General features: G+C 58.1%; 1 protein-coding gene across 1 annotated transcript; it reads right to left on the reverse strand.

Moving 5' to 3' along the window:
- Window positions 1-27,890: 27,890 nt before the first annotated feature.
- LOC142929089 (uncharacterized) lies at window positions 27,891-57,639 on the reverse strand. Its single transcript, XM_076069541.1, has 4 exons — window positions 57,627-57,639; window positions 57,104-57,165; window positions 46,220-46,253; window positions 27,891-28,573 (listed from the first exon to the last, which is right to left on the reverse strand). The coding sequence occupies exons 1-4, from the start codon at window positions 57,637-57,639 to the stop codon at window positions 27,891-27,893; spliced, it is 792 nt and encodes a 263-aa protein (XP_075925656.1).
- Window positions 57,640-65,839: the final 8,200 nt, after the last annotated feature.

Genomic DNA, 65,839 nt, shown 5'->3' on the forward strand with positions numbered 1-65,839 from the left:
AGTAGGCTGTGTGCTCTTAACAGGGAGGCTGTGTGCTGTGTAACAGGGAGGCTGTGTGCTGTACAAAATGAAGGCTGTGTGCTGTGCAACAGGGAGGCTGTTTGCTGTACAACAGGGAGGCTGTGTGCTGTGCTACAGGGAGGCTGTGTGCTGTACAACAGGGAGGCTGTGTGCTGTGCAACAGGGAGGCTGTGTGCTGTACAACAGGGAGGCTGTTTGCTGTACAACAGGAAGGCTGTGTGCTGTACAACAGGCAGGCTATGTGCTATGCAACGGGGAGGCTGTGTGCTGTACAACAGGTAGGCTGTTTGCTATACAACAGGGAGGCTGTGTGCTGTACAACAGGGAGGCTGTGTGCTGTACGAGAGGGAGGCTGTGTGCTGTACAACAGGGAGGCTGTGTGCTGTACGAGAGGGATGCTGTTTGCTGTACAACAGGGAGGCTTTGTGCTGTGTAACAGGGATGCTGTGTGCTGTGTAAAAGGGAGGCTGTGTGCTGTACAACAGGGAAGCTGTGTGCTGTACAACAGGGTGGCTCTGTGCTGTACAACAGGGAGGCTGTGTCCTGTACAACAGGGAGGCTGTGTGCTGTACAACAGGGAGGCTGTGTGCTGTACAACAGCGAGGCTGTGTTTTGTACAACAGGGAGGCTGTGTGCTGTACAACTGGGAGGCTGTGTGCTGTGTAACAGGGAGGCTGTTTGCAGTGTAACAGGGAGGCTGTGTGCTGTACAACAGGGAGGCTGTGTGCTGTGTAACAGGGAGGCTGTATGCTGTACAACGGGAGACTGTGTGCTGTGCAACAGAGAGGCTGTATGCTGTGCAACAGCTAGGCTGTGCTGTACAACAGGGAGGCTGTGTGCTGTACATCAAGGAGGCTGTGTGCTGTGTAACAGGGAGGCTGTTTGCTGTGCAACAGGGAGGCTGTGTGCTGTACAACAGGGAGGCTGTGTGCTATGCAACGGGGAGGCTGTGTGCTGTACAACAGGTAGGCTGTTTGCTATACAACAGGAAGGCTGTGTGCTGTACAACAGTGAGGCTGTGTGCTGTACAACAGGGAGGCTGATTGCTGTTCAACAGGGAGGCTGTTTGCAGTGTAACAGGGAGGCTGTGTGCTGTACAACAGGGAGGCTGTGTGCTGTGTAACAGGGAGGCTGTATGCTGTACAACGGGAGACTGTGTGCTGTGCAACAGAGAGGCTGTATGCTGTGCAACAGCTAGGCTGTGCTGTACAACAGGGAGGCTGTGTGCTGTACATCAAGGAGGCTGTGTGCTGTGTAACAGGGAGGCTGTTTCCTGTGCAACAGGGAGGCTGTGTGCTGTACAACAGGGAGGCTGTATGCTATGCAACGGGGAGGCTGTGTGCTGTACAACAGGTAGGCTGTTTGCTATACAACAAGGAGGCTGTGTGCTGTACAACAGTGAGGCTGTGTGCTGTACAACAGGGAGGCTGTGTGCTGTGCAACAGGGAGGCTGTGTGCTGTGCAACAGGGAGGCTGTGTGCTGTGCAGCAGGGAAGCTGTGTGCTGTACAACAGGGAGGCTGTGTGCTGTGCAACAGGGAGGCTGTGTGCTATACAACAGGGCGGCTGTGTGCTGTACAACAGGGAGGCTGTGTGCTGTGCACGTCCGTGTGGAGCCTTCTGAGCTCCCCGCAACTCACTTACAGCTCCTTAACGCTCCCCACTCCATTCTCCACGCTCTCCAAAGCTCCTGCTGCCACGACATGCTGAGGCCGCTCGTCCATCAACCCGATTGCACAGGGGGGGTGCGTGGTGCAACAGGGAGGGGGTGCGTGGTGCAACCGGGAGGGGTTCGTGGTGCAACAGGGAGGGAGTGCATGGGGCAACAGGGAGGGGGTGCGTGGTGCAACAGGGAGGGGGTGCGTGGTGCAACGGGGAGGGGGTGCGTGGTGCAATGGGGATGGGGTGCGTGGTGCAACAGGGAGGGAGTGCGTGGTGCAACAGGGAGGGGGTGCGTGGTGCAACAGGGAGGGGGTGCGTGGTGCAACAGGGAGGGGGTGCGTGGTGCAACAGGGAGGGGGTGCGTGGTGCAACAGGGAGGGGGTGCGTGGTGCAACAGGGAGGGGGTGCGTGGTGCAACAGGGAGGGGGTGCGTGGTGCAACAGGGAGGGGGTGCGTGGTGCAACAGGGACGGGGTGCGTGGTGCAACAGGGAGGGGGTGCGTGGTGCAACAGGGAGGGGGTGCGTGGTGCAACAGGGAGGGGGTGCGTGGTGCAACAGGGAGTGGGTGCGTGGTGCAACAGGGAGGGGGTGCGTGGTGCAACAGGGAGGGGGTGCGTGGTGCAACAGGGAGGGGGTGCGTGGTGCAACAGGGAGGGGGTGCGTGGTGCAACAGGGAGGGGGTGCGTGGTGCAACAGGGAGGGAGTGTGCAGGGACGAGGAGGGAATCAATTCTGCTTCCTGGGCGCGGAGCGGTGGGGGGGGGGAGACGGAGTTCCATTATTAATGAGGAGCTTGGCACGGCGCATGCGCACGGGGCACAGAGAGGGTGGGGGCGGGTGGTGCTCTGCGAGCCGGCTAACCCCACCCCGCTCGGCCCCCTCCCCTCGCTGCGGCTGGGCTCGTACAAAGCAGTGGAAACGGGGTCTCGGAGGGCCATGGTGGGGGGCTTGGGGGGGCGGGGGGTGGGTAAGGGGGGGCTGGGCTTCGCCGGGTGAGGGCGGACGGACGGGCGGTCGGGGTGTCACAGTCGGCATCCACCACGCGAGGTTTGAAACTCGCCCGCCGCCGTCGTCCGCCGCGCTCCCGGGGCCGCGTCCTTGATCCGCGTCCTTGATCCGTCCTTGATCCGCGCGCTCATCGCCGTGGGCTTGAGGGGTCGCGACCCGCGCGCACCCCTCAAGCCCACGGCCAATGAGCAACGAGCGAGCCCGGCCGAGATCTCTGAGCGAGCGAGCGAGTGAGCGATCGCGCGCGCGCGCCGCTGGCTCCGGCATAGCGCGAGGGATTACCGGGGGCCCCTCTCTCCATCCCCGCTCGCCACCCCCTACCCCTCGACCGAGTCGCATCTGTGCGGCCGATCTGATGAGCGCGCGGACAATGTGGGGCCGGGGCTCTGCAGACGGGCGCTGGGGAGGGGGGGGGCACAAAGGGGGGAGGGGGGGCACAAAGGGGGGAGGGGGGGGGCAGCGCTTCTATTGACGAAAGCCGCTCCCTCTGCTCCCCACTGCCCCGTACCCCCCCCCCCCGCCCTCTACCCCACTGCACCCCCCGCCTCTCTGCGCTAGGTGCCCCCTCCCCCTCGCCCACCGCCTGTACCTGGACTACAACACGGGGCGGAGCAAGGGATGCGGTGAGGGGGGAGAGGGGCGAGTTCGGGAGGGCTAGGGGAGACAGTGGATCACTCGTGGAGACACACTCTGTGTGTATGTGCGATGTTGAACTTCTTTCGCACCGCACGTAGCTAATCGGAGGTGCGATCAATTGCTGCGGAGGGAAGGGTTTGTGGACCGCGGAAAGATTTGCGAACCTTCCAAAACCGTGAGCGGGGTTAGGAACGGGGTTGCGTGGACGTCTTGCCAGTATCCCCTCGATCTCCACACACACACACAAAACACGAAACTCGCATTCACAAGTATTTGGCCCAGCACCTCACGAGAGAGATTAATGAGACTCGGCGAGGCTATTCTGCACGCTGTATCGTAAAGGAATTATTATCGGTATTGACCCAGTTTCAGGCTCTGATGAATGGTGCCGCGCGGCGTGGATGGGTCTCCGGTTGGCGCCTCTCGAGCCCCAGCCCGAACCTCATTGGCTGCAGCAGGCTGCGGTCATTCACCAACCCTCGCTGCTGCCTCCACAGTGCAGCATCACAGGCTGCCACGTGAAGCACAGTGCAGGATCACAGGCTGCCACGTGAAGCACAGTGCAGGGTCACAGGCTGCCATGTGAAGCACAGTGCAGGGTCACAGGCTGCCACGTGAAGCACAGTGCAGGGTCACAGGCTGCCACGTGCAGCACAGTGCAGGGTCACAGGCTGCCACGTGAAGCACAGTGCAGGGTCACAGGCTGCCACGTGAAGCACAGTGCAGGATCACAGGCTGCCACGTGAAGCACAGTGCAGGGTCACAGGCTGCCACGTGAAGCACAGTGCAGGGTCACAGGCTGCCACGTGAAGCACAGTGCAGGATCACAGGCTGCCACGTGCAGCACAGTTCAATCACAGGCTGCCACGTGAAGCACAGTGCAGGGTCACAGGCTGCCACGTGGATTGCCACCACCGCCCGACGAGGGCGAGATGAACGTGAGACCCAACCAGGGGCGGGGGTCGTGATGGCGCCTGGCATTGATGGAGCTGAGGAGCCTTCCCAGCGCCTCGGGGGTGGGGGGTGTGGGCCGGGGTGGGGGAGTTGGGGGGGGGGGCTGTGAGTCGTTACAGCTTTCAACCACTTAACTCGGACGCTGCTGTCCCTGCGGAACTCGCTCATCAAATTAACGATTCCATTGACTGCCGGGGAACCCGTCTCTGCTGCTGCTGCTGCCTGCTGCGGTGATGTTTATTATCCTCAAACACGTATTTGACGCCGCCGGGCGTGGGAGGATGTGGCCTCCTGGCGGTCATCCGGGCACCAAGATGAATCTGGGTAGGGCCGGCGGGGGAGAGCAAGAATCCACGCAGGTCCTTAGAGGTGGTGGTGGTGGTTGTTGTTGTTGTTCAAGACGATGATTTACAATGATGCTACGTATTTGTCCACAAAGGCCTCTCAAGACTCTTTATTCACAGGTGACTCCTGCAATTGCGACGTTCCGCAGCCACCATCATCACGTGATGTTCACACCGGCCGTAGGGGAGGTGGTGCCACAGATGGCGCTCGCTGCTCAATGGCTGTGCTGCTTAAAACTAAACTATTTTTTTTATTTTACCAGGTAAGGCCCCACTGAACTATGTAGCTCTTTTTCAGCAGCGACCTGGCCACAAATGAGAGCTCAACGAAGTGGCTTATCATCAATGTGGACATTTATAGCAGCCAAATACTCGAAACGCGTGTTGTTGATTCTAAATGTGGAGGGGGAAACCAGAAAACTCGGAGAAAAGTCCACGCGATGAACGGCTAGAGAGACACGCAAACTCCAAATATACAGCAGCAGCAGCAGGCGTCAGGGTCGGGATCGAACCCACGACCTTCTGTGAGAGATTCGTGAAAATCGAATCTCTCACAGTCGCTTAGTAGGAACCACAGACGGCACTGATTGACAGGCGATTCTCACGGCAACCACGTCTGTGGACGCGTGTGAGCGCAGCAGTTGCGGTCTCGGCGATGGAGTCACCGCGCCTCGAGATTCCAATCATCTCGGGCACCCCGACACGGAGCCCCGCCTGGCCGTGCCCGCGTGCTGCGCCGCGAGGCGCGCGTGAGTGAATTAAGAATCACGTGAACTATTTGACCTTCACATTTAACAAAAAAAACGGATCTGCAGCTCGTTACGGGCGGGCTTCGCTGAGCTGACCCCATTTGGAATGAGAGGTTCTCCTGAATCTCGTAGCAGCGGGGACATCACGAAGGGGGCGAGGAGGCGGGTGGTGGTGGGGGGAGGGGAGGAGGGATCAGAGTACATAGTCGACCTCTCCGCTGCCCTCCCCCCCCCCAGACGAGTCTCACGGCCGCGATTTGAAATCAATCGGCTGCCGCTGCTACTACTGCTGCTTATGATGAAACTCCGCGATAATGGCACAGTTCCCCTGCGGGCAGTGGCAGCATCCGAGATCTCACTGGGGCGAGCAGGGGGGAGGGGGAGTTGGAGGCGGGGGGGTGGGGGCGAGGGCCGAGCGCTGCTTTAGAATGCATGGGCGAGCGTTTGGTACCGCGAGTTGCGGATCCCAGGACTCTCCCTGGCCATCGCACGCGAGCCCTACTCTGGCGCATTCCTCGCGTGGAACGCGACCTCTCCCCCCAAACCATCCAGCGGTTGAGAGAGGAGGGAGAGGGGAGCAGTGAGGGTGGCATGGGGTGGGCAGTGGGGGGAGGAGTGGGGCTGGTATGGGGGGTGGCATGAGGAGGTGGAGACGTGGGGGTGGCATGGGGGAGGAGTAGAGGAGTATAAACGTGGCACGAGGTTGGTACTGGTGGAGAACGATTCGGGGGAGACGCGGGCGGGGGGGTCGGAGGGCGCGCTCGTGGAGGCACGTGACGCCTCCACGTCCCGCGCGCCCGGCGCCTCCCCCCCTCCTCCACTTCCCCCCTCCTTCACCCCCCTCCACCCCGTGCTCTCTCTCTCACTCTCTGTCCAATTAAAGGCGCTTTACACAAATGGCTCGGGCGAGCGCCAATTGTCGAGTCACGCGCAGTGATCGTTAACGCTCGCGCCGCGCCTCCTCCACGCGTGAATTGGCGACGCCGGGGGTGGGTCGGGGGTTACGGGGGGGGGGGGGGGTGCTGAGGGGTGTAACCGGGTGGAGGCCGAGCGGAAACCGAAGCGGAAACTTCTCCGCGTTTCAGATCGCGGGGCTCCTCTTCCCCCTCCTCGCAGAGTCACGACAGCCCCCCCCCACCCCCCCCACGGGCTCTCGCCCCGAGGAAGATTTCACAGAGGGACGTGCGCTCGGTCACGTGGCCGTGGCTGCTCACCCACTGCACTTGAGGGAAGCGGTGGCACGGGTCACGCAGGGCGCAGTGTGCCACACGGTAAATATCGCTACTCCGTGGCACTTCTAGCGCCGGATGCTAAATCATCCCCCTGTCCAGGGAGACCTTCAAAGCGCCAGATCCTTTCATTGCATTGCGGCTGCGATGACTGGGCTCTTTGAGATGGCACTGCCATGCATGTCGCCTTATATATACTTCAATACTTCTCTTAATTCTCAATACTATAGGCGGAGGGGTAATATAAAACCACATCCTGAATATGTGTGTGTGTGCACATTTCAAACAAAGACGGGAGGCGGTGGGAGTTGATGTTAGGATTAGATGTCCTCCTAGGGAATAGGGCTCGGGTTAGATGCCCTCCCAAGGTTATCCAAGCAGAGTAGCGAACTGTGAGCCAACGTGCCATATGGTGGCTTATCCAGGGAACAGAAGTGGCATGGGGTGTGACAGCGGCATTGGCTGCACCTTGCCCGTGAGTGATGGTGTAGTGCGGCTACATATTACAGGAGAATTCATTAAAAATCCTCGCGGTTATTGCCACGGTAAATGATGCCAGGAAGGCTCCCCAGGGTCCGGCTCCCGCGCCACGAGGCCGATCGCTTGCGGAGCGGAGCCCGGCTCGATGCCTGGGGAGCTCGCCCGAGCCGACGCCGTGGCGACGTTCGGAAGGTGGTGCCGCGCTGCGCGCGTTTGGCATCTTGCAAAAGACCGTTCGCCGAGGCACGCAGCAGGAAGGTCAATTGGTGGACGGATGATAGGGGGCGAAGGACGGGGTGGGAGGGGGGCGGGGTGCGTGGAGTCGGGGGGGGTGGGAGCAAACACGCGGAACAATGAGGGCCCCCGAGTCATTGGGCTCGGAGCCCAGTCGCCCCCTCCCTCGTCCCCTCCTCTCCGCCGCAATTGGGCACCGGCCCGGCGCCCTGGGCGCTCGAGTCGCGATGTGTAATTTATGTTTAATTAAGGTCGTGTTGAAAAATCACTGCCGGCTCCGTGGGCGCGTTTCAGCGGGAGGGAGTGGGGAAGTCCCAACGCGACCTGCGGCCACCACCACCACCGCCGCCTCCTCCCCGCTCGACCCCCACGCAGGAGCCAGGCGCAGGCGCGCTGCGTGCGGCAACGAAGCCGAGGCCACGGCTCCCGTGACGAAACTGGGGCCGCGCGGGGCGAGGGCCGCGCCGCGTTGATGGCGAGCCCCCCCCCCTCGCCTCCCCCCTCTCCGTGCGTCTCTCTTGCTGCGAGACGACTCCTTCGTGAGGGTCGGGGGGGGGGGGAAGGTCACAGTGTGAGGTCATAAGGTCACGACCTTCCTCATCCCCGCGGCTTCTCTCCATGATCTCTTTCCGACCTCACTCCTTACTATTTACCTTTCTTCCCGATGTTTCCTCTCCCTTCTCACTCTCCCCCCACCCTCCTCTCGCCCCATCGCTTCTCTCTCCTATTCTCTCGCTGTCTCGCAAACTCGAGCATTGATGAGATCGCTCACGACCCGCGTCATCCGTGACGACGCTCACGGGCCGGGCGAGGTCAGCGGCGGGGTCGCGGCAAGGAGGCTCTGGTGCCTGGAGGAGAGGCCACGTCGTCGCCAAAGGCCTTTCACGAGGGTCAAATCAGCGGACACTCCCACCCCCCCCCATTCTGGGTAGGCACGGTCCCTTCAAGCACCTCCACGGAAGAGAGGAACAGTGGCCTGGAGAGAGAGTGTACTGTAGAGAGAGTGTACTAGAGAGAGTGTACTAGAGAGAGTGTACTAGAGAGAGTGTACTAGAGAGAGTGTACTAGAGAGAGTGTACTAGAGAGTGTACTGGAGAGAGTGTACTAGAGAGAGTGTACTAGAGAGTGTACTGTAGAGAGAGTGTACTAGAGAGAGTGTACTAGAGAGAGTGTACTAGAGAGAGTGTACTAGAGAGAGTGTACTAGAGAGCGTGTACTGGAGAGAGTGTACTGGGAGAGTGTACTGGGAGAGTGTACTAGAGAGAGTGTAGTAGAGAGAGTGCACGGGGAGAGTGCACGGGGAGAGAGTGTACTAGAGAGAGTGTACTAGAGAGAGTGTACTAGAGAGAGTGTACTAGAGAGAGTGCACGGGGAGAGTGTACTAGAGAGAGTGTACTAGAGAGAGTGTACTAGAGAGAGTGTACTAGAGAGAGTGTAGTAGAGAGAGTGCACGGGGAGAGAGTGTACTAGAGAGAGTGTACTAGAGAGAGTGTACTGGAGAGAGTGTACTGTAGAGAGTGTACTAGAGAGAGTGTACTAGAGAGAGTGTTCTGGAGAGAGTGTACTAGAGAGAGTGTACTGGAGAGAGTGTACTGGAGAGAGTGTACTAGAGAGAGTGTACTAGAGAGAGTGTACTAGAGAGTGTACTAGAGAGAGTGTACTAGAGAGAGTGTACTGGTAGAGAGTGTACTAGAGAGAGTGTACTGGAGAGAGAGTACTGGAGAGAGTGTACTAGAGAGAGTGTACTAGAGAGAGTGTACTAGAGAGAGTGTACTGGAGAGAGTGTACTGGAGAGAGTGTACTAGAGAGAGTGTACTGGAGAGAGTGTACTAGAGAGAGTGTACTGGTAGAGAGTGTACTGGAGAGAGTGTACTGGGAGAGTGTACTAGAGAGAGTGTACTGGAGAGAGTGTACTAGAGAGAGTGTACTAGAGAGAGTGTACTAGAGAGAGCGTACTAGAGAGAGTGTACTAGAGAGAGTGTACGAGAGAGAGTGTACTAGAGAGAGTGTACTGGGAGAGTGTACTGGGAGAGTGTGTACTAGAGAGAGTGTACTAGAGAGTGTACTGGAGAGAGTGTACTAGAGAGAGTGTACTAGAGAGTGTACTAGAGAGAGTGTACTAGAGAGAGTGTACTGGAGAGAGTGTACTAGAGAGAGTGTACTAGAGAGAGTGTACTGGAGAGAGTGCACTGGAGAGAGTGTACTAGAGAGAGTGTACTAGAGAGAGTGTACTGGAGAGAGTGTACTAGAGAGAGTGTACTAGAGAGAGTGTACTGGAGAGAGTGTACTAGAGAGAGTGTACTAGAGAGAGTGTACTGGAGAGAGTGTACTAGAGAGCGTGTACTAGAGGGAGTGTACTAGAGAGAGTGTACTAGAGAGTGTACTGGAGAGAGTGTACTGGAGAGAGTGTACTAGAGAGAGTGTACTAGAGAGAGTGTACTGGAGAGAGTGTACTAGAGAGCGTGTACTAGAGAGAGTGTACTAGAGAGAGTGTACTAGAGAGAGTGTACTGGAGAGAGTGTACTAGAGAGTGTGTACTGGGAGAGTGTACTAGAGAGAGTGTACTAGAGAGAGTGTACTAGAGAGAGTGCACTGGAGAGAGTGTACTAGAGAGAGTGTACTAGAGAGAGTGTACTGGTAGAGAGTGTACTAGAGAGAGTGTACTAGAGAGAGTGTACTAGAGAGAGTGTACTGGAGAGAGTGTACTGGAGAGTGCACTAGAGAGAGTGTACTAGAGAGAGTGTACTAGAGAGAGTGTACTGGAGAGAGTGTACTAGAGAGAGTGTACTGGAGAGAGTGTACTAGAGAGCGTGTACTAGAGAGAGTGTACTAGAGAGCGTGTACTAGAGAGAGTGTACTAGAGAGAGTGTACTAGAGAGAGTGTACTAGAGAGAGTGTACTAGAGAGAGTGTACTAGAGATAGTGTACTGGAGAGAGTGTACTAGAGAGAGTGTACTAGAGAGAGTGTACTAGAGAGAGTGTACTGGAGAGAGTGTACTAGAGAGAGTGTACTGGAGAGAGTGTACTGGAGAGAGTGTACTAGAGAGAGTGTACTAGAGAGAGTGTACTGAAGAGAGTGTACTAGAGAGAGTGTACTAGAGAGAGTGTACTGAAGAGAGTGTACTAGAGAGAGTGTACTAGAGAGAGTGTACTGGAGAGAGTGTACTAGAGAGAGTGTACTGGAGAGAGTGTACTGAAGAGAGTGTACTGGAGAGAGTGTACTGGAGAGAGTGTACTAGAGAGCGTGTACTAGAGAGAGTGTACTAGAGAGAGTGTACTAGAGAGAGTGTACTGGGAGAGAGTGTACTGGAGAGAGTGTACTGGAGAGACTGTACTAGAGAGAGTGTACTAGAGAGAGTGTACTAGAGAGAGTGTACTGGAGAGAGTGTACTAGAGAGAGTGTACTAGAGAGAGTGTACTAGAGAGAGTGTACTGGAGAGAGTGTACTAGAGAGAGTGTACTAGAGAGTGTACTATAGAGAGTGTACTGGAGAGAGTGTACTAGAGAGAGTGTACTAGAGAGAGTGTACTGGAGAGAGTGTACTAGAGAGAGTGTACTGGAGAGAGTGTACTGGAGAGAGTGTACTAGAGAGAGTGTTCTGGAGAGAGTGTACTGGAGAGAGTGTACTGGAGAGAGTGTACTGGAGAGAGTGTGTACTAGAGAGAGTGTACTAGAGAGAGTGTACTGGAGAGAGTGTACTGGAGAGAGTGTGTACTAGAGAGAGTGTACTGGAGAGAGTGTACTGGAGAGAGTGTACTGGAGAGAGTGTACTAGAGAGCGTGTACTAGAGAGAGTGTACTAGAGAGCGTGTACTGAAGAGAGTGTACTAGAGAGAGTGTACTAGAGAGAGTGTACTGAAGAGAGTGTACTAGAGAGAGTGTACTAGAGAGAGTGTACTGAAGAGAGTGTACTAGAGAGAGTGTACTGAAGAGAGTGTACTAGAGAGAGTGTACTAGAGAGAGTGTACTGGAGAGAGTGTACTAGAGAGAGTGTACTGGAGAGAGTGTACTGAAGAGAGTGTACTGGAGAGAGTGTACTGGAGAGAGTGTACTAGAGAGCGTGTACTAGAGAGAGTGTACTAGAGAGAGTGTACTAGAGAGAGTGTACTAGAGAGAGTGTACTGGAGAGAGTGTACTGGAGAGAGTGTACTAGAGAGAGTGTACTGGAGAGAGTGTACTGGAGAGAGTGTACTGGAGAGAGTGTACTGGAGAGAGTGTGTACTAGAGAGAGTGTACTAGAGAGAGTGTACTGGAGAGAGTGTGTACTAGAGAGAGTGTTCGCGCTCAGGTACGCGCAGGGCGCGTGCACGGGTGATGGATGAACCTGCGCTGCCCCTGCAGTGAAGAAGGGGACGAGTGCTGGGGGTGAACAGGAGTGGAGGAGGGTCTCACGTCCCCCCCCTCCATCTCACCCCGCCTCCCTGCGTGCAGCCCCATTGGGCTACCAGTCAGACTCCGTTGTCAATCAGTGCCGCTTTTACACCGGCGGCAACAGCAGCAGCAGCAACCAGGAAATATCAAAAACAACTCAGGCCGCGTGGCCGCCCACCGCGAATTAAATCTTCAGCGGGAGAAAAAAAATTCATCAGGGCGAGCGCGTTATGCAGATCGCGCGCGCGCGCTCCGCCGCCGACGACTTATAATCACCATCACCCATCACGGAGCGATGCATTTATAATGCGGTTAGCGCGCGGGTGGGTGCCGGGGTGGGAGTAGCCCATTGCGTGGCGCCTCACCCATCTCGGCCACGTTGGGGGAGGCACCGCGGAGCTCTGAGCGGTCCCCAGGGTTAAGGAGTCCTCAGTCCGGAGTCCGAACCTTAATGCCCAGCGCGTAGCGGCTACCTCGCTCCATCACTCGCTGTCAATTTGAGATATCGGGAAGGCGTTTTCGTGAATGTGGTACGGCATCTCAATTCTTTCATTTTTTTTTTTCCAGCAGAATGTTCCCCAAAAATAAAGCAACAAACGGGACCGCGTGTCTACGGTGGAACCAACACGAATGCGCAAATTCTCGAACGGACCTCTTGGAAGCTAAACGGGGCCTAGCTCTGCTCTGTTGGTAATGGGGATGAGAGACTGCTGGGGCTACTCGGGCTGCGAGGTGGCCAGACGATGGCAGTGCCGCGGTGGATCTGAGGAATCGGTGGCTGGGAGCACCCGTGCATTGGCTCGCCGCAGATGTCGCGCGTGCCCTTGACACGTGACCACACGACCATTAATTACTTTGGGAAGAAGATAAAAAGAAACAGCCCCGGTTGGGCGCCCCTTCTGATGAAGAGTCTTTAACGTCATTGAGGGGTTCCTGGTTAGAGAGGGAGAGAGAGATCATTATTATTATTGGATGTAAATAGCAATGAGCGTGGTTTGTTAGGTGGTTTCCCAGGGCTGAGTCAATCCTCCTGCTGCTGTTGGTGCTCAGTGGGAGGAGGAGGAGGAGGTGCCCAAAGGAGGAGCCGAGGGCCGATGAATGTTCTGTAACAAAAGCTCCATCCTGGCTGCACTCGCTCCATCTCCACCGCCACCGATTCCCACCCACTACCCCGCCCCTCATCACGCCCCGCCCCTCGGCCCGCCCCGCCACGCCCCGCCGAGTAAATATGATATAAATAGACGGACTCCGCGCGTTAATTAGTGCACACGTGGGGTCCCCAGTGGCAGCGTTTCCATGGCACCGGCAGAGTTGGCCGGAGGGAGGGGTGTGGGGAGAGGCTGGTGGTGGTGGGGGGGGTGTGAGCAGAGGGGGTGTGAGCAGAGGGGAGTGTGAGCAGGGGGGTGTGAGCAGAGGGGGTGTGAGCAGAGGGGAGTGTGAGCAGGGGGGTGTGAGCAGGGGGGTGTGAGCAGGGGGGGTGTGAGCAGGGGGAGTGTGAGCAGGGGGAGTGTGAGATGGAGCGGTGTGCGTGAGGCCATGGGTGTTCTGCGGTGTGTTGGGAGCGGTGGCGCAGTGGTTAGCGCGTTTACTCTACCATTTCGATTCCTGCTCAGGGGCAACACTCGTGACAGATTGTATTATATTAGATTATATTATCTGAACCGTTCCTGGTCGACTGAACCTCCAATGATGAGTGGCGATGTGTAAACATCGCCACTCATCGCCACGAGGGAGACAAAGGCGGAGTTGAGGGGTTGGTTTGTGTGTAACAAGGAGAGTAAAGATATCTGTGTGTGGGTATCAGGGAGGGGAGGGTGTGGGTATCAGGGAGGGTGTGCGTATGAGGGAGGGGAGGGTGTGGGTATGAGGGAGGGTGTGGGTATCAGGGAGGGTGTGGGTATGAGGGAGGGTGTGGGTATGAGGGAGGGTGTGGGTATCAGGGAGGGAGGGTGTGGGTATGAGGGAGGGTGTGGGTATGAGGGAGGGTGTGGGTATGAGGGAGGGTGTGGGTATGAGGGAGGGTGTGGGTATCAGGGAGGGTGTGGGTATGAGGGAGGGTGTGGGTATCAGGGAGGGAGGGTGTGGGTATGAGGGAGGGTGTGGGTATGAGGGAGGGTGTGGGTATGAGGGAGGGGAGGGTGTGGGTATCAGGGAGGGGAGGGTGTGGGTATGAGGGAGGGGAGGGTGTGGCTGTCAGGGAGGGGAGGGAGTAGGGGTGTGTTTGATTCCAGGAGGATAGGGGTGAGTGACGAGCTGAGTGTTCGGGAGGGTAGCGGGGAGGGATGGGGTGGGGGGTGCGGGGTTGCTGCGACGGGTGGCAGGGCGGGTGGGGATGGTGGTGGTGGTGGTGCCGGGTGACATATGGCAGGCCACGTGCCCAGCTGTGGCTCACGTCTCAGCGCGGCCAGGGGGCCCCCAATCTCTCCATCCATTATTCACGCGCGCTCAGTTCCGCGGAGTCGGGAAGCCCCCCGGGGGGGGGTGTGGGTGGTGTGTGGGGGGGGGGGGGGTTCCGCCTCGGCTGGGTTATTGCGCCGCGGTGCTGGGCGTAGCGCGCATGACCCGCGGCCTCCCGGGGAACCTCGGGTCCGCCCCGCGACGGTGAACTCTGCTCGCCGTGGCTCGGGGACGTTCATTAATCTCCGTTGAGTCGTCGCCCGCTCTTAAAGCACAAATGTAATTCATTCATTCAGTTATTCATTAATTCGCGGGAGCGCCCGCGCGTCCGCGTGGGGGGGGGGGTGGGGGGTGGAGGAGGCCCGCGCGGGGATAAATAACGGGGGGGGGGGGGGCAGCGAGGCGGCAGGCGCCGCGTGCGCCACCCAGGCATCTCGCGTGGCTCTCGTCACGCGGAATATTTTTTGGTGATGTCACTTTGGTACTCAGCGCCACCGCCGTGGCCCAGTGTCCGCTCCTCGCTCTCGTAGAGAGAAGGGGGCGTGGGGGGGGGCGACTCAGAGAGAGAGAGGGCGACTTAGAAAGAGAGGGGAGGGATGACTTAGAGAGAGAGAGAGAGGGGAAGGCAACGATATCTGTGCGTGATCCACCAACCCTCACCTCCACAGTGCTGGATTTACAGACCACGTGCATCGCAAACACCACCACCACCAGTCTGAGCCCTCTGATGATGATGGTGATTTTGGTGGTGGTGGTGGTGGTGATGATGTGGGGAGCGGTAGTGTAGCGGTTAGCGCGCTGCGCTATGAACCCGGCCACCTGAGTTCGATTCCCGCTCACGGCCAACTCCAGTGACGATTATCTGAACCGGTCCTGGGCCTCCCCTAGGTTGACTCAGCCTGCAATGAGTACCTGGTGCGGTGTGTAAACATCGCCACTGGGGAGACAAAGGCGGTCGGGCGTGGTGCTGGCCACCCACCCCCTCGTGTACCGTTCCGGCCTTCATAGGTGCTCGCTTACAGCACTTGCCCCTACAGTCTGTTAAGGCTATACGGGGGATCCTTACCTTTTTTTGGTGGTAGTAGTGATGATGGTGGTGAAGGTGGTGATGGAGGAGGCTCGTGAAGGACGCTACTGGGCAGTTGGAGGCAGTCGCCCTCCAACAACAATGGAGGGTAGAGGAGCGACGCTCACAACAACGGGCGGAGCGCCGGGCGGCTCAAGCACAGCAAGTTGGCACAGTAGGGGGCACAGGTGGTGCATCGGCCACTCATCTCAGTCAGTCGACCCATGGTACCTGGGTCTGCCCCGTGACCTCCTGCCAGCGGCCGTTCGACACTTCACGTGGCCTCAACGTGCACCTAGCCTGGCACAAGCGCCGCATTGACGTCACTGCCACTTAGTGGCGAATGGCGATTGTTGTTGTTGATGTGCTGCTGCTGCTTCCCAAACAGCAGTGTCACCTCGCCTCTGTTTACCACAAGTATACCTTCCCATCGTCAGCCATGGTCGATCCACTGCTGGATTACGGCCTTCCGAAACACTCGTCGTGCGATGCATAGTCCACCGAGCGCTGGCACGCGAGGCGCGGACTCCATGGCGTCGCTTCATCTCTCTCTCTCCTTAGTCGCGTTCCATCCCTTCGCTGCCGCTCCATCACGATTTTTGACCATCGCCCATCACAATCACTGCCAGTGACGCGTCCTTCCCGGACCCTTTTAATAATCATATCCTCATGATTTCAAATCATGTCGCTTAACCTACAAATGTCCTCGAATCACGCGCGTTCCTCTTTCCAATATATTTAGAGAACAGATCACGTGAGTACTACAGGTTCGGGCTTGGCCTCAATACAATACACTTCCCAGCATGCCTCTCTGCAGTTCTGTTTGTATCCATCTGTGCAGAGTCTCTATTGCGGGCAGGCACCTTGCTTCGCAATGTGCGCTCCGCGCCTCCTTCAGCCCGCACAACACAGAGATTCATCCTCCTCCTCCTCGCTCAGATTCAATGCAGCAGCAACAGGGGTGGCATTGCCCCCTGCTCCGTGAACTGGTCTCTCTCTCTCTATGCGCTCCGTAGCAAGGCCATTACCCGAAACGTCGCCGATTGTACACTTATTTTATGGAAGTGCTATCGGAGACTGTGTTGAGTCATTCTCTGCCAGCGGTCTCTCTGATAACAGTAAATACTCGCGGGAGCACGGGGCGTGTGCGTGTGTTGTGATAATTATCCGTGGGGAGCGGTGGTGTAGTGGTCAGCGCCCTGTTTGACGAACCTGGCGACCCGCTCACGGCCACCACCGGTGACGATTATCTGAACCGGCCTTGGGCCTCCCCTATGTCGACTCAGCCCCAAATGAGTACCCGGTGCGATGTGTAAACATCGCCACTGGGGAGACAAAGGCGGCCGGGCGTGGTGTTGACCACACACCCCCATCGCGTGCCGTGCCGTGCCGGCCTTCACAGGCGGTGCTCACTAACGGCGCTTGCCCCAACAGTCTGTTACAGGCTACACGGGTGTACCTTCGCTTCTTGTTATCGGTACGAATTTTGACGTGAAGGAAGTTTGTCAAAGCAGAGGGCGGCGGCCCGGGCTCGTCCGCAGCCGACGGTCACGGAGCCCCGCGATGAGCCGGCGCGCGGCACGCGGATGGCCGTTAGTGGCACCGCGAGAACCACGTGGGACGTGAGCGCAAGTCGAACTCAGCTTCACGAAGAGCGCCATTCACGCGCGGCCACACATCGCTTTACAACGGAATCTCAGTGTAACGTAAAAAACAAACAAACAAACAAACGTAAACAACCCTTCACATTAAAACTAAAGAGGCAAATAACCCTTAGCTCAGACGGATACGCCGGAGGAAATGAATGTGGTTTTCAGACGAGCCCTAAAGACGTGGACTGACGGAGCGTCCCTCAGGGTCTGGGGCAAGGCGTTCTACAAACGAGGCGCCTGACTACTGAACGATCTATCATCCAAGGTACACTCAAAGGTGCTGAACGCTTTATCTACCACTGAACGCTCTGTCATCCAAGGTAGACTCAAGGCGCGCGGAGTTGGTGGATCCAAGTTGCCGGACAGAGCCACGCGGTTTCAGCAGATCGCCGACGCGATGGCATTAATGAAGATGCCTTCATTCAGCAGTGTATCGACAATGGTTGATGATAAAGAGCGTCCTCCTCTTTCTGCTCGTACCTCGAGAGCGGAACCAGTGGGGGGGGGGGGGGGGGCACGGAGATGAAAGCCGCCCCTCCCCCGCGAGGGCTCCACTGCCCCCCGCTGTTCGTCACGTCGACGATCTTGTAGATGGGCGCCTTGGCTGGACGCTCCGAGTTCCAGGCCGAGGCGGATCGAGACATTGCCAGGGGCGGCGGGGGGGTGGGAGAAGGAGAGGCGGAGGGGGAGGGAGGGAGGGAGGGGCGGGCGGTCTCAAAATGTCAATCTATTTCAATAGAGCCCTACATTCATACATGGAAAGAAACAAAACAAAATTCGGCGTAATTTATCTGCTAAATATCAATAAAATACCAATTTTCCAGGTGTCAGGTTTTGTGAGGGAGCGGGGGGTGGAGGGAGGGAGCGAGGGGGGTGCCCTCGCCCCCCACCCGCCCACCGTGCCCTGGCTCTGCCACTGGCCTCGGGCAATGCCAACGAATCCCGCGAACCCCGAGACTCGCCACCAGGGGCCTCCCCGCGCTCCCCGCTCAACAATGAGCTCCTCGCGACCCCCCCTCCCCCACCACAGCGCCCCCCACGGGCCCGGGGTCAGAAGAATGGGGGGGGGGCGTCACGCGGCGCGTGCGGCCCAACCCCGGGCTCCGTGATGAGCGGCGGTGGGGGGTTTGGAGTGTGGAGAGAGGGAGGGGGTTGTAAGAGTGGGGGGAGGGGGACTGGTGACACTGATGATGAGAGATGAGGTGCGGATGAGCGCGACTGCTCCTCTATGAATTAACGATCAATTCGCCTCCTACCCGTATTTGTTTCCCCATGTAAAAAAAAGAAAAATATATTTCTTACGCATCCCATCTGCCACGCGCGCACACACACACGGCCGTCTTGGGAGATATTTTTCTTTTTTTCTCGGCAGCTTTGGTTTAGCACAAGCAAACTCTGGACCGGATTCGACACGCAGTGGCTCGTCATCATCATCAGCAGCAGGAGCAGCAGCAGCCAGGCTTGGCTTAATCCCACGCGCTCGGACCACGTGCGCCCCGCACGGATCAGTGCTCCGGCGTCCCATCACCTGGAGTCCCATTACCTGGAGTCGCAGCACGTGGAGTTCCAGAACCTGGAGTCCCATTACCTGGAGTCGCAGCACCTGGAGTCCCATTACCTGGAGTCCCATTACCTGGAGTCGCAGCACGTGGAGTTCCAGAACCTGGAGTCCCATTACCTGGAGTCGCAGCACCTGGAGTCCCATTACCTGGAGTCCCATTACCTGGAGTCGCAGCACGTGGAGTTCCAGAACCTGGAGTCCCATTACCTGGAGTCGCAGCACGTGGAGTTCCAGAACCTGGAGTCCCATTACCTGGAGTCGCAGCACCTGGAGTACCAGCATGTGGAGTCCCAGCACCTGGAGTCGCAGCATGTGGAGTCCCAGCACCTGGAGACCCAGCACCTGGAGTCCCAGCACCTGGAGTCCCAGCACCTGGAGACCCAGCACCTGGAGACCCAGCACCTGGAGTCCCAGCACCTGGAGTCCCAGCACCTGGAGTCCCAGCACCTGGAGACCCAGCACCTGGAGACCCAGCACCTGGAGTCCCAGCACCTGGAGTCCCAGCACCTGGAGACCCGGCACCTGGAGACCCAGCACCTGGAGTCCCAGCACCTGGAGACCCAGCACCTGGAGTCCCAGCACCTGGAGTCCCAGCACCTGGAGACCCAGCACCTGGAGACCCAGCACCTGGAGTCCCAGCACCTGGAGACCCAGCACCTGGAGTCCCAGCACCTGGAGTCCCAGCACCTGGAGACCCAGCACCTGGAGTCCCAGCACCTGGAGACCCGGCACCTGGAGACCCAGCACCTGGAGTCCCAGCATGTGGAGTACCAGCATGTGGAGTCGCAGCACCTGGAGTCCCAGCATGAGGAGTCCCAGCACCTGGAGTTCCAGCACCTGGAGACCCAGCACCTGGAGTCCCAGCACCTGGAGACCTAGCACCTGGACACCCAGCACCTGGCGTCCCAGCACCTGGAGACCCAGCACCTGGAGTCCCAGCATGTGGAGTACCAGAACCTAGAGTCCCAGCACTTCGGACTCACACGCGGAATCTGGAGGCGACTGCTGACAGTCGCGCCACAGATGTCGCGAATCGTTCGCGACTTCTCCCGTTGCTCGCTACGCTTCGAAGGGACTCGCGAGTCACGCGGCTGTCCAGCGGCGAGGGGCCACGGAGGTCGGGGATGACCAAGCTCTCTGGGTCTCCCCGGTGGGCGGGGGGGGGGGGTGCCACCATTCTCACCACCGAGGATGCCCCTGTCAATCAGTCGTCCATCCCAATAATCTCTCTATCGCTCTATGTGCCTCCTTCTCACTCTGCCAAATCCCCGTGTTTGGGCATTCTCCCTTCTTGCTCCCCTCCACGAGAATCAACTTCCCCTGTACATGAAGCAGTCCTCCTCCTGAAGCTCCTTCCCTTCCTCTCTTAAAGTCTCACCTCTTCCCTACGACCCATTCTCTTCCACTCCTTCCCGCCCCTCCCCTGCAGCCCCTTCGTGATCACTACACACCCCTCTGTCACTCAATCCCCACTAGCTTGTAGCGCTGCACCTGCCATCTACATCATTGCGTTCCGTGTCACCGTTGTGTAGGCCGTGTAAATATATAAATATACAATCACAATCGATCCCAACCTCAGGGCCGCCCGGAGTCGCGTGGCTGCTCTGCGTCTGCGGCCACGCGGGAGGCGCGCGCCAGCGATCATGAGGCCCCTCGTGCCGTGGCCATCACGCCGTGATTTGTGCTGATGGTGGAACAAGGGAGATGCGTTACAAATGAAAGTGATATTTCTGCTCTGCCATCCGAGCCTTATTAAGTTAAATGTTCAATAAAGCCGTCACGCTCGACACCGTCCGTTCCCGGGGCCAGCGTCCCCCACCCCGTCCGCGGCTTCTATGGTTATGTTTTTGTCATTATTATCGTTCCTCTTATTACTATTAATGTGGTGAAGCTGCGAGGCGTGGGAGGCGTCGGCGCGCGGGGAGGTGCGACCCTGAAGTCGCGATTGGAGACTCACGTGGGGGAGTGGGGGGGGGGGGGCAGTGGGGGGCGTGGGGTGGAGGTATGGGATTGGAAGGGAAGGTGCTTCTCCTTACCTGTGGCGTGTACGTATGTTTGTGTGCATGTATGTTGTATGTGCATGTTGTATGTGCGTTGAATTGCTTTCGTACCGTACGTAGCCAACCGTGCTAATCGGAGGTGCGGGGGGAAAAGGACCACAAACGAAACACAAAAAGCCGTTCAAGAGAAATGCGTTTGTCAATCTCGATGATGATTTAAAAGTGCATAGCTCCAAGTGGCTTCCTATTATCGGTAGGAAGAGCGTTCCAGACGGCCACAGAAGCGCATCTGAAAACTCGCGATGCGGTGACCGCCGTCTTTGTTCGATGGCAGATGCGAGGTCTGACGATCGGAGTCCGCGTGGTGATGGTCTCTGTTCATCTGTGGGAAGAACGTCGTGCGTAATGAGTGCGACCTCACAATGTGTTCGTTCGGCAACCGGAAGCCAATGCAGTCGGCGAGCACTGGACGGAGATGGTCGGATCTCGCAGTACCCGTCGCGACTACGTGCCCAAAGAGTTGTAGTGTACACGCTGCGGCTAATATACTGAGGTTTTTTTTTATGCCAGATGTCCCGTAGAGAAGAGAGTTGCAATAATCGAGCCCTGTCGATGCCACGCTGCACGTCGCGACCCGGGCTAAGAGAGGGACCCCCGAGCGCCGCGCGCTTGGCGAGCCTGGACCCGGCACGGCAACGGCCCCGTCGCGTCCATGACTCCGCAGGGCTCTCGGGGGAAGCTTCCCGGGTGCGTTCGAGTCATGCGCGGGCGCCCGCGCTTGCGCGCTTTAAAAGCTGTCAATTACAGCTCCGACAAACGCCGCTAAACTGGGAATTATGGCGAATTAATATTTAATCCGCACGTAAACGAGGACCCTCGCAAGCGCAGAGGATCGTTAATCATCGCCCGCGCCCCCCACCCCCGCCGCCGCCGTAGGTGGTGATGGCGATGTCCAAACGGTGACCGCGGCGAGGGAGAGGCGTCCATCCGCGCTCAGTCGCCCCTCGAGTGGACCCGGCGTGCCCGGCGGCAGTTTGGTCCGGGTCCCCCCCCCCTCCCCCACCATCAACAACGAAGAGGCCGCGCTCCGTTTAAACGCGAGACACTCACGACCCAAAACGCCTGGGCCGTCATCTCGGAGTGCATCAGCATTCACGGCGAGGAGGATCGGAGCGCTGTCCTGGCTTCCCGTGCGTCTTATTTTATTTCACCTCTCGACTCGAGTGTCCCCCACTCACTCATTCACACCCCCCCCCCCCCAACACACCAATTCCTCTCTCTCTCTCTCTCTTTTATCCCCGCCCCTCTGCCATTTGGGGCGTTCAGCCCCGCTCGGCGCAGTGCCGATATAAAATATTTACGTCTCATTATGCGGAGGCAGGAAAAGAAGCAGCCTCTCTCACGTCTTTGCTGCGCCCTCGCTGGACATTCATCTCGCGCGCTGCCTCGGGGGACGCGGCGCGGGGCCATTAGGAGCGGCTCCACTCACTCCGCGACCACGCACACTCACCTGTACACACTCACCTGTACACACTCACCTGTACACGCTCACCTGTACACACTCACCTGTAGTCACCTGTACAACACTCACCCGTACTCACCTGTGCACATTCGCCCGTGGGCAATCACCTGTAGTCACCTGTGAACTCTCACCTGCAGTCACCTGTACACACTCACCTGTACACGCTCACCTCTACACACTCACCTGTAGTCACCTTTACACACTAACCTGTACTCACCTGTGCACATTCGCCCGTGGGCAATCACCTGTAGTCACCTGTACACACTCACCTGTACACGCTCACCTGTACACTCACCTGTACACGCTCACCTGTACACACTCACCTGTAGTCACCTGTACACACTCACCTGTACGCACTCACCTGTAGTCACCTGTACACACTCACCTGTAGTCACACTCACCTATACACACTCACCTCTACACTCACCTGTACACACTCACCTGTACACACTCACCTGTAGTCACCTGTGCACACTCACCTGTACACACTCACCTGTAGTCACACTCACCTATACACACTCACCTCTACACTCACCTGCACACACTCACCTGTAGTCACCTGTGCACACTCACCTGTAGTCACACTCACCTATACATACTCACCTCTACACTCACCTGTACACACTTGCCTGTACACACACCTGTAGTCACCTGTACACACTCACCTGTAGTCACACTCACCTATACACACTCACCTCTACACTCAACCTGTACACACTCACCTGTACACACTCACCTGTAGTCACCTGTACACACTCACCTGTAGTCACCTGTGCACACTCACCTGTACACACTCACCTGTAGTCACCTGTACACACTCACTTGTAGTCACACTCACCTATACACACTCACCTGTACACTCACCTGTACGCACCTGTAGTCACCTGTGCACACTCACCTCTACACGCACATGTACACCTGTGGTGTGGCCAGCACCACTTCCCACCGCCTTTGTCTCCCCAGTGCTGATATTTACACATCGCAGCGTCTACTCGCGTCAGGCAAAGTCGAGCCAGGATCGCTTGGGGTACTCGCCACTGGCGCTGGCTGACAGCACTTGCCCCGACAGTCTGTTCGCGGCTACGGGGAGGGGAGGGGGGTGACACTTGTGGCCTATGTCTCGGCAGGTTTCAACCACGGCGCGGTGCCTTCGCCGTCTCGACCGTTGGCCACCCCGGCCACTGCACTGCAGTCTGCGCGCAGCGCGTGGCCGCGTGTACGAGTGGCGTGTGAATCCTGTCCGACTCTCTCTCTCTCTGTATATCAGTCCACACGTTTATCCCTCCCTCCCTCCCTCTCTCTCCGCGGGTCCCCTCTGCTCCGAGAAGCGGTCCCTCCAGGATTAATTTTGTTCGCCTGCTCAGCCTCTCTCTCATCAGATGGCTGAGAATCTAATTTCTCTTGTCATCTTATTCACGAGTGATGGCTTCTCTGCCTCTGTATTAAAATTAATATTTTAAAAATCCTCCAAATTACTGCACTCTGCCCACTTAAGTCTTCAGCTTGCGAAACTACAACGCGCCGCTCCAGTGCCTTCGTTCGCTGTATTCCTATCCCTCAATTGGTGGTCCACCCACTGCGACAACAACAAAAAAGCTGAGGAGCACTGAGCCACGCGTAACGATTGAGGACGCGACGCCTCATTTTGAAATTGACGCAGTGAGATCGGAAAAAGCTGCCGAGTTGCCAGGACGTTGCTGCTGTTGCTGCCCTCCCCGTGGCTGCCCTCCCCGTGGCTGCCCTCCCCGTGACTGCCCTCCCCGTGGCTGTCCTCCCCGTGGCTGCCCTCTCCGTGGCTGCCCTCCCCGTGGCTGCCCGCTCCGTGGCTGCCCTCCCCGTGGCTGCCCTCCCCGTGGCTGCCCTCCCCGTGGTTGCCCTCCCCGTGGCTGCCCTCCCCGTGGCTGCCCTCCCCGTGGCTGCTCTCCCCGTGGCTGCCCGTCGCCCCGCGTGACCTCTGATTCACACGCTTCCATGTTGGTCGGCGTATTTCAACCAATCGATGCATAATCGATTAGCACGGTTGGCCATAAAAACAAGTCGAGTTCATAATACGTGGCACTCGTGGTTTGACCTTTGCCCTCTCTCTCTCTCTCCACCCGCGGTCGTGATTCTCGTTCGAGCAGCGTTCATCTTCATTCCCCGAGCAGACCCTCCAGCCAAGGAGTTTGATCGCCACATTCTCCGCAGCTGTCTCTTTCTCTCCCCGCCCCCCCTACCCCGGTTTTTTTCGAGGACGCGCTCTGTCTGCTGCGCATCAAATATGGTTTACAACGTCGCTATCGACCTCCATCTATGCCTTCCTCTCTTTACCTGGAAGACCTCTCGGATCGAGTGGCTCGCGCCGTGGGAGGGTGAACAGTCGTGGTGCCGCGATGACGCAGCTCAGAGCCCCACGTTGACGATCGCCAGATGTTCACTGCTGCAGAGATTGTCCAATGATGCGCGGGTCGCGTCGGCCAATGATGTCTCCCCCCAGAAGATGACTAAACTTAACGTATTTTTTTATTTTATTTCAGCAGGTAAGGCCCACGGAGCGATACTGTAGAAGCGACCTGGACCACAAATGATAGCTCAACGAAATGGCTTATCACGACGAAATGTATAGCAAGTAGCCAAATTCACGAAACGCACGTTGATTCTAAATGTGGAGGGAAAACCCGGAGGACTCGGAAAAAAATCGACGCGACCACGGGGAGAGAGACGCGCAAACTGCAAATATACAGAAGGCGTCAGGGTCGAGATTGAACCCATGACCTCCTGTATACCAGGCGAGGTAGTTAACATCTCGCCGTCCGGTTGTGTGGGACCCGGCCAGTGGAGCCGTTAGCTGTCAATGAAGCAAATGGACAGCTGATTACAGAACGCTCCTCTCCTGACCTGCTCAGTAATATGATCGCTCCTCGTGCCCCTGTTCCATCCTGGACTCCGTATCGATTCTCCCATAGCTGGCATTCTCTTTCCGTCCTGGCCGGGTGAGTGATGTGCATCACGACTTAAGCGGCGCGTGCGACGAGAGACACGCCGCGTCCTGAAGTTCCAGACGTTCAGTCGCGGGGCAAGGTCTTCTTTGGGGTTGGGACGGAGCCTGCGAGGTCAGTGGTGTTGTGTTATTTGTACATCGGTGTCCAAGGTGCACCTAGCCTGGCACAAGCGCCGTGGCGACGTCACCGCCACTTATCGTTGAACGGCGTGCGGTGTTTTGTTATTGTGTCTGTTTGACGCGTGGTAGTCGGCTTCCGCGACCAATGTTATCAATAATAAAGGTTGTTTGGGTTAGATCACGTAAATATGAATGCGTCCTTACACCCGTCACTGCACGAATTCATATTCTTTGGGTATTTCGGTAAAGTCACGGAGATAGGTTGTTAATTATGTTATTTTGTTATTTTCCTTGACCCTATCTACGTGACTTTACCGAAAGACCCAAAGAATATGAATACCCGCCAATTCGTTACTAGTTCAGCACACCGGTGTGTCGGAGAGTAAACCCACGACAACATTTACAATTCGAGTACGACGTTTCGCCGATAATTACAAGCAGCCTCATCAGGCGACAACTCTGGCTGTCTAGTAAGGGAATTGGCACGCTTTGTTTACGTGACACCACCTTGCTAGCTTACTAATTGGCCGTGTCGGGTGGTGGCAGACTCACCAAAAAAAACTATTTTGTGGATTGTTGCCGCGTGTGTGCTGAGCACGCTGGTGAGAGCGTTCCATTCGGGTTCATTGGCGTTCTGTTGCCATGGGTTTAGAGGCAGGCACGTGGTCAAACGTGGAATGTCTCCGTGGTTCACTCCGATTATCATCCCACACGTCCACAGGCCTTGCTCTCCTCTCTCTCACTCTCACCACAATTCATCATTTTCCAAATGGCCTCGTGGTAACTCCGTTCTCGGTCGCTCTCTGGCGTATGTGTTGTCTCATCATCGCCGAGATTCTCGCCGTCGGCTACCCAATCGATTCGCCGTCTCTCCCCCGTCGTCTCTCCGCCGAGCGCCATCCCTGCCTCGCCCTCTCGGCGCTTCTGTCCAGCGTCGTTTGAACGTCCCGCGCGTGCTTTTGGAGTCGGGCACTGAACGCAGCTTCGCCTGTCCTCTGCGATGGTCGTCACCCCCCCCCCCCCCAACCCGGGCTGTTGTGCTCTTCCATCTTCAGCATTCATCCGATTTCTTCATCAGAGACGTGTTGTGTCCTTCCTTCGCGACGTGAGATTTGAACATTGATGGTGCCACCCGTTGCTGTCATCATTCACAACAGCAACAGGCAGAGCTCACAACGCGCGCGCATTGAGTACTCGGAGGCGCGCAATCGGAGCTCACAGTCCGTCGTACCCCGGCCTGAACAGGTGAGAGCCCTGGACAGGTGAGAGCCTGAAAAGGTGAGAACCTGGACAGGTGAGAGCCTGAACGGATGAGAGCCTACACAGGTGAGAGCTTGAACAGGTGAGAGCCCTGGACAGGTGAGAGCCTGAATAGGTGAGAACCTGGACAGGTGAGAGCCCTGGACAGGTGAGAGCCTGAAATGGTGAGAACCTGGACAGGTGAGAGCCTGAACGGATGAGAGCCTACACAGGTGAGAGCTTGAACAGGTGAGAGCCCTGGACAGGTGAGAGCCTGAATAGGTGAGAACCTGGACAGGTGAGAGCCCTGGACAGGTGAGAGCCTGAAAAGGTGAGAACCTGGACAGGTGAGAGCCTGAACGGATGAGAGCCTACACAGGTGAGAGCTTGAACAGGTGAGAGCCCTGGACAGGTGAGAGCCTGAATAGGTGAGAACCTGGACAGGTGAGAGCCCTGGACAGGTGAGAGCCTGAAAAGGTGAGAACCTGGACAGGTGAGAGCCTGAACGGATGAGAGCCTACACAGGTGAGAGCTTGAACATGTGAGAGCCCTGGACACGTGAGAGCCAGAATAGGAGCTCGCAAACGGCGCTCCCTGGCCGCAAGAGTCTGTCGCAGGCCACACGACGTCGCTGCATCTCCGATGCGGGTTTCGTGAGCGGGTGAGCCGCTCTCTCACGCGCAAGCGAGGCGGGCGGCTTGGTATTGAGTCGCCCGGTCTCTCCCTCTCTCCACCGATGATGACTTCGTCGCGACGACGAGCGGCGAGCGACCGCTCCGCTCCGAGTCGCGGCTGGAGCGGCGCTAGTTCCGGCTGCGCGTTGCAGAGGAGCGCGGATCGCGACAAACGAGCGACACGAGGCGGCGGCGGCGTTGCAAAGGCGATCAGTCACGGGCGCGGCGGTAATTGGGAATGGCACGGATTGGTTTCACGGTGAGCCAAAGCGCGGATTTACTCTCTAATTGAATCCCAGGCGGACGGGCTGGGGTGCGGGCGAGGCGTAATCGTGGGGTTTTGGCGAATTGAGCCGCGCGACTCGGGGGGGGGGGGGGGGGATAAAGACACGCGGGACGACACGGGGAGGCCCACGGTGTGGCGGAGCAAACCCCGGGGGTTGTGAACACGCGACGCCAGGGGCGGAGCCAGGATTTTCAGCCCGGGGTGACATTCAACAAATTTTAATTTCAAGAAATGACTGAATGAGAAATCGGCTATACCGCACGCCATCGGTTGGCGACACACTCTGACAACGCAGTTGCACGGAGTCCGCCAGACCGAGTGTCGTACACTTAAACGCAGAATATTTCAGATTTTCGATTTGTAAATTTTTTTCGGGGGTCACAATTCTCTACCCTGTCACCCCCCTGGCTCCGCCCCTGCGTGACGCGATGGCGCGCGCACCCCGGCAGGGCTCCGGGGGGCCCAGAATCAACCGCGCGAACCCGTGGCGAGGTTCTCCACGCGGGGAGGACACCAGGCACGCGGGACGGATCCCTCGCAGCGATCTGGGGATCTCGGTATCGCTGAAAATGAGGACCACGAGCCAGCAGGCAGAGCCGCTCACCGGGAAGCGGGGATCACGGCAGGCAGGGGGGGGGGGATGACGAGAGGGGAAGATCGCGCACGGGGAGAGCGCGGGGTGGGGCACGCGGGGTGGGCTCCCCGCTGTCACGGGGAGTGAATTGAAGCCGCATTAAAATGAAAACTTGATTTAGAGCGAAGATGGGAGCGCGGCTCTGGGGGAGAGAGTGTGACACAGTGAGAGTGAGGGGGGTGGGGAGGGGGGATCCGCCCACGGGCAGCGAGGCAGCCCCGGCTCGTCGCTGCTGGCGCCATCTCCCGAGACGCGGGCAGGGCGAGTGGTGGCGTCGCGCGCGATGAAATGAAATCCGTCCCCACTGCTAAACGAGCGGAGGCCGCCGATAACAATATCGAGCGATGAGCGCTTGAACACGCGGCGGCGAGGGAGTGTCCCCAATCTCTCACGGCCACAGAATCCACCACCCACCCCTCCTCCCTCCCCTCTTTTCCTTCCGTGCGTCTCATCCGGACACACTCAGCAAACGAGCGTCGGGTGGGGCGGGGGTGCAGGATGATTGCATGGGGAGTTGAGGCTGATCGGGGTCCGTGTCCCCCCCCCCTCCCCCCTCCAATATTACTCCTCCACCCTCGCCCCCCTCTGGTGAGCCCGGAACGGGATGGATCCCCGGGTCGTGACCCGCCGGGACACGCGGCAGTGGAGGCCTCGCGCACGCCGGGGTAGGGGGCGGGTGCCGTGGGCGAGAGGCCGGGCGAGAGGCCGGGCGAGAGGCCGGGCCCGCGTCCCGCCCGTGATTTGATGACCCGCGCGCCTCTCGCTCAGCTCGTCCCCGCCTCGCGCTCGGAGCCGTCACGAGGGAGGCGAGGGGCGGGGCTCACGCGAAGCCGGGGGGGGGGGGGCTCACGGGAGGGTGGAATGTTTAATAACCACGCGGAGTAATAACAGTGACGACGACGATGATGATGATGATGCCCATGATGTCGTTATTTATCCACAGCAGCTTACGCGACTCTCGTCGCTCGTGGTTTGTTGTCTTTCTTTCGGAAGGGCCCTGCAATTGGAAGGCTGGGTCGATTCATGGCGTGTTGTTGTTGTTAATGATGTAAGTGCAGTGAGTGGGAGCAATTACGCGGGGTTCACGAACCTACTTGCTGTACTCCCCCGTCTCGTGGCTGGGTGCTCGCGAGGTGACATCACAGAGACGTGAGCCGCCCCGAACGCCTCATCCAACCTCCGATTGAGCACGGTTGGCTACGTACGGTGTGAAAGAAGCTCAACATACACACACACTCAGCACGATTGGCTACGTACGGTGTGAAAGAAGTTCAATATACACACACTCAGCACGGTTGGCTACATACGGTGTGAAAGAAGCTCAACATACACACACACGGTGTGAAAGAAGCTCAACATACACACACACACTCAGCACGATTGGCTACGTACGGTGTGAAAGAAGTTTAACATACACACACACACTCAGCACGATTGGCTACGTACGGTGTGAAAGAAGCTCAACATACACACACACTCAGCACGGTTGGCTACGTACGGTGTGAAAGAAGCTCAACATACACACACACGGTGTGAAAGAAGTTCAACACACACCCAGCACGGTTGGCTACGTACGGTGTGAAAGAAGTTCAACATACACGTGCAGACATCCACAGCACGGCTCAGCCGGTTCCGTCGCGCGCCTCTGACTGCGTGCACGGACCCTCACCCCACGTGCACGATCCCTCACCCCACGTGCACGATCCCTCACCCCACGTGCACGATCCCTCACCCCACGTGCGCCGCTCTCGCTTAATCCAACAGTGGAGCGCGAGCGTCTGAGTGTCTTCCCCTATATGGGTAACCAAACAATAGAAAATGGCCTAGGCAATTTAAATGTGGTATTTCTGGGACACTATTTTTTTTTCCAAGGGGTGTTACTTAACTCCGCGACTGGGGTACCCAATCAATCCGAAATCAGTGCCACACTCCGCGATTTCGAAACGCCAAACATTAGCATAACAAAATCCGTTATCGAAAAATTCAAACTTTGAATAGTGCATCGTGTACAGCTCGTCGAGATGAGTCGATTGTCGCATCGCCGACCATCAACATACTAAAAGTGACTGTATCATGCGAGAACCGGGGTGTTATAGTACCCCGGGGTGTTATAGTACCCCGGGGTGTTATAGTACCCCGGGGTGTACCCGGGGTGTTATAGTACCCCGGGGTGTTATAGTACCCCGGGGTGTACCCGGGGTGTTATAGTACCCGGGGTGTTATAGTACCCGGGGTGTTATAGTACCCGGGGTGTTATAGTACCCCGGGGTGTTATAGTACCCCGGGGTGTTATAGTACCCGGGGTACCGCCATGAGGTTCATTCATCCGCGCAGCCGCCCTGACTGCCCTCCCCCCTCCCTCTCTCCCCCACACGGCCCCGTCCCGGAACGCCCCTCGCCCCCTCCACCCCCGCATCTCCAGCCGCAGGTCTCCGGGCTGCACGAGGGAGAATCATTTCCGGGCAAGGGGCTTCAACGTGAGCCGCCTTGTGCGCCCGGCCGCTGCACCAGCTCAGTGCTCGTACAGCGGCCGAGGGAGTTGCGCGGAGTGCACCCTCCCTCCCTCCCTCCCCCCTCCCTCCCTCCCTCCCCCCTCCCTCCCTCCCCCCCTCCTCCCTTCCCCCCTCCCTCCCTGCCCCCCTTCCTCCCTTCCTCCCTCCCCCCCTTCCCCCCTTCCTCCCTCCCCCCCCTTCCCCCCTCCCTCCCTCCCCCCCTTCCCCCCTCCCTCCCTCCCCCCCTTCCTCCCTTCCTCCCTCCCTCCCTCCCCCCCTTCCCCCCTCCCTCCCTCCCCCCCTTCCTCCCTTCCTCCCTCCCTCCCTCCCTTCCTCCCGCCCTCCCTTCCTCCCTCCCTCCCTCCCCCCCTTCCCCCCTCCCTCCCTCCCTTCCTCCCTCCCTCCCTGCCCCCCTTCCTCCCTTCCTCCCTCCCCCCCTTCCCCCCTCCCTCCCTCCCCCCCTTCCCCCCTCCCTCCCCCCCTTCCTCCCTTCCTCCCTCCCTCCCTCCCTTCCTCCCGCCCTCCCTTCCTCCCTCCCTCCCTCCCTCCCCCCTTCCCCCCTCCCTCCCTCCCTTCCTCCCTCCCTCCCTGCCTTCCTCCCTCCCTCCCTGCCTCCCTCCCTCCCTCCCTCCCTCCCTCCCTCCCTCCCTCCCTCCCTCCCTCCCTCCCTTCCTTCCTCCCTCCCTCCCTCCCTCCCCTCCTCCCTCCCTCCCTCCCTCCCTTCCTCCCTCCCTCCCTCCCTCTCCTCCCTCCCTCCCTCCCTCCCCTCCCCTCCTCCCTCCCTCCCTCCCTCCCTCCCTTCCTCCCTCCTTCCCTCCCTGCCTCCCTCCCTCCCTCCCTTCCTCCCTCCCTCCCTCCCTTCCTTCCTTCCTTCCTCCCTCCCTCCCTCCCTCCCTTCCTTCCTCCCTCCCTGCCTCCCCTCCTCCCTCCCTACTTCCCTCCCTCCCCCCTCCCCCCCTCGCTCCCTCCCTCCCTCCCTTCCTCCCGCCCGCCCCGCCTGACAGATGTAAATGGGAGCTCGCTGCTGCGGTGATTTCCTACTCCACTCCGGAGAAGTCGCCGTGAAATCTGCTGCCGGTAATTTTGACGCCGCCGCCGCCGCCGTCTTTCCCAGGTGGCCGGAGCACGGCCGTCGCGCGAATTCTCGGCCGCTCGCCACGTCCCGCGGTCGTAAACGCGAGGACGACTTCTGGACGACATCACCGGTGGAAAAAGAGCTTCATAGCTCATCGGATTCATCCAATATAAATAAAGACTCTGATTCGGAGTGACCCCCCCCCCCACCACCACCGGTAGGGCACCCGTCCGTGCCCCAGCAGCGATAATCAGATCAATATATTTTAACATTCAGTGTCTCGAGTTTCCTGGCTGGCTGCTGGCCGGGCTCCGTGGTAAGCGGCTGCGAACCGTCGCCACCAAAGCGAGCGAACGATTACACATTGGGTTGAGTTAACACGGCGGAACGAGAAGTTCGGTGGACGTTTAATAATCATATTTAATAGTGACAGCAGCGGAGAGGTGAGAGTAACGAATAGAGGAGACTGAATCGGCTCATTTAAATGCCCTCTTACTTTTCATCTCGTGCCTCTATTAACGTCATTCTTTCGCCAGAATAGTCTTAGAAAATATCACCAAAAAAGAACACCTTGCGATACATATTGGCTTGGCATTTTATTACATACAACAGTAGATTGCTCTGAGTGCTCCGTGTACAAAAGGATTGTGAGATGAATAGAAACAATACAGGGTCGCCGCGGAGGCGAGATGTTAACTCCCTTGCCTGGTATACAGGAGGCTGTGGGTGCGATCCTGACCCTGACTCCTGCTGTATATTTGGAGTTTGCGTGTCTCTCTCCCCGTGGTCGCGTGGATTTTTCTCCCGGTCCTCCGGTTTATACCTCCACATTTAGAATCAACATCACGCGTTTACAGTCTTTAGCTGCTGCTATACATTTCCACGTGATTAGCCACTTCGCTATATAGCTCAGTCGGCTTTACCTGGTAATATAAAGTAAAAAGTGTAATATCTTCTTTGGTTCTTTCGGTAAAATTGAAGCTCTGTCGTCCCGACATTTCTGTTCTTTCATCTGAAGAAGGCTGCTTGTGTTGTGGCCGAAACGTCGTGAGAATTGCATTGTGTTATTTTATTTTATTATTTTATTCTCATTCTACGTGACTTCACCGAAAGAACCAAAGAAGATTAATCCTTGCAGTCACGAAAGCTTTAAATCGAAACAGTGTAATAGTTTTAAACACCTCCCTTTTCTCATCATGGGACCTCCTTTGCCAGTACCAAAATATGACAATAGGTTTTCCCCTTTGTTCCGGCAATGAAACAGGTGTTAAGATGTTTAAACACCAAACTGAAACATTTTACAAGGAATCATGTCTACATTAACCACAATGCTTGTGGTCAGAATGCAAAAAAAACATTCTCTAATAATATCTGTATTGTCTTTGGAACTGATTGGTCCACACCAGAGACGGCTTTCTTTTGAGCCTCGTCTCAAAACGGTGTTAGACCAGAGGCGTCCTCTAGGCTCAAAAGAAAGCTGTCCCCCCGTGAACAACACGGCGCCTGGAGGGTCCTTCGTACAGCAGTGTAATTATTATTGATTGTATTTTTTTATACTCAGTCTTAATGGGTTTCACGAATGAGGATTCTCTGTGTTGGCGCCTGGGGAGGAGAGCCGAGTCACCGGAGACAACCCGACACCTTTCAAACGCGCGGATTCAAAACCCCGAGGCCTCTACTGCCATCTCGCGGCTCGCTTGGCGGCTCAAACCGCCCAACCCCCGACATCTGTAAATGTGCGTGCGGTCTCACGCCAAGGAGGAACCAGCCTCAGCCAGAAACGATGGGGATCTGACGAGACGCGGCCGCGTTCTGAACGATTTGGTTTTCCGGCCATCTAAGGCATCGCAGAAGGGAGCATTGGTCCCCGGCGGCCGTCGTGGTGCCGGCAACGAGACCATCTGTGAAGGAACGGGACGAAGTTCCCCGACTTCTGAACCCCCACCCCGCCCCCCTCGTGAGTCCCGCGAGCCCCCCCGCGATCCGGACACGCGAGTTGAGCAGCCTCCGCCTGGGAGCCACGGTGTCTCCGGGGGGCCTCTGGGGAGAGCCGTGGCCCCTGTTGCTGGACCGGCGGCAGCTGCGTCAGCACAAGTTAGGAGAGAGTTAAAAATGTTCATGTAAACCAGGTGAGAGCCTCACTGACCAGGTAAGAGCCTCACTAACCAGGTAAGAGCCTTACTAACCAGGTAAGAGCCTCACTAACCAGGCAAGAGCCTCACTAACCAGGCAAGAGCCTCACTAACCAGGTTAGAGCCTCACTAACCAGGTAAGTACCTCACTAACCAGGTAAGAGCCTCACTGACCAGGTAAGAGCCTCACTAACCAGGTAAGAGCCTCACTGACCAGGTAAGAGCCTCACTGACCAGGTAAGAGCCTCACTAACCAGGTTAGAGCCTCACTGACCAGGTAAGAACCTCACTGACCAGGTAAGAGCCTCACTGACCAGGTAAGAGCCTCACTAACCAGGTAAGAGACTCACTAACCAGGTAAGAGCCTCACTGACCAGGTAAGAGCCTCACTAACCAGGTAAGAGCCTCACTAACCAGGTAAGAGCCTCACTAACCAGGCAAAAGCCTCACTAACCAGGCAAGAGCCTCACTAACCAGGTTAGTGCCTCACTAACCAGGTAAGAGCCTCACTGACCAGGTAAGAGCCTCACTAACCAGGTAAGAGCCCCACTAACCAGGTAAGACCCTCACTATCCAGATAAGAGCCTCACTGACCAGGTGAGATCCTCACTAACCAGGTAAGAGCCCCACTGACCAGGTAAGAGCCTCACTGACCAGGTAAGAGCCTCATTCACCAGGTAAGAGCCTCACTAACCAGGTAAGTGCTTCACTAACCAGGTAAGAGCCTCACTAACCAGGTAAGAGCCTCACTAACCAGGTAAGAGCCTCACTAACCAGGCAAAAGCCTCACTAACCAGGCAAGAGCCTCACTAACCAGGTTAGAGCCTCACTAACCAGGTAAGAGCCTCACTGACCAGGTAAGAGCCTCACTAACCAGGCAAGAGCCCCACTAACCAGGTAAGACCCTCACTATCCAGATAAGAGCCTCACTGACCAGGCGAGAGCCTCACTGACCAGGTAAGAGCCTCACTAACCAGGTAAGAGCCTCATTGACCAGGTAAGAGCCTCACTAACCAGGTAACAGCCCCACTAACCAGGTAAGAGCCTCACTGACCAGGTAACAGCCCCACTAACCAGGTTAGAGCCTCACTAACCAGGTAAGAGCCTCACTGACCAGGTGAGAGCCTCACTGACCAGGTAAGAGCCCCACTGACCAGGTAAGAGCCTCACTAACCAGGTAAGAGCCTCACTAACCAGATAAGAGCCTCATTGACCAGGTAAGAGCCTCACTAACCAGGTAACAGCCCCACTAACCAGGTAAGAGCCTCACTGACCAAGTAAGAGCCTCACTAACCAGGTAAGAGCCTCACTGACCAGGTAAGAACCTCACTAACCAGGTAAGAGCCTCACTGACCAGGTAAGAGCCCCACTAACTGAATCTCGACCACACACGAACAGTATCGCCAGACGCGGTCACCGTCGTTTGCAAAATTGGAAAATCCAAAGAGAAATCTCGGCGGCATGCGACTGTGAAGATCTTGAAATATCAAGCAGAGCACGTGAACCCCCGCCACCACCACCGCCACGTTGTGACCCATCGCGAAGCTCAGTTCAAGGTCAGCGGAGGCAGTGAAGACCTCCCCCAGAGCCTGCCCTTTAGGCCCCGGACAAGAGAGACGCTCCCACAAAACCAAATGGAAAGGAGAGAGGAGCCTGTCGAGCAACAAAGGAGGTCGCGGTTACGAATCGTGCATGAATATTTAAAGCAATAATAGCGCGTCGCGTGAATAACGGCAGGCGAATGCGTGGGGAAAGGGGAGACGCCCCCCCCTCCCACACCGCTCCCCCTTCCGCACGGCGGCCATGACCACGTTGGGGTTGGGGGGGGGGGGGTACCGGGTTGACCCGAGGAGTAGACGCGGCCCCCCGTGCTCGCAGCCCGCTGTCGTGACAAGGAACACGCGAGACTCCCTGCTCTCTCGGACGTACCGAGGGTTGCTTTGTTGTTGCTGTCGTTGTGAGTATTGGAGGGGGAGGGGGGACCCCGAGGTCCCGCGCGATGCCACGCGTCACTCACTGCGCACGTGAATTAACCAGCCACAGCCTCACGTGTCAAGATGGTGGGGGGGGGGAGGGAGACCCGCCAGGACTTTCAAACGAAACCAGACTGACGCAGGGGGCATATTGGTGGAGCAATGCTGCTGCTGCTGCTGCTCAAGGGGAGGAGGGCGGCGAAGGGCGGTGGAGCGAGGCTCTGGCTTGCAGGTAGCGGAGCGGGGGGGGGGGGGCAGCGGATTTGTTCGTTGTCAGGCACGCCGCGAGTCGAGCTGCGCGCCGCAGCAGTCGCTCCCCGCGTGATGAATGCCATCGCTGTGCCGCGGGATTGCGCGACACCGCAGTGAAGAATCTGTGTCAGACAACCTGCTTAGAATTCAGCTGCGCTCCCTCGGCCCGATCATGTCCCCCGCCTCGCCGAAGCGTTTCCACGGCGCACTCGAAATGCCTCGGCGTCTGTCACCGTGATTCACGCGCCTCGAAACGTAATACCTTCCTCGCTGCTCAAGTAACTTTTAATGCTTCGTGTGCTGCCAATTGCCCGAAACCCACCACCCCGAGTCACTCAAATGTCACGACGAAAGAGCGTCGCTCGTTCAGGCACCGTTGGTGGGCTACGGCGCCGCGCTCCACGTGCACACGCGCACACGCGCACACACACACACACACGTGTCCAAGCGCACACTCGCACACGTGTACACGCACTCCCGTACAAAGGTACACGTGTACACGCACACCCGAGCACGCACCCCCGCACACGTGAACACGCACACCTGCTAACGCTTCGTCCGCCCCTCCACGCCCGCCACCCCGAGTCGCCTCCCCACGCAACTCGCCTTCACAGCCCCTTCTCGCTTCGCAATAAAATGACGACTCCTGCCCAGCCCCGCGGGAGCCCTGCGGGAAAATAAACGCCTCTGTCTCTGCCGCGATGATCCCGTTACTCAGACGACGACGAGGAGAAGGAAGAGGCCGTACATAGCTCATCCCCCCCCCCACCACCACCTCCGCAGGTGACAGGTGTGATTGACGTCGCGAACGCGCCGCGGTGTCGCTCCAGGAGGCGCCGCGCGTGCGTCTCGTGGTGACCCTTTTCTCTGCGTCCTCTAAGCCTCCCCTTGGCCCGGGTTCCTCATCGCTTACTCCTGCCCCCCCCCTCCCCGTTACGGGGGATCAACGGCGCTGTGGGGGCGGGCGGCGCGCCCACTAATCTGGGCTTTAATTAAACACGTGCCCGGAGTTTAATTCATTCCCTGCCTGCGGTACCAGGTGCCGCATTCCGCCTGTGCCCGCAGGGCCCCTTCCCACCACTCCCCACGTGCCCCCACCACACGTGCCCCCTCCTTTACACCCCGACCCCGCAGCAGCGTCCCCAGCCCCCATCACCGCTCCCTCTGCTCCCCCTTCTCCCTGGGCTCCACCTCCAAGCTCCTCCTATCTCCCCCCCCTTACTTACAAACGCCTCTAACTTGGAGGAAGTCAGGGGAGCGTGCGGGTGGGGGTGGTGGCAGTACTGGGCACCTCTGCGCGCAGCATCGCTGGTGGATGGCTCCCCCCCCCCCCCCCCACCAACTCGTTCACTGCTCGCGCGCCCCAGGGCGCTAATTGGCGCGAGGTAACGAGGCTCTGTCGGAGAGTGGGGGGTGTTGGTGGCGGGGGTAGGTGTGTGTGTCGGTGTGTGTGTCGGTGTGTGTCGGTGTGTGTGTGTGTCGGTGTGTGTGTCGGTGTGTGTCAGTGTGTGTGTGTCGGTGTGTGTGTCGGTGTGTGTGTGTCGGTGTGTGTGTGTGTGTGTCGGTGTGTGTGTCGGTGTGTGTCGGTGTGTGTGTATGTCGGTGTGTGTGTCGGTGTGTGTGTGTGTGTGCGTGTGTCGGTGTGTGTCGGTGTTTGTCGGTGTGTGTGTGTCGGTGTGTGTGTGTCGGTGTGTGTGTGTCGGTGTGTGTGTGTCGGTGTGTGTCAGTGTGTGTGTGTGTTGCGGTGTGTGTGTCGGTGTGTGTGTGTCGGTGTGTGTGTGTTGCGGTGTGTGTCGGTGTGTGTGTGTCGGTGTGTGTGTGTCGGTGTGTGTGTGTCGGTGTGTGTGTGTCAGTGTGTGTGTGTGTCGGGCAGGAGTAGAAGGTGGGGAGGGGTCTCTGGCCACACGCGCGGTGATTATCACCACGCGTCACCGCCATGCGCCGAGTCCCACTCGGCGGATTAATACGGAACGCGCTGCTCTGAGTTTAATTACTCTCGCCCGCGATATCTCTCTGCCAAATATGAGAAGGGCCCAATTACTCAACAACGAGTGCGCTCTTAAATCGCTTCGCACGCCGAGACGGGCGTAATGATCCCGCGCCGCAGCTAGCGATGAGACACTGCCAATTGCAAATAATTGTGCATTTCCTCTCCGTCTTTAGGGCAGACGTTAGCGGGTAATTAACGACACTCTCTGAGAATATTACGCAGCCCGAGTCGACAAATGGAAGCGCTCCGGGCTACAGCCGCGCCACGACTCCGCGTGACTGATCGGCATCGATCCGGGCGCACGGAGCGCGCGGATCCACACGCGGAGGAGCCGCCGCTTCGGCGACTTTTAAAGAGCTCGTCTATCGCTTCCTCCTCCTCCTCCTCTCGCCTCCTCATCCCGGCGCTCGACTCCGGCTGCGCTCTCGAGCCGCGCTCCGGAGCGCGGTGCCGTGAGAGGCGACCTGGGGCCGTGAGAGGCGACCTGGAGCTTGCGAGGCCGTGAGAGGCGACCTGGAGCTTGCGGGGCGTTCACTTGCTCGGTCCCAGCGCCCCCGTGCCCTCGAAACCTGCGGCTCATTGAGAGGAGTGACTTTATCAATCGAAAGGAAGGATTATAAATACCCGTGGCAACACGAGGGGGGTTCAGGGGGGGGGGCGAGGTTGAGCTGGCTCCCTCTCCCCTCCCACAGAGTGCAGAGCCGCCTCCTCCTCCCCGGCAGCGGCGCCAAATCGCCCCCCCTCGCCCCCCCCCCCCCAACCAGCTCCCAACCAGCTCCCACTCCACGACTCCATCCGTGTCCAACCCACGCAGCATGACCCCCCAGTGCATCCTCCCCACGTGGCGCCCCTGCCAATCACGCCCCGCGTCGCCTCGTGCTGTGGGGCGTAGGGGCCTCCATCGGGCCGCCCCGACCGCGTGGAGCTGAGAGCTTCGTCTGGGGGGCCCTCATCAGCGCGTCCCAGCGTTTACTCAACACCGTGCCGGAGGAGCACAACTTTGAGCGACCAGCAACACGCAACACTACCAACGAGTTAACACGTTTCTCGAATGGGCATTATTATTATAATTACCGGTTATCTGGTGATGCTACAGCGGTGCACAAACAACACCGACTCAACACGTTCGTCAATAGCGACGCTGTGTGTGATCTTTAAAGGAATAATAATACAATAGGCGACGTTTTGCTAAATGGCGCTATTCGAGAAAAGCCACAACTTCGCACGTTAAATGTTTTCCTATTTTTCCTGCTAATGTCACAGTCGTATTTCCGCATGTGTCGAGTTCGATGTCATTCTGATTATCATTACGTGAGCTTGGGAAATCATACGGAGCAGTGCGAGGGGAGAAGCACAAATAGAGGCGTTGTCACGTGCAGCGTGGTGAGTGGGTGGGTGGGTGATCGAGTGACCGTTCTTGTCAAATGCAGTGTAGTGAGTGGGTGAATAGATGGGTGGATAAGTGGGTGATCGAGTGACTGTGATGCTGCCACGGGTAGTGTGGTGATGGTGCTGGTGACAGCGCGCTGTGTGATGAACCCGTCAACCCAAAGTTCGATTCCCGCTCACGGTCAACACAAGTGACGATTTTCTGAACCGGTCCGGGGCCTCTCCTAGGTCGACTTAGCCTCAATTGAGTACCTGGTGCGGTGTGTAAACATCACCATTGGGCAGATAAAGGCGGCCGGGCGTGGTGTTGGCCACCAACCCCATCGCGTGCCGTTCCGGCCTTGATTGGTGTTCGCGAACAACATTTGTCGCAACAGTCTGCAAAGGCTAGACGCGGGAGCAACCTAGAGAAAGCCCAGGACCGGTTCAGATAACATAATCGTCACTGGTATTGGCCGTGAGCGGGAATGAACTCGGGTCGCCGGATTCGTAGCGCAGTGCGCTGGGCGCTAACCACCACACTGCCGCTCCCCACTATCAACACCACCAGTAGCAGCACTACCACCACCACTACAACAGTCATCGCCAATACTACCAATACCACTGTCGCAAAAATCAGCACCTACACTGCCATCATCACCCCCACCAGCACTAACACCACGACCAGCACGATCGCAATCATCATCACCACTTCCACCAGCAAGCGGCACAAACATCGCAAATACCACCCGCACCATGATCATCACAGTCACGTGGAGGCGAGGGTTGGTGGATTACACTGATTTTGTGAAACTCCCTTCCCGTGGGAGTCGAGGATGAGCCGTACACTGGCTCGTCATGGGATAGAGTGTTTCCCTCTCGCACGTGTGCGTTATTTATGGGTGCTCTGGATTCATTAGCTCACGACACTTTCATATATTATAGTCAAGCAGAGCTTGGGCAATCGTTGGCGCCGGTTCACCGCGTGGCCACTGCCGTCCCGCTCGTCTGTTGTGGTTCCTCCTCCTGGCGCCTTTGAGTCGTCTCCACCCCCCCTCTCTCTCTCTGAGTCGTCTCCACCCCCCCTCTCTCTCTCTGAGTCGTCTCCACCCCCCCTCTCTCTCTCTGAGTCGTCTCCACCCCCCCCTCTCTCTCTCTCTCTGAGTCGTCTCCACCCCTCTCTCTCTCTGAGTCGTCTCCACTCCCCTCTCTCTCTCTGAGTCGTCTCCACTCCCCTCTCTCTCTCTCTGAGTCGTCTCCACCCCCCTCTCTCTCTCTGAGTCGTCTCCACTCACCTCTCTCTCTCTCTGAGTCATATCCACCCCCCCCCCTCTCTCTCTCTGAGTCGTCTCCACCCCCCCCCCTCTCTCTCTCTCTGAGTCGTCTCCACTCCCCCCTCTCTCTCTCTCTCCGAGTCGTCTCCACTCCACCCCCCCCCCCCTCTCTCTCTCTCTGAGTCGTCTCCACTCCCCCCTCTCTCTCTCTCTGAGTCGTCTCCACCCCCCTCTCTCTCTCTGAGTCGTCTCCACCCCCCTCTCTCTCTCTGAGTCGTATCCACCCCCCCCCTCTCTCTCTCTGAGTCGTCTCCACTCCCCCCCCTCTCTCTCTCTGAGTCGTCTCCACTCCACCCCCCTCTCTCTCTCTGAGTCGTCTCCACTCCACCCCCCCCTCTCTCTCTCTGAGTCGTCTCCACTCCACCCCCCCTCTCTCTCTCTGAGTCGTCTCCACCCCCCCTCTCTCTCTCTGAGTCGTCTCCACCCCCCCCCCCCTTCTCTCTCTGAGTCGTCTCCACCCCCCTCTCTCTCTCTGAGTCGTCTCCACCCCCCTCTCTCTCTCTCTCTGAGTCGTCTCCACCCCTCTCTCTCTCTGAGTCGTCTCCACCCCCCCCCCCTTCTCTCTCTGAGTCGTCTCCACCCCCCTCTCTCTCTCTGAGTCGTCTCCACCCCCCTCTCTCTCTCTCTGAGTCGTCTCCACACCTCTCTCTCTCTGAGTCGTCTCCACCCCCCTCTCTCTCTCTGAGTCGTCTCCACCCCCCTCTCTCTCTCTGAGTCGTCTCCACTCCCCTCTCTCTCTCTCTGAGTCGTCTCCACTCCCCTCTCTCTCTTTATCTGAGTCGTCTCCACCCCCCTCTCTCTCTCTGAGTCGTCTCCACTCACCTCTCTCTCTCTCTGAGTCATATCCACCCCCCCTCTCTCTCTCTGAGTCGTCTCCACCCCCCCCCCCCTCTCTCTCTGAGTCGTCTCCACCACCCCTCCCCCTCTCTCTCTCTCTCTCTGAGTCGTCTCCACCCCCCCCTCTCTCTCTCTCTGAGTCGTCTCCACTCCCCCCTCTCTCTCTCTCTCCGAGTCGTCTCCACTCCACCCCCCCCCCCCCTCTCTCTCTCTGAGTCGTCTCCACTCCCCCCTCTCTCTCTCTGAGTCGTCTCCACCGCCCCTCTCTCTCTCTGAGTCGTCTCCACTCCACCCCCCCCCTCTCTCTCTCTGAGTCGTCTCCACTCCACCCCCCCCCCTCTCTCTCTCTGAGTCGTCTCCACTCCCCCCTCTCTCTCTCTGAGTCGTCTCCACTCCCCCCTCTCTCTCTCTGAGTCGTCTCCACCGCCCCTCTCTCTCTCTGAGTCGTCTCCACTCCACCCCCCCCTCTCTCTCTCTGAGTCGTCTCCACTCCACCCCCCCCCCCTCTCTCTCTGAGTCGTCTCCACCGCCCCTCTCTCTCTCTGAGTCGTCTCCACTCCACCCCCCCCCCTCTCTGAGTCGTCTCCACCCCCCTCTCTCTCTGAGTCGTATCCACCCCCCTCTCTCTCTCTGAGTCGTCTCCACCCCCCCTCTCTCTCTCTCTGAGTCGTCTCCACCCCCCCCCCCTTCTCTCTCTCTCTTTCTGAGTCGTCTCCACTCCCCCCTCTCTCTCTCTCTGAGTCGTCTCCACCCCCCTCTCTCTCTCTCTCTGAGTCGTCTCCACCCCCCTCTCTCTCTCTCTCTGAGTCGTCTCCACCCCCCTCTCTCTTTTTTTTACGATCAGAAGAAGCAAGAAGATGCTCGGTGTAGTCGGCACTTTGCTCCGTTCATCATTTCGGTTTTTTATGCTTTGCTTTATGTATCCCCCCCCCCTTTTAAATGAAAGACTCAAAATATATTTTTATTTATTTATTTCCCTTTCCCCTTCCCTCTCTCTCTACACCCCTCTCTGCCCCCCCCCCCCCTCTCTCTCTACCCCCTCTCCGCCCCCCCCCCTCTCTCTCTGCCCCCTCTCTTCCTACTCCATTTGGCTCTCTCGCTCTCTCTTTTTTCTTTATAACTACGACAAGTGCTGCATCTGCACGCAGCCCTTCCCACAGTCAAACGGCCTCCTACGGGTAGCTTAGATCTGCATGCAGAGTTCTCCGTCATCTGCCACCGAGCACACGGCCTCCTCCAGCGCCCACTGCTCCTTGAAGGCCGGCACGGCGTGGGTCAGCCACGCATGGCGGAACTCCAGCCACACCCTGGCTCCGACCAGAGCGCGGAAGATGCCCAGGCTGCTGGCTGGACATTGCCCCTCCAGGGCCACCTTCCTCGCCCTGTATATGGCGAGCTTGGCGTAGCCGAAGAGCACGTTGACCAGCCCCTGATGATGTTGGGGTCCGTCGCCCTTCGGGTATCCAAAGATGAGGACCGTCGGGGAGAAGTGGAGGCTGAACCTTAGGAGGATGTTTCTCAGGACCTTGAACAGCGAGTCCAGGCTCTTGCACTCCACGTATTGGTGTGCCACCGTCTCCACTTTACCGCAGAACCGGCACTCCGGGGACGCGTCGGTGAAGCGCGCCAGAGAGGCATTGGTGGTGACGGTGCCGTGGGCGATGCTCCAGATGAGGTCGCCGATGCGGTTGTACGTCGGGCTGGAGTAGAGTTGCCTCCAGCGAGGCCTCTCCGGAGAGACGCAGGGCAGGGCTTCCCTCCAGGCATGATCCTTGTGGCTCCTCAGGGTATCCTGTTGGTGGAACCGGACCATGTAGGAGTAGAGCACCTTCCTCTTTACATTTGCGAAGGCCACCTCCGGCAGGTCTTCTAGCCGGCACAGGTTGTGATCCGCCTAAGTTTGTCGGCATTGGCGATGCAGTGGCACAACTGAGAGCTCCGGTGGAGGGGGATCGAGAGGGGCCTCGTCATCCCCAACGCCGATGGGGGGCGTTCTCCCCGCTGCCGCTGAGAAGGCCCCCTTGGCTTCGGCCAGGATCCGGGCAGCCACCCGGAGCGACTGCAGCCCCCCTGTCTTTGCGGCCATGTCTGCTGGTCCGAGCCACCGGCCCCGTGTTTCAGGCTCCACCAGATCCCCCATCCTGGTGAGCCGCGCGTTGGCGAGGCGCCTCTCCATGCCAGGGGTGGTGGTGGTGGATGGCAGCTTTGTCTGTGGGTTCCTGAGGATCGGTTCGAAGACCAGATCCTCGGCCGATCGCGGTTGGTTCTGCCTCCTGACGGCAAGGAAGCTCCATGTCTGCAGGACGCTTCTGTAGAAGGGTGGCAGCTGTCCCAGTGGGAGGCCCTGCAGGTCCATGTAGAATAGTTGCTTGGAGCACTGCAGACCCCCCAGCTGTTTCAGGAGGAAGGAGGCCGTGACGCTCCAGGCTGGTGCCGGGACGGCGTGCAGGAACTTTTGCGCTGCCTGCAGTCGGAAGGTGGCCAGCTGACTCCGCGTGCACATCAGCCCGTGACCGCCCTCGTCCAGTGGCAGGGCCAGGACCCCAGCCGCGACCCGGTGTCCTCCACCCGACCAGAAGAAGTCGAGGACTCGCTTCTGAAGTGCGTTGACGAGGCTCATGGGGGGGTGCAGGGAGAAGAGTCGGTGCCACAGCATGGACGTCACCAGCTGGTTCACCACCAACGTCTTTGTCCTGAAGGTGAGGAACTTGCACAGGCGACTCCAGGTGGCCAGCCGCTCCTTCACCTTCTACTTCAGCTCGACTCAGTTCCTCTGCGGTGGTTCCTCCTCTGGTCAGAGGAACACCCTCAGGTGGTGCAGCGATGTTGTGCTCCAATTGATGGCTTTTGCCTTCTCGGGACACTCGGTCATGTCCCACGCTCCAACCAGCAGGCCGCTGTACTTTTGCCAGTTCATTTTTGGTGAGGAGGCGACATCAGCCAGGGAGCGCAGGATGAGGAGGACGTCGTCGGCGTATGGTGTGAGGACCAACTTGACGCTTGGTTCCCTCAGCACCAGGCCGCTGAGTCTCCGCCTCATGAGATTCAGGAAAGGCTCTAATGCCAGGGCATAAAGTTGGCCCGACAATGGGCATCCCTGTCTCACTCCTCGCTCGAATTTGACCGGGGCAGTGAGGGCGCCGTTGATCTTGATCATGCACTCCGCCTTGGTGTAGAGTAGGCGGATCGTTCGGACAAAGGCATCCCCAAAACCCAAGGTCTTGAGGGTTCCCAGCAGGTACTTGTGGTCCACTCTGTCAAAAGCCTTTTCCTGGTCAAGAGCCAGAAACGCGATTGGGATGCCCAACCTCTGGGACACCGCGATGAGGTCCCTGACCAGGAAGATGCCGTCGTGGATGGTTCGTCCGGGGATGGTGTAGGACTGGGTCCCCGTGTACGACTTGTGCAATCACCCCTTTCAGTCACAGGGAGAGAGCCTTCGTCAATTTTTTGTAGTCTGTTCAGGAGGGAGACCGGACGCCAGTTTTGTAGGTGCCTCAGGTCTCCGTTCTTGGGAAGCAGAGTGAGCACCGCCCTCCTCCAAGACTGATGCATCACCCCAGTGACTGAGGCTTCCTCCAGCACCTCTCTGTAGTCCTCCCGCAGGGATGGCCAAAAAGTGGCGTAAAACTCCCCTGTTAGGCCGTCTAACCCTGGGGATTCATTTGGGGCCAGTCTTCTTACAGCTGCGTCACGGTCAGTCCTGGTGAGCTCTTGCTCTAGCAGCTCTTTCCCGTCTTCCCCCAGGGTGGGTAGACCACTGCATGCCTCCGCCTGGGCCGGTTCCGATGTTTTCTTCAGGGGAGAACAGGCTGCCGTAGAAGTCTCCGATGATGGTCGACTTCTGCTGGAGTTCGTGCGCCAGGCCACCATCACCGTCAAAGAGGCACTCCATGGATTTGCGTCTCCCATTCTGCCTCCCGAGGGAGTAGAAAAGCGGGGATCCCGTGTCGAGGTCCGTGATGAGCTTCACCCGGGATGGCACAAACGCTCCCCTTGTCTGCTCCTCCTGTAGCCCTTTGAGACGCTCCCTATTCTCCTCGTATTCTTGGAGAAGAGCAGGGTCGCTGTCCTCGGCGAGGCGACCCTCCAAATTGAGGACTCGCGCTTCCATGTCGGTGATGTCCGCGTTCTTCAGTCTGGTGCCACTCCCCTCTCTCTCTCTCTCTCTCTGATTCGTCTCCACTCCCCTCTCTCTCTCTCTGAGTCGTCTCCACTCCCCACCCCCTCTCTCTCTCTGAGTCGTCTCCACTCCTCTCTCTCTCTGAGTCGTCTCCACTCCCCCCCCCCTCTCTCTGAGTCGTCTCCACTCCTCTCTCTCTCTGAGTCGTCTCCACTCCCCTCTCTCTCTCTCTGAGTCGTCTCCACTCCCCTCTCTCTCTGAGTCGTCTCCACTCCCCTCTCTCTCTTTGAGTCGTCTCCACTCCCGACTCTCTGTCTCTCTGAGTCGTCTCCCCCCCCCCCCCACTCTCTATTTGTGAGCGAGCGAATAGAGTGCGGCGGCGCGTTGCAAGTCAACTTGAAAATGAATCTCATCATCGAGCAGCACCAGCAATGATATCACCGCGTGATTGCACCTGGTTGTGAACTTGAACTCACCCCCCCCCTCACTGCCCCCCCTCACTGCCCCCCCCCCACGGACACCGCGAATCCGCCTGTGCGGTAACGCCACACGCGCGCCAGCTCCCGAGTTGAAAAATGTCATTTGCTCCCGGATAATTGTAACCTTTTCAGGCTGAGAGCTTTTCTAATTTTTTTTGCCGTGCACAAAAAGCAATAGAAACTTTTGTTATATTATATTAGGTTATATGGCAGAGCCCTTTTCCCAAAGCAATCATATTATATCAAAGGCCTCATTCCGTCCCCCCCCCTCCACCTTCTCATCTGCTTCATTATATAATGATGAACATTATCGTTTTTTGAGTGTTCCCCTCCTCCTGCAGTCTTAACCGTTAATGTAAAAGGCAGAAGCGAAACCCGGCAACTCGTGAAGTGGACTTGGGTTTGTGAGACGGCGGCGAGGGGAAGGGGCTTCCCCCCCCCCCACCCATTTCGCCCCCCCCCCCTCCCTATCCACCCTGGCTGTGGCCAAGGGGTCGTCAGTGGCTCTCCTCGCAGCGTTTCGCGACTCTTCTCCGCCGCCTGTGTCCACCCGGCCAGAGTGAAATTGTGGCGGAGGGGATGCAGTAGGAGACGTTGAGTGTGGCAGGCCACGTGGCGAGGGAAGGTCAGAGGCGGTGCGGAGATGAGAGGGCGATGGAATGCGCGCGTGTCGGCACCCGAGCGAGGAGCGAGAGGGAAGAGATCGTTCGGGAGAGGGCGACGCGCAGCCACCCGAGTCACGGCCTGCGCAATTGCAGGCCCGGGTGATTTTGTTGGAAGGGGACGCGACTGGAAGGCGTGACGGAGTGCGACATTCCGGAGCGGTTATTGAAGGTGGGTCGGGATCACGATGGCGACGTATAAAGGCGAGCGAGAGGCGGGTTGAGAGCCCCCTAGAGCAGTGACTCTTAAAATTATTGCAGCCTGCACCCCCAGAGAGGGCATCTCGTACTCCCAGGGGGTGCGGGCACCCCAGGATAAGGACCACTGCCTTGGATGATGCGATTTGACAAGTAAAAGCAACGAAGCCCAAGATGAAACGTTTTCCAGCAGATATCCATGATGTTGTGTGGATGCGCCGATGCCGGAACAGCATGTTGGTAATTACAATTACAAGCCCATGAGCTGATCTGGCCCATGCCTTCCAATCACTCCAGACCAGGTGCCAGCATCATGACCAACTCTGGCATTAAAGTTACCCAACAGGGGCCACTTTAGCCAGCACCTGTGACAGGAGGTCATAGAAGGCATCTGACTCTTCGGCCTTGCCTGAATCCCTCCACTGATGTTCATCTTCAGTGGGGGCAAAAGTAACCACGGCCACCACTCCTCGTCTCTGATTGATCAGAAGGCTCGCCCAAAGTAGCCTGGGGTTTACAGCTTTCCACACCTCACCACCACGCCCCCACACCCCCTTCATGCTTTTGTTCAGAAGAAGAGCCACTCCCTGTTGTTTGGAAGTCTCGGCGCTCCGCTCGTTGTTCTGAGCGTCGCTCCTCCGCCCTCCGTTGTTGTTGGAGGGCGACTGCCTCCAACTGCCCAGTAGCAGCGTCCTTCACGAGCCTCCTCCAAAGAGACAGATCTTGACACCGCTGGTACTGGTAATTGGCTAGTTCACTCTGCTCCACGTCCTCCTGCACCACATCACTCCATCTCTCACACACTCACACGCCCGGCACGTGGATAGCATCACTGGATCGTGCTCTATACGCGAGCCGCCGTCAATGTTTTTTTTATGCTGCTAAGCAGCGCGGCGCCGCGACAATCTCCGAGCTCGTGGGACGACTCCGCGAGGGCCGCGGTGGCCGCTACCGGAGCCGTGGCCGAGCCCATTCATTCGCCCCCCCGGCCCACCCACTCCCCGCGTCGCTCTCTTGGCGTCGTGCTCCACGCGGCGCGCTTTCGAGAGAGAAAACGCGGCACCACGCCGCCTCCACCGCAGAGACAACCGCGGCGGGCGCCCCCCCCCCCCCCCCCCCCCCGTCTCCGTGTCTCGCGCCGTCGCTGAGGATGCGGCGGGGACATTAAAACGACCCAAAACGTCGACATCCAGCCCCGGTCCACGTCTAGGCGAGCGTCGGCAAACTCCCGAGGTGCCAAAACACCGGGGCCCTGCGCGGGCGGGTGGGCGAGCGAGGGAGGGAAGGAGCGAGCGATGGAGCTTAGGGAGCAATGGAGCGAGCGAGCGATGGAGGGAGCGATGGAGCGAGCAATGGAGGGAGCGATGGAGCTAGGGAACGAGGGAGCGAGCGAGCGATGGAGCGAGCGATGGAGCTAGAGAGCGATGGAGCGAGCGATGGAGCTAGGGAGCGATGGAGCGAGCGATGGAGCTAGGGAACGAGGGAGCGATGGAGCGAGCGATGGAGCTAGGGAGCGATGGAGCGAGCGATGAAGCTAGGGAACGAGGGAGCGAGCGAGCGATGGAGCGAGCGATGGAGCTAGGGAGCGATGGAGCGAGCGATGGCGCTAGGGAGCGATGGAGCTAGGGAGCGATGGAGCTAGGGAACGAGGGAGCGATGGAGCGAGCGATGGAGCTAGGGAGCGATGGAGCGAGCGATGGAGCTAGGGAGCGATGGAGCTAGGGAGCGATGGAGCAAGCGATGGAGCTAGGGAGCAATGGAGCGAGCGATGAAGCTAGCGAGCGATGGAGCGAGCGATGGAGCGAGCGATAGAGCTAGGAACGATGGAGCTAGGGAGCGATAGAGCTAGGGAACGATGGAGCGAGCGATGGAGCTAGGGAGCAATGGAGCGAGCGATGGAGCTAGGGAGCAATGGAGCGAGCGATGGAACTAGGGAGCGATGGAGCGAGCGAGCGATGGAGCGAGCGAGCATTTGAGCTAGAGAGCGATTGAGCGAGTGAGCGATGGAGCGAGCGATGGAGCGAGCGATGGAGCTAGGGAGCGATGGAGCGAGCGATGGAGCTAGGGAGCGATGGAGCTAATGAGCGATGGAGCGAGCGATGGAGCTAGGGAGCAATGGAGCGAGCGATGAAGCTATGGAGCGAGCGAGCGATGGAGCGAGCGATAGAGCTAGGGAACGATGGAGCTAGGGAGCGATAGAGCTAGGGAACGATGGAGTGAGCGATGGAGCTAGGGAGCAATGGAGCGAGCGATGGAGCTAGGGAGCAATGGAGCGAGCGATGGAGCTAGGGAGCGATGGAGCGAGCGAGCGATGGAGCGAGCGAGCGTTTGAGCTAGAGAGCGATGGAGCGAGTGAGCAATGGAGCTAGGGAGCGATGGAGCTAGGGAGCGATGGAGCTAGGAAGCGATGGAGCGAGCGAGCGATGGAGCGAGCGATGGAGCTAGGGAGTGATGGAGCGAGCGAGCGTTTGAGCTAGGGAGCGATGGAGCGAGCGAGTGATGGAGCTAGCGAGCGATGGAGCGAGCGAGCGATGGAGCAAGCGAGCGATGGAGCTAGTGAGCGATGGAGCTAGGGAGCGATGGAGTGAGCGAGCGATGGAGCGAGCAAGCGATGGAGCTAGCGATGGAGTTAGGGAGCGATGGAGCGAGCGAGTGATGGAGCGAGCGAGCGATGGAGCTAGCGAGCGATGGAGCTAGGGAGCGATGGAGTGAGCGAGCGATGAAGCGAGCGAGCGATGGAGCCAGCGAGTGATGGAGCGAGCAGCGGCGGCGGTGACCACGACGCAAACGAAACGCGTGGAGGGAATGCAGGGGAAGACAGAGAGAGGGAGAGAAATAGGGAGGAAAAGCAGGCCGGTGAATTAGAATCGTGAATAGGAGCGCCTCTCCCCTCGGGCGATGTAGATCACGGGAGGCGCGATTACAGTGGAGCCGGATCATCCATCAGCTGGCGCGGTGGCGGCGGCGGCGGCGGCGGCGAGGGAGGCTCCATCACCCCGCACTGCACCCCCCCTCGCCCCCATTAACGTTGCTCTAACACTGATCATAACCCTCCACTATCCCCACGGTAACACGAGGACATTGGCATCGCCATGTGACCCCATACTGACGCTCGGCCATAACACAAGCAAAGGCATTCAACGTCTCGATGTTACTCCTACCCCAACAGGTCTACCCCAACACTCCCCCACCCACAACACTCCCCCAACTCCAACCATACCCAACCCCAACACCACACCCGCCCGATCAACCCCCTCCCCTCCGCCACGCTACCTGAAGGCGAGTCCGCTCACACCGGTCAGACATCATCACCGGTGAGACATCTCGGCGTGAGACAACATCACCGGTGAGACATCTCGGCGTGAGACAACATCACCGGTGAGACATCTCGGCGTGAGACATCATCACCGGTGAGACATCTCGGCGTGAGACATCATCACCGGTGAGACATCTCGGCGTGAGACATCATCACCGGTGAGACATCTCGGCGTGAGACATCACCGGTGAGACATCTCGGCGTGAGACATCACCGGTGAGAAATCTCGGCGTGAGACATCACCGGTGAGACATCTCGGCGTGAGACATCATCACCGGTGAGACATCTTGGCGTGAGACATCATCACCGGTGAGACATCTCGGCGTGAGACATCACCGGTGAGACATCTCGACGTGAGACATTACCGGTGAGATATCTCGGCGTGAGACATCACCGGTGAGACATCTCGGCGTGAAACATCATCACCGGTGAGACATCTTGGCGTGAGACATCATCACCGGTGAGATATCTCGGCGTGAGACATCACCGGTGAGACATCTCGGCGTGAAACATCATCACCGGTGAGACATCTTGGCGTGAGACATCATCACCGGTGAGACATCTCGGCGTGAGACATCACCGGTGAGACATCTCGGCGTGAAACATCATCACCGGTGAGACATCTTGGCGTGAGACATCATCACCGGTGAGATATCTCGGCGTGAGACATCACCGGTGAGACATCTCGGCGTGAGACATCATCACCGGTGAGACATCTCGGCGTGAGACATCATTACCGGTGAGACATCTCGGCGTGAGACAACACCGGTGAGACATCTCGACGTGAGACATCATCACCGGTGAGACATCTCGGCGTGAGACAACATCACCGGTGAGACATCTCGGCGTGAGACTTGTCGTGAAGGTACGGCTACCCCCTCTCGCCCGTCTCCCCTTTCCCCCAGGCGAGAGTCGAGGAATTCAAAGCAGCCTCGCGGAAGCGGCGACAGCGGCAGCGGCGTCAGAGTCTCGGGGACCGCGGCGTTGGCAAGGGGGCATTGACGCGCTGGGGAAACTAAGCAATCAATTGCGATGATAAAAACAGAAAAAATCGCCCTCTCGGAGTGGCGAGCGATTCTCGGCGCGGCTGATAGATCTGGGAATTGGGAGCAGTGCTGGGAGTTTAGCGCGCAGATGGAGAGCGCTCGGGGGAACGCGGCTTGAGTCCCCCACCACCACCCCCCCCCCCCCCCCCACACGCTCGGCGCTCTCTCCTCCGCTCATTACAATGTCGAAGCCGGGGGTAGGGTGGGAGCCGCCTGAGCTAGCGGGCATCGCGAGATGGTGGGGGGTGAGAGGGGAGGTGTGTGGGAGGGTGGGAATGGAGGGCAGGAGCAGAGGGCAATGGCAAAGAGCAGGTGGCATCACGTGCTCGTGCGTAAAGGCACCCGGCCAAGGAGAGTGTCTGTGTGTGTCTGTTCGTGTGTCTGTGTGTGTCTCTGTGTCTGTATGTGTGTCTGTGCGTGTGTGTGTCTGTGTGGCTGTCTGTGTGTGTGTCTGTGTGGCTGTCTGTGTGTGTGTCTGTATATGTGTGTCTGTGTGTGTGTCTGTGTATGTATGTCTGTTCGTGTGTCTGTGTGTCTGTGCGTGTGTCTGTGAAAGATCTGGGCAAGGTCCCTACTCGGGGCAGGAGACTACCAAACAACAGGGAGTGGCTCTTCTTCTGAACAAAAGAATGAAGGGGGTGTGGGAGCGTGGCGGTGAGATGTGGGAAGCTGTAAGCCCCCAGGCTACTTTGGGCTCGCCTTCCCATCAACCGGAGGTGAGGAATGATGGTCATGGTTACTTATGCCCCCACCGAAAACGAACATCCGTGGAGGGATGCAGGCAAGGTCGATGAGTCAGATGCCTTCTATGACTTCCTGTTACAGGTGCTGGCTAAAGTGGTCCCTCGGGACAATCATTGTATTGGGTCACTTCAATGCCCGAGTTGGTCATGATGCTGGCACCTGGTCTGGAGTTATTGGAAGGCATGGGCCAGATCAGCTCAAGATTGAACGGTAGGAGGCTGCTAGATTTTTGTGCAGCCCATGATCTTTAATTACCAACACGCTGCTCCGGCATCGGCGCATTCACACATCATGGTTGCATGCCGGGTCCAAGCAAGAACGTCTGCTTGACTACATAGTGACGGAACAGCGAATGCGCGCCCATGTCTTTGACACCAGGACCTACCGTGGAGCTGATTTGCCCACTGACCATCGACTTTTCAACTGTAAAATGCGCCCGCCATTCTTCCACTCCGGTGGTGGGTGTACACCCAGGACCCCATTCCAACCTAAGGTGGCCTGGTCTCAGCTAGCTGATGAAAGTTGCAAGCCAGAATTTCATCATCGCTTCCGGCTGGGGTTGGCATCGTCCCCCACTCCTCCAGATGTCAAGGGTAAATGAGCGAGGTTTAGGACTGTGACTCAGGCAGCTGCAATGGCTGCTTTAGGTACGCGGTCCAGACCTCCACAGAGACCGTGACTGACAGGATGGCTGAGAAAAAGCGACAAGCCCACTCTAATCGTCTACAGCATCCCACGTCAGAGAATGAGGAGGCTTACCGTAGCCTTCGCTCGGAGGTTCGGAGAGCCGTGAGGCACTGCAAGGATGGGTAGTGGTCATGGGTTGCTGAGGAAATTGAGTCTGCCTCAATGGCCCGCGATCACAAATCACTATTCATCAAAAAAATAACCTGCAGCGCCCCACCTATTACCATCATTAGGGGAAAAAACCGGGATCCAATCTCTGACCCCCAGGAACAGGTTTGCAGATTTGCTGAGCATTTCTGTGAAGTCCTGGGGGAGGGTAAATCCCTCGATATGGAAAACATCGTGGGACAAAGTGGGGATGACCCTACTGAGGCTGCGGTGCCTCAAACGTTGGAGGAGGAAGTCACCCCCTGTGAGTGGTTGGCTAAGGTGCCATCTGTTGAGGAAATACTGAAGGCGATCCAGAGTCTGAGACCAGGAAAGGCACCGGGCAGAGATGATCTCCCAAGCGAAATGCTGAGGGAGGGTGGCGTTTGTACGCAGACTGCCCTACATGACATCATAATAACAGTATGGGCCACTGGACGGGTTCCGCAGGATTGGAAGGATTCCCTGGTGGCCCCCCTCTTTAAGAAGGGGGACCGCACAGACTGTAACAACTACAGGGGCATCTCACTCCTCAGTGTGCTGGGAAAGGTCCTGGCAAGGATTATTCAACATCGCCTTGCTAGGCACGCTGAAGAGCGGCTTGTGGAGCCCCAATGCGGTTTCAAGAAAGGGCAGTCCTGCACAGATACCATATTTTCTGTCCGTCTGCTACAGCAGAGGTGTAGGGAATTCCAACAAGACCTACATATCTGCTTTATTGACGTGGTCAAGGCCTATGATACCATCAGCAGGTATGGGCTCTGGGTTGTTCTTCGTGTTTCCAGAGTCCCTGAACCTCTGCTTACGCTCATTAAGAACCTTCATGATGGTGAGCGGGCCCGGGTAAAACTACGTGGCCGGGAGTCAGAGCCATTCTCTGTACACATTAGGGTGCGACAGGGATTTCCTCTGGCTCCCACATTATTTAACATCTATTTTGACCACGTAGTTCGTGAAGCCTTCAATAGCTGTACCGGAGGAATTTCCATTTGGTACAGATATAATGGGACGCTGATCGATGCCCGGGTGCGATCAAGGGATGGCTCCTTATTGCTCAACCACGTTATGTACGCCGATGATCTGGTAATTGCTGCTCACTCAGAGGAGCAGTTGGAGGCGCTGCTGCTGAACCTGGAGCTTGCCAATAAGAGGTAGGGCCTTACCATCAGTCCCACCAAAACGAAGCACCTGCCGGGGTATTTTGTACCATCGGGCACTCCACCCCCACAACTCCCAATGGGTGATTGGGCAGTTGTGGAGTGGAGAGTTTCCCATACCTGGACAGTGTGCTCATCACTGGCTCCGGTTTAACAGCAGAGGTCTCACTCCGAATCAGTCGAGCGCATTATCTTTTCATCGGTTGCGTAACGCTGTCTGGAAGCTACCTGGTCTGTCGCTCCGCACGAAGCGACAGTCATTCCCTCTCTTCTCTATGCTTGCGAAACGTGAACCCCCCTAACGGAACATCTTCGCCGGTTAGAAACATTTAGGCTGGCCTGCCTACGATCAATCCTGGGTTTAACCAGGCTGGATTATGTGAGGAGCTCACAAATCCTCGAAAGATCTGGACAAAGTCCCATTGGTGAGCTCCTCCGGCAGGTAAGGCTGCGTTGGCTGGATCATGTAGCCCGCATGCCCAATTACCGCATGCCCAAACAGCTTTTGTTCAGCCGGATCGAGGGGGCTAAACGGGCGCGGCACGGGCTGGAGAAGAGATGGAGTGATGTCGTACAGGAGGACGTCGAGATCGACCTCTGTGTCAAGATCGGCCTCTGTGGAGGAGGATCGTGAAGGACGCTACTGGGCAGTTGAAGGCAGTCGCCCTCCACCAACAACCGAGGGCGGAGGAGCGACGTTCACAACAACGAGCAGAACGCCGGGTGGCTATAGCACAGCAAGTTGGCACAATAGGGGGCACAGGTGGTACATCAGCCAGTCATCTCTAGTCAGTCGACCCGTGGCACCTGGGTCTGCCCCATGACCTCCAGCCAGCGGGCGTTCGACACTTCACGTGGCCTCAAGATGCACATAGCCTGGCACAAGCGTCGTGGTGACGTCACTGCCACTTAGTGGCGAATGGCGGTTGTTGTTGTGTCTGTCTGTGTGTGTGTCTGTGTGTCTGTCTGTGTGTCTGTCTGTCTGTGTGTGTGAGCGATAGTGTAGCGGTTAGCGCGCTGCGCTATGAACCTGGCGACTCGGGTTCGATTCCCACTCACGGCCAACACCAGTGACGATTATCTTAACCGGTCCCGGGCCTCCCCTAGGTCGACTCAGCCTCAAATTAGTACCTGGTGCAGTGTGTAAACATTGCCACTAGGGAGACAAAGGCGGTCGGGCGTGGTGCTGGCCACCCACCCCCTCGTGTACCGTTCCGGCTTTCATAGGTGCTCGCTAACAGCACTTGCCCCTACAGTCTGTTAAGGCTATATGGGGGATCTTTGTTTGTTTGTTTTGTGTGCGCGTGTGTGTGTGCGCGTGTGTGTGTGCGCGTGTGTGTGTGCGCGTGTGTGTGTGCGTGTGTCTGTGCGCGTGTGTGTGCGCGTGTGTGTGCGCGTGTGTGTGCGCGTGTGTGTGCGCGTGTGTGTGCGCGTGTGTGTGCGCGCGTGTGTGTGCGCGTGTGTGTGCGCGTGTGTGTGTGCGCGTGTGTGCGTGCGTGTGTGTGTGCGCGCGTGTGCGCGCGTGTGTGCGCGTGTGTGTGCGCGTGTGTGCGCGTGTATGCGTGCGTGTGTGCGTGCGTGTGTGCGTGCGTGTGTGCGCGCGTGTGTGTGCGCGTGTGTGTGCGTGTGTGTGTGCGTGTGTATGCGTGCGTGTGTGCGCGTGCGTGTGTGTGCGCGTGTGTGCGTGTGTGCGCGTGTGCGTGAGTGCGCGCGCGTGTGTGTGTGTATGCGTACGTGTGTGTGCGCTACGGGGGCGTTTGGCGCAGTGCCGAGCGCCTAGACCGCGACGATGAGAGGCGCGGTTTGCGCAGAGGCAGGAGCAGGTGTGAATGTAGCTGGTGCGTGGGGTGAAGGTGGTGCGTGGGTTGGAGGTGGTGCGTGGGTGTGAAGGTGGTGCGTGGGGTGAAGGTGGTGCGTGGGGGTGGAGCTGGTGCGTGGGGGTGGAGGTGGTGCGTGGGTGTGGAGGTGGTGCGTGAGGTGGAGGTGGTGTGGAGGTGGTGCGTGGGGGTGAAGGTGGTGCGTGGGGGTGAAGGTGGTGCGTGGGGGTGGAGGTGGTGCGTGGGGTGGAGGTGGTGCGTGGGGTGGAGGTGGTGCGTGGAGTGGAGGTGGTGCGTGGGTGTGAAGATGGTGCGTGGGGTGGAGGTGGTGCGTGGGGTGGAGGTGGTGCGTGGGTGTGAAGATGGTGCGTGGGGTGGAGGTGGTGCGTGGAGTGGAGGTGGTGCGTGGGGTGGAGGTGGTGCGTGGGGTGGAGGTGGTGCGTGGGGTGGAGGTGGTGCGTGGGGTGGAGGTGGTGCGTGGGGTGGAGGTTGTGCGTGGGGTGGAGGTGGTGCGTGGGTTGGAGGTTGTGCGTGGGGTGGAGGTGGTGTGGGGGATAGTAAAGGTCGCTGTTTACTGGCCCCGTCCAACGCCGCACCGCGCGTTAACCGCGTCACGAGCAATCACAGTGCGATTTATAGCCCCGGTTCTTGCAGTTCATCAGCCGTGCGCTCTCTCTCTCTCTCCTTTCTTCTCTCTCCTCTCTCTCTCTCTTTATCTCTCTCTCTCCCCTCCCTCTCTCTTTACCTCTCTCCTCTCCCCTCCTCTCTCCAGGCACTTCTCTTCAGAAGCGCATCTGAAAGCGCGATGATGGCTCACGGCAACCACATACAGTACACCCCCTAACCACCCACACCCCACATTCCCATCACTTCAACTTCCACCAACCCCTGAGAAGCGACCACCGCTCAGACGGCGCCGCTCTACAGATCCTGAAGTCCCGGCTCGAGCCCGTGTTAGGGGTTCCTGGCAGAGAATCGCTCGGAGCGACGTCCATGCGAGGGAACGCGCAGAGCGGAGCGGCGCTGCCACCTCCCGGCCAGCGGCCCCCCAGTGGCCGTGTAGCCAAGCCCAGTGGCCGTAGAGCGAACGCTCCCAGTCGACTGCTGCGTGAACATACGCGTACATGCATGTCTGTATGTACGCGTATGTTGACGTATGTACACGTATATACACGTATGTTGAACATCTTTCGCACCGTACGGAGCCAACCGGTCTCATCGGAGTGTGCGGGGGAAGGGCAACAAACTAAACACAAAAAGCAGTTCTAAAGAAATAAGTTTGTCAATCTAGATGACTTGAAAGTGCATGGCTCCCAGTGGACGCCTAATATAGGAAGGAAGAGCGTTCCAGACGGCCGCAGAAGCGCGTCTTTGTTCAATGGCTGAGCCAAAAGCCGCTGCTGCTGCTCCTGAGGCTGCTGCTGCTGAGGCTGCTGCTGCTGAAACTGCTGCTGCTGCTACTGAGGCTGCTGCTGCTGCTAAGGCTGCTGCTGAGGCTGCTGCTGCTGCTGAGGCTGCTGCTGCTGAGGCTGCTGAGGCTGCTGCTGCTGAGGCTTCTGCTGCTGAGGCTGAGGCTGCTGCTGAGGCTGAGGCTGCTGCTGCTGCTGAGGCTGCTGCTGCTGAGGCTGCTGCTGAGGCTGCTGCTGCTGCTGAGGCTGCTGCTGCTGAGGCTGCTGCTGCTGAGGCTGCTGCTGCTGAGGCTGCTGCTGCTGAGGCTGCTGCTGCTGCTGAGGCTGCTGCTGCTGTTGCTGAGGCTGCTGCTGCTGCGAGGATGACCCGGAGTTCGAGTGCATCTGGGGCGGAGACCAGGCGTCAGCGCCGGGGAGACAAAGGCAGTCGGGCGTGGTGTTGTTCACTAACAGCACTTGCCCTAACAGCCTGTCAAGGCTTTGTCTCCGTGTGGCTGAGTGCGTGCACGAGTGGCAGAGTTGTCGCGAGAGATGACTTTTCTTCCCGGCCACCAGTTCGCGTCTCCACGAACCTATGGCTATCATTGCAGACATCAGTCACTCCGGTCAATACAAGGACACCCCCCCCCCCCTCGCCTACCCAGCCAGGGGGCCTGACTCGGTAATGAGTCAAGGGAATCAAACTCAATGAGAAACATCGACTGCCGGGGTGGGGATCAGGGGGGGGGGGGGGGGAGCTCCCTTGTGGCCCGGGTTTCTTTCAAGCCCCCGACACTCAGTCAATTAGCGAGAAGCCGTAGCCGGGAGCGAACCGGGACCCCTTAGGTCGGGGGTTCCATACGGGAGGGGGCTTGGGTCACCCGTAACAAGGAGCGCCAATCGGTAATGTGCCAGAAGAAGAAATGAGACACTTCGGTCAATACGAAGACACTGGGGAGACAAAGGCGGCCGAGCGTGTTGCTGGCGAACCAGCGCGTTCGGTGACGGCCTAAACAGGTGCTCGCTAACAACACTTGCCCCAACAGTGAGGCTAAACGGGTGCTCCCTGCCTTTGTATGTAGGGCCCAAGTAGAACCACCACCCCCCCACAGTCTTTACCGAGATCAGAGGGCCCTTGCCTGGAATATCGGTGGTGCACCGGCATCGATTCCAGCAAAGCCTGCACTCTGCTGATGAGACGCCGCCTGCCGAAGCCGGCCCAGAGTGTGCTTGTCTTGAAACGATGCAGCTGAAAGTAGTGCGTGGAGAAGTCATCGTCCGCTTATTTATTTAGAGATGACATTGGGTTCGGAACTGAGTTGGATTGATTGACCCCCACGACGCTCGTTCCAGATGCAGATCCTCCGTTGAGCCTTCACAGATCGTTGGGGCAAGTGTTGTTAACGAGCACCACGAAAGTTGGCCGTGCACGGGAATCGAACTCGGGTCACCCTGTTCGTAGCGCAGCGCGCTAACCGCTGCACCACCGCTCCCCATACGCACGCAGACTCTCACGCACACGTATGCTGAGATACAAATACAAAACCCTCCCGTATAGCCTCAACAGACTGTTGGGGCAAGTGCTGTTAGCCAGCACCTACCTCTATGCAGGCCGGTACGGAACGTGAAGGGGTGGGTGTGGCCGGATCCTCGCCCGCCCGTCAATCATTGAAGGCTGAGTCAACCTAGGGGAGAGTCCAGCACTGGTACAATTATTCGCAACTGTTGATTCTCGTGAAAGGGACTCAAACTCGAGTTTGCCGGGTCCGTAGCGCCGTGCACTACGCTACCGCTACGAACACACACACAAAGACACAGACACTCACACAAAGACACAGATACACAAGGACACAGATACACAAGGACACAGACACACACACAAAGACAGACACACACACAAAGACACAGACACACAAGGACACAAACACACACACAAAGACAGACACACACTCACAAAGACACAGACACACACACAAAGACACAGACACACACACAAAGACACAGACACACACAAAGACAGACACACACAAAGACAGACACACACAAAGACACACTCACACAAAGACACAGACACTCACACAAAGACACAGACACACAAGGACACAGACACACACACAAAGACAGACACACTCACAAAGACACAGACACAAAGACACAGACACACACACAAAGACACAGACACACACACAAAGACACAGACACACACTCACACAAAGACACAGACACACACACAAAGACACACACTCAAACAAAGACACAGACACACTCTCAAACAAAGACACAGACACACGCACACAAATACACAGACACACAAAGACAGAGACACACACACACAAAGACACAGACACATAAAGACACAGCCACACAAAGACAGAGACACACACAGAGACACACACACAAAGACACAGACACACAAAGACACAGACTTTGCGTATGCACACCTAGACTCACAAAGACAGCACGCGACACTAAGTGACTTTGACGTCACCGCGGCGCGTGTGCCAGGCTAGGTGCACAGCGACACGCGGATACACGTGCACCCTTGCAGTCCGAAATGTTTCGTCAGCTTCATTGCAAATGAATCCGAGATAGAGAGATAGAGAGACAGAGTAATAAAATCACGTGTCCCCCCCCCCCGTCCTCCCCCTCCCTGGGCCCTACCCCAGGAGCCCGCAGGGCGGGGCCACGGCCTGGCGTGGCCCCGCCCTGCGGGTGACCCCCCACAGATCGGGGTCGCCAATCGACGGCTGCAGGGGGGTTGGGGGGAGTGGGGGTGGTGGGGGATGTGGTGGGGGTTGGGGGGATGGTGGAGATGGTGGGGGGGGGGTATGGTGGGGATGGTGGGGGGGGGGTATGGTGGGGGTGGTGGAGATGGTGGGGGGGGGGTATGGTGGGGGTGGAGATGGTGGGGGGGGTATGGTGGGGATGGTGGGGGGGGGTATGGTGGGGGTGGTGGAGATGGTGGGGGGGGGGTATGGTGGGGGTGGAGATGGTGGGGGGGGTATGGTGGGGGTAGAGATGGTGGGGGGGGGTATGGTGGGGGTGGTGGAGAGGGTGGGGGGGGGTATGGTGGGGGGGGTATGGTGGGGGTGGTGGAGATGGTGGGGGGAGTATGGTGGGAGTGGTGGGGGGGGGGGGTATGGTGGGGGTGGAGATGGTGGGGGGGGGGGTATGGTGGGGGTGGTGTCTCAGCGATTTCCGTCTCGCCGGTTTCCCGGGCCCGCGACCACCTCGTCCCTCCCCAGAGCCCTTTCGCCTAATTGCACCATCGACATCTCATTCGTCGTTGGACCTCTTTGTCAAGTCTATCAAAGTATGACAAAAAAGAATAGGTTTTTCCCCTTTCCGTCATCATACGTGACATCATACGTGACATCATACGTGACATCATAGCTGCTCGCCCCGAGCTATGAATGCTCTGAAACGTGCATGGAATTTGTGCTCTTCGCCTTTTGGCGTTCTCTGTTCTAACACTGGTACAGACACAAGGCCATATAGAAGGCTTTCTCTGGTGTAAGAAAATCAGTTTCAAAACCAATGCACACATTATAATGCAGAGTTATCAGAGCGTGCTTGTTAGTACGTGCGGTTAATGCAGTACTTGATTCCTTGCAAAAAAATGTATATTCGGTGTTCGAACATCTGAACACCTCCTATTTCATTGCCACAGAGGGCACAAATATATTCTTATATTCAACAACGATCTCATTTGCATCCACGGCGGAGAATGAGTTCGCACGCAACTGCACGAGTCGCTGCGTGGAACGCGAAATATTTGTGCCCACGGGGTCCTCTTTGGCCGTGTGGTGCTGCATTAAGATGGCATTACTCCTGTAAGGAGCCAAGAATGCCTGTCTGTGTGTAACGCGCGTGACGTCGCTCCAAGTCCCGGGCGAAGCAGGGTAGTAAAGCTAGTGGTAAACTAAAAATAGACGTCGGTGATTTTCCAGATATTGTATCGAATTAAAATTTATTTCAACCCCAGCGACCGAAAGCAGAACAGAACAAAGTATCAGAGCAGTGAATTTGAACAAATTGAATGTCAGTTATATACAGTGCTCCAGTGACATGTAGTGAAGTGTTTGACATACTTTCGTGCAAGATTCACTGCCATTAAATTTACACAATATACAATTATACCCTGCTACATTTTTTCATAAATATTACAGCTTCCGTCCTAGGACGGGCAAAGAAGCTCGTACAATAATAGTAGGACGGATGTACCCTCTCGAGCAATAACACAGCAGGTGTTGAGACTTCATGCCTGCTAATAATCAGTGTCTATTTGGTGTTTGAACATCTTAACACCTCCCGCATTATTGCCTTTCCCTTCACTTTTTTTCTGCTATCAGCTAGATTGTTAATCGATGCCTGTTGATTGATTCCTCAACGCGTGGTCGCACGCCGACTGGCGCCGCGTCGCGAACGGAGGGCGAGCGAAGTCGCGCCGCATTCGCGACACCTCTCCCCCCCCCCCCCCCCACCTGGGAATCTGCCCCCCCCCCTCCACAATCACCCCCGGGGCGTCCCGCCTACGCGTGCGCTCCCTTTGAAGTGTCAACGTTCATTGGAAGTCGATGAGAACGTGACGAGGTGAGGACCTCCTCTTAACGGGAGGAATAAAAAAACAGCACCTCATCGATCCCCCCAGCATCTCATTAAAGAGTGGGGGGTGGCGGCTTGCAATCTCGCCGGGAGATGGTGGGTCGTGGTGAGGGTGAGGGATGGTGGGTCGTGGTGAGGGTGAGGGATGGTGGGTCGTGGTGAGGGTGAGGTATTGGTGGGTCGTGGTGAGGGATGGTGGGTCGTGGTGAGGGTGAGGGATGGTGGGTCGTGGTGAGGGATGGTGGGTCGTGGTGAGGGATGGTGGGTCCTGGTGTGGGTGAGGGATGGTGGGTCCTGGTGTGGGTGAGGGATGGTGGGTCGTGGTGAGGGTGAGGTATGGTGGGTCCTGGTGTGGGTGAGGGATGGTGGGTCGTGGTGAGGGCGAGAGATGGTGGGTCGTGGTGAGGGATGGTGGGTCGTGGTGAGGGTGAGGGATGGTGGGTCGTGGTGAGGGTGAGCGTGATGGGTAAACTGGTGAGTGAGGGTGAGGAGACGGGGTGGGGGAGTGATTCCCCCCCCCACCCATCCCTTTCCCCACCGCCGCACTGCCCGGCAATGCCGTCTCGCCAGCTAACACCACCCCGCGCCACGTTGATCGTGAACGAGTTACACCACCACCAGCACCACCAGCACCACCAGCACCACCACCAGCATCACCAGCACCACCAGCACCACCAGCACCACCAGCACCACCACCAGCACCACCAGCACCACCAGCACCACCACCAGCACCACCAGCACCATGATCACTGTCGTCAACGTGACGCAACCACGCGGTCGCCGCTTCCTGCTGTCAACAGCCGCTCTGCCCCCACCCCCACGTGCCCTCGTGAACCCCCCTACTCCTATCCCACGGGTCCACCAGGCGCTCATCAAGTCAGATTATTGTGGCCAGGGACCCTCCGCCCTACTCCCCACCACCACCCTCGACCATTCCTCGCTAGGGCCGCATAGACTGGGGCCCAGCGCCCCCTGGCGGTCACGGTGGAGGGAGGGAGGGAGGGGAGGGAAGGAGTGAGGGAGTGAGGTGAGGGGAGAGAGGGAGTGAGGGGAGAGAGGGAGGGGAGAGAGAGGACGCGCTTCGTTTGAGCTCCCCGTGTTAACTTTATAAATCTAACATACCCTCTTCTAATTAATTTCTTTCTTTCAAGATTTTACTCAGCAGGATTTACATTCTCTCAAGGGGAGCTCTGTATAGAAGCGCAACACCACAGTCAGGCAGAATTTGAAGGTAGCAGGAACAAAATGGCCACCTACGCAAAGGTCGCAGCTGCCAATCTGCCTGGAGTCACGAGGCCCCCCACTAGGGCCTCTGCTCTAAGGCCAACCCCCCCAAGCGCGCAGCGACCACTGCCGCTGCGCGAGAACGGCGTCCGCTGCTACGCCTCGAGCTCCGTCACGATCGAGGCGTACGTCGAGGCCCCGGCCGCCATCGTCCCACCAGCCACCATCACCCACGCCTCGAAGACCAGCGGGAAAGCCGTCTTCTTCCTGACGACAAAAAGGGTGGCCGATGCGGCCGTCGAGAAGGGGATGACCGTGGGGGGACTCCACGTCCGGCTGGAACCCGTCGCTTCGGTGGCGGCGCGAATCGTCGTTTCGAACGTGCGCCCCTACGTCCCCGACAAGGCCGTGTTGGAGCACGTGATGGAGCACGTGTCCAAGCTGGGCACCATCGTGTCGCCAGTACGTGCCCTGTCACTGGGGTGCAGACACCCTGCTCTGAATCACATTTTATCTTTCAAGAGGCAGGTGCACGTCCTGCTGATACCCGGACAGCAGGAAGAGGGCTATTTTGTCATTGTCTATGCAGGCATTGCCCATATACTGTTTTATGCCAAGGATTGCATCAGATGCAATCTTTGCAAAGAAGAGGGGCACTTCCGAAGGGATTGCCCTAAACCGACGACGGCAAGGGTCGGAGAAAAGAGCGGGGAGGAGGGAGGCAGAGCAAGGGGGGCAAAGCAGCAAGAGCCCCCATTGCAACAAGGCCCCCAACAGCCCACACCGGACCCGCCAGGCACGCAGCCTCCTACACCTGAAGTCGTGGCCCCAACGTCGCCGCCTCAAGTGACAATTCGCAAGAGGAAGAATACAGACGGACCCGGATCTCAAGGGTCAAATTCAGAGGAGGAACCCCTCCCAGACCTCGAACCGGAAGAAGCGGTGAAACCCCCCACACCAGGGGAGGAAGCAGAACAGCTGCCAGACGCCGAAGACGCGGTTTTCGCCTTCCCGGACGCCACGCCGAGTGAAGCACGGGCGGCGAGGAAGAAACCCGCCAAGAGGAAGAAGCAGCGTGCGTCTGGAGAAGGGTTTCCACAGCAGGAGACCGTGGGCGATGAAGGCGACATCGCCACGGAAATCGACCCGACTACTGTGGTCATAGAGACTCACTCCCCACCAGCTATGCATGAAGCGAGGACAAATACTATTTGCTCTGCCCTTGACCAAGAGGAAGAAGTCGGCGGAGAGACATCGAGCACACTCACCAAGGGCGACGACGAAATGGATGGAAATGAGGAAGGTCCCCGTCCCACTGCTGACCCAAAACCAGCGGAAGAGACACCGGGCCATCCACCCGAAGAGCCTGAGCAGGAGCCATCCCAGGCCATCCCTGACACTGGGGGAGAGGACGCCGCTGGGCCATGCGCCAGACCAGCCGCTGCAGCTCTTTCAGCGGAGCCGGACGCCGAGGAAATCGACTCAGATCAGGACGACTGCTTCAGCGTGGGGAGCGACAGCAGCCAGGGGTCGACACTCCTTGACCCTCAGACTTCCCTGGTCTCCCCGGAAGATCTCTGGCACTTCCTCGACGAGACCAATGTGAGGAAGGACAGAGCGGACATTGCCTTGGCTCGATGAAAGGACAGCAAGGCAATAAAGGCGTCTGTGACTCAAGCAGAGAGACTCCTTGCCAAGCAGGGACTCGAGTCCCAGGGCAAGGAGAGGGCAAAGCTGAGATATTTCCGCAAACAAATTACAAGGTGGGAGGCCACGGAGGCAAGGAACAAGCAATGTCTATGTACATTGGCTCCCTGAACGTGAACGGGTGCAGAGAGGCAGTGCGGAGGTTTTCCGCAATGTCTCTTGCAAGGAAACACGCTGCCTCTGTTTTCTTCATTCAGGAGACGCATCTCACGGTCGAGGACGACTGGAGGAAGGAGTGGGGAGGGGACTCCTTCTACAGCCACCTTGACAACACCTCCTGTGGAGTCACGACCCTGTTTGCTAAAGGGTTTCATCCTGAGCTCATCACCCAGACCGAGGTGGTGAAGGGAAGGCTGCTCGCGGTATCGGTCAGGGTGGGCGATGTCACCACCCACCTACTGAACGTGTACGCGCCGGTGACCAACAAGGAGAAGATCCCATTTCTGCACCTCCTGAGGAGGCATCTGGCCAGGATCCCGGACGACGAGTGCGTGATTGTGGGTGGCGACCACAACTGCACACTCGGCGCCCTGGATCGTTCGGGGGGGCAGCTGGGGAGAGTTGGGCAGAAGAGGGAAATGCAGGGACTCCTGGAGGACGCCGCCTTGGTGGATGTGTGGCGCATACATCACCCGGGCCAACGCCAGTTCACGTACACGAGGACGATGCGCGATGGCTTGGTGACGCAGTCCAGGCTCGACAGATTTTACATCTCAAAGAGCTTTGTGACGTGCGCCATAACGTCTGGCATCAGGGCGGCACCCTTCACGGTCCACAACCTCATCGTGCTCCGTGTCAGGCTGGAGAGGGCCCGTGAGTGCGCATCCCACTGCCATTTTAACAACTCGCTGCTGGAGGATGGCGCCACTCTTCTGGGAAGAGTGGCGACAAACCAAAACGCAGTTCGACTCTCTGGCCCAGTGGTGGGATATGGGCAAAGTGCACACCAGGCTGTTGTGCCAACAATACACCTGGGGAAGCACCAGACTGAAGAACGCGGACATCACCAACATGGAAGCCCGAGTCCTCGATTTGGAGGGTCGCCTCGCCGAGGACAGCGACCCTGCTCTTCTCCGAGAATACGAGGAGAATAGGGAGCGTCTCAAAGGGCTACAGGAGGAGCAGACAAGGGGAGCGTTTGTACGATCCTGGGTGAAGCTCATCACGGACCTCGACACCGGATCCCCACTTTTCTACTCCCTCGGGAGGCAGAACGGGAGACGCAAATCCATGGAGTGCCTCTTTGATGGTGACGGTGTCCTGGTGCACG

Source organism: Petromyzon marinus, chromosome 25, assembly GCF_048934315.1.
Source record: "Petromyzon marinus isolate PM22_M1 ecotype Great Lakes invasive population chromosome 25, UKy_Petmar_22M1.pri1.0, whole genome shotgun sequence".
NCBI classification, from domain to species: Eukaryota; Metazoa; Chordata; class Hyperoartia; order Petromyzontiformes; family Petromyzontidae; genus Petromyzon; species Petromyzon marinus.

Coding starts and splice junctions, on each gene's coding strand:
- LOC142929089 (XM_076069541.1), bottom strand. Junction 46,254..57,103: donor CAGCAGCAGCAGCCTCAGTA/GCAGCAGCAGCA, acceptor CCACTTCACGAG/TTGCCGGGTTTCGCTTCTGC. Junction 28,574..46,219: donor TTCTGCCTTTTACATTAACG/GTTAAGACTGCA, acceptor GCTGAGCGAGAG/GCGCGCGGGTCATCAAATCA.